The sequence below is a fragment of the Coffea arabica genome, chromosome 2e (assembly GCF_036785885.1).
Source record: "Coffea arabica cultivar ET-39 chromosome 2e, Coffea Arabica ET-39 HiFi, whole genome shotgun sequence".
NCBI classification, from domain to species: Eukaryota; Viridiplantae; Streptophyta; class Magnoliopsida; order Gentianales; family Rubiaceae; genus Coffea; species Coffea arabica.
The window spans coordinates 14,399,065-14,470,791 of record NC_092313.1 but is presented as its reverse complement, the minus strand read 5'-3'; the positions used below and the strand labels follow the sequence as shown (position 1 = coordinate 14,470,791).

The 71,727-nt window shown below is 34.5% G+C and overlaps 7 protein-coding genes and 2 pseudogenes across 10 annotated transcripts; 2 read left to right on the top strand and 7 right to left on the bottom strand.

The window, feature by feature from the left end:
• Window positions 1-1,336: 1,336 nt before the first annotated feature.
• Window positions 1,337-2,133, bottom strand: LOC140036119 (cytochrome P450 81Q32-like). The gene is made up of 2 exons (XM_072077401.1): window positions 1,993-2,133; window positions 1,337-1,531 (listed from the first exon to the last, which is right to left on the bottom strand). Exons 1-2 carry the CDS (start codon window positions 2,131-2,133, stop codon window positions 1,337-1,339), a joined length of 336 nt encoding a protein of 111 aa, XP_071933502.1.
• A 1,785-nt stretch (window positions 2,134-3,918) lies between these two features.
• On the bottom strand, window positions 3,919-6,024 carry LOC140036118 (cytochrome P450 81Q32-like; annotated as a pseudogene).
• A 5,985-nt stretch (window positions 6,025-12,009) lies between these two features.
• Window positions 12,010-21,180, bottom strand: LOC140036117 (delta(8)-fatty-acid desaturase-like; annotated as a pseudogene).
• Window positions 17,459-19,904, bottom strand: LOC140036695 (cytochrome P450 81Q32-like). Its single transcript, XM_072079128.1, has 2 exons — window positions 18,956-19,904; window positions 17,459-18,392 (listed from the first exon to the last, which is right to left on the bottom strand). Exons 1-2 carry the CDS (start codon window positions 19,841-19,843, stop codon window positions 17,766-17,768), a joined length of 1,515 nt encoding a protein of 504 aa, XP_071935229.1. The 5' UTR covers window positions 19,844-19,904; the 3' UTR covers window positions 17,459-17,765.
• A 2,872-nt stretch (window positions 21,181-24,052) lies between the features above and the next one.
• LOC113726215 (pentatricopeptide repeat-containing protein At4g18840) lies at window positions 24,053-28,581 on the bottom strand. Of its 2 annotated transcripts, XM_027249808.2 has the most exons (3): window positions 26,146-28,581; window positions 24,892-25,048; window positions 24,053-24,763 (listed from the first exon to the last, which is right to left on the bottom strand). In XM_027249808.2, the coding sequence occupies exon 1, from the start codon at window positions 28,139-28,141 to the stop codon at window positions 26,528-26,530; it is 1,614 nt and encodes a 537-aa protein (XP_027105609.2). In that variant the 5' UTR covers window positions 28,142-28,581; the 3' UTR covers window positions 24,053-24,763; window positions 24,892-25,048; window positions 26,146-26,527. The 2 variants fall into 2 exon arrangements, with proteins under 2 accessions (XP_027105609.2, XP_027105608.2); XM_027249807.2 differs by having other exon boundaries at window positions 24,053-25,048.
• Window positions 24,250-25,717, top strand: LOC140036694 (uncharacterized). The gene has a single exon (XM_072079127.1). The coding sequence runs from the start codon at window positions 24,250-24,252 to the stop codon at window positions 25,588-25,590; it is 1,341 nt and encodes a 446-aa protein (XP_071935228.1). The 3' UTR covers window positions 25,591-25,717.
• A 7,990-nt stretch (window positions 28,582-36,571) lies between the features above and the next one.
• On the top strand, window positions 36,572-39,397 carry LOC140036692 (uncharacterized). Its single transcript, XM_072079123.1, has 4 exons — window positions 36,572-37,005; window positions 37,269-37,894; window positions 38,096-38,611; window positions 39,185-39,397. Exons 1-4 carry the CDS (start codon window positions 36,753-36,755, stop codon window positions 39,311-39,313), a joined length of 1,524 nt encoding a protein of 507 aa, XP_071935224.1. The 5' UTR covers window positions 36,572-36,752; the 3' UTR covers window positions 39,314-39,397.
• A 6,049-nt stretch (window positions 39,398-45,446) lies between these two features.
• Window positions 45,447-52,913, bottom strand: LOC140036691 (G-type lectin S-receptor-like serine/threonine-protein kinase SD2-5). 3 transcript variants are annotated; one of them, XM_072079121.1, is made up of 4 exons: window positions 52,712-52,913; window positions 52,448-52,593; window positions 47,948-52,364; window positions 45,447-45,800 (listed from the first exon to the last, which is right to left on the bottom strand). In XM_072079121.1, the coding sequence occupies exons 3-4, from the start codon at window positions 50,467-50,469 to the stop codon at window positions 45,752-45,754; spliced, it is 2,571 nt and encodes an 856-aa protein (XP_071935222.1). In that variant the 5' UTR covers window positions 50,470-52,364; window positions 52,448-52,593; window positions 52,712-52,913; the 3' UTR covers window positions 45,447-45,751. The 3 variants fall into 3 exon arrangements, with proteins under 3 accessions (XP_071935222.1, XP_071935223.1, XP_071935221.1); XM_072079122.1 differs by having other exon boundaries at window positions 47,948-52,348; XM_072079120.1 differs by having other exon boundaries at window positions 47,948-52,593.
• A 3,609-nt stretch (window positions 52,914-56,522) lies between these two features.
• Window positions 56,523-59,250, bottom strand: LOC140036690 (U-box domain-containing protein 17-like). The gene has a single exon (XM_072079119.1). It carries the CDS (start codon window positions 58,820-58,822, stop codon window positions 56,657-56,659), a length of 2,166 nt encoding a protein of 721 aa, XP_071935220.1. The 5' UTR covers window positions 58,823-59,250; the 3' UTR covers window positions 56,523-56,656.
• Window positions 59,251-71,727: the final 12,477 nt, after the last annotated feature.

Below are 71,727 nucleotides of genomic sequence, written 5' to 3'. Positions count from 1 at the left end.
TATGCTGAACCTAACGCGTGTTCAAGCTATATATGGCAAAAGATGGTCTTTCAACTAATCGGGTTTTACGTGTCTTTGGCCCTTAAATGTTAAGAAGAGACTAAGTGACAAGAGTATCCGAATTTCAGTTGATCACTTTTACCGGCAAACAATGTCATAGGCACATTATGCCTGTGATCTTAATGGAAATTTTAGGTCTTACTCTGTTTCCTATGTATCCTCGGCGAGTGATAAATTGTTTAAAGCATGCATAAGAGCCTAATAAGTCTTTACTTGAAGCTCTTGGGCTAAAAGTCTAAATCTACCCTAAGTATATATTTTCGCAAGTTGGATGTGAGCTAGTGTGTTTTTAACTGATTTTGGAAACCTAATTTTAGTTTTTAATTTACTTTTTTGCATTCTCAGTTGATTTTGATAATCTAATTTTAGATTCATTGGACCCAAAAATCTCGTGAACTATTTTTGCACTCTGCTTTTGCCGTACTTCCCGTCATTTCACTTTTATTCTTATTTCACTTCTAGGTACATCTTCATTTTCTTTCTTCCGTTTCTCCTCCAACATTTAATTTTTTTTTTTCTTTTTTGATTGCAAAACATATAATTGATTTTATTAAGGGAAATCCGCAGCAAGGGCGAAATGAACGAAAGATGGAGGGCAAGTCCTCCACTCACAATAATCCAAAAGATCTATTGCAAGATCTAGGCACCCATGACAATTCCCAACTACTAAAATTCTGCAATAATTCAAGAATATCATCAACTAGTACCCCTCATGCCGAGTCATCAGATTCCATATGTTAGATAATTTTGATTAATCTTTGAGAGTCTCCTTCCAAGTTGATCTTATACAACTCTAACTCTAGCAACAACTTAATAGCAAATTTTGCTGCATAAGATTCAACGACATCAGGCTCAAAAACTCCAACAAGTTTCTCTGAAAATCCGGCTAAGAAAAGTTCTCTATCTTCTCTTATTAGTCGTTACCACTCCAACGCCTAAGAAGCCTTCTTTGCGGAAAACTGCCGTCCAAGTTTGCTTTCACAAAACCAGAAGATGGTTTTGTCCAGCAAGAATTTGACGGCTGTGGCTGTATAAAATTTGTTAAACAACTTGTTGGTCTTGAAACTGCATCGGGAAACTGATGTAGGAAATTCATAGAAAAAGATACCAAACTGAGGGGATCACAATATTCTTCATCAAAGACTGCTCCGTTGCGATTACTCCATAAGTTTCAGGCATTGACCGACAAAATTGTGTCTAGCGGAATGTTGTATCCTCCAATGTTACAATCCTCGGTAGACTCATGTGCTAATAACATTGGAGCTGCTGGATACAATCAAAAAGTTTCTAAGATGATGTTGTGAAGATAAAAGAGATTGGCTAAGCCATGTTCTTCGATTATTCGATCAGTTCCTACTTGAGTTTCCAGTTCAGCTCTAGCTTTCTCCAATACTTCAGGATTATTGAGAAAACGGGACAAGGCCCATTCCATTGTCAATGCTGAAGTGCCTGTCCCAGCGTTAAGCAGGGCCTACAATTAACAGCCAAAAGAGTAATCAATGTTTGTGACAATTAAATGGCAATTGCATTTCGAGATGTTTTTACTTAACCTAATTGGATATAATCATTTAAGGTAGCTATCCCAAGTTCCATTTAAAGCTAGTTGACTTTACGATATAAAAGCATTATTACAAATATTAGAAGCATATTAAGATAGAAACAAGAATTATTTTTCACTTTCGGTTTAGTAACACTACTATGATTTTTCTTGTCCTCAAATACGAACAAAAAAAGTATTGAAAATTGTGTTGTTTTTCTAGTTAATTTTTTCTTCTTGTTTATTTACTTTTTTGTTTTTAACTCTTCTGCTGTAAGTGCTATTAGGCTAAGGAATCATCTGGTTATACAATTTAAACATAAAAATTACTAACTAACTATAAGAAAAATTGGTAAAGATTAAATGAAATTAAAAAAAATAGAGCACTAAATCACCATTATGATACCCTTGATAATTTCGTTAGTGTAGTACTCTGGCTGGGATTGCTGCAAAGAAAGCATATGATCAATCATCGTGTTACTATCTTTGTTATGACCACGATGTTCATCGATTAATCCCTCCAAGAAAGCATCCATTTTAGCAGTAATCCTAGCCAAGTTGTTCTCATAGTTCTGGTAATCTTTTTTTTTTTGGCAATCCCCATACACGGAGTGGGATGTCATCCCCTTATTTTATTAAAGGAAAGTGGAAGAACATAGTTTTGGTAATCTATCCGCCTTAACAACGGCAAAAAATCTCCCGGGTTTGATGCACCAGCATATTTGAATGCCTCTTCGATCAGGTCCCTAAACAGCTTTGCTTCATGGTGCTCTTCATCTTCATCTAGGCCAAAATATCGTTTACTACAAACAATCCTCATAATAATATTGAACGAAAGTTCGGATGATTTAGACTTCAATTCAACCCTGGCAAAATTCTGGAGAGATTTCTTGGACAATTTGATAAGCAAGCGCCTGATTTCGTGCTTCCTGATGGACATTTATCCTCCAAGAAATATATTAGAACATTTATCTTCCTACAAGGTTTATTAAAATATTAATATATCTTCTTATAATTTGTTAGTTCATTTGTGGTACTACTAAATTCATGTACTTAAAGTACTATATTCACGTACTTATATTAACTAGTAATAACTCGTGCAAATATTTTTTCAATATATAAAACCTTTAATATATTAAATTTCTATGCAAAACTTTGATTATTGGCATAATATAAACTAAGAAACTATATAATGAGCAAACTTAAGTAATTGGTAATTGTATAAAATGTTTATTGTGTACAAAGTAATTAAAAGTTTATTGTATATTTTACAGTTATAAAAACTCTCTGTAGATTAAGTTGTTGGTATAATATTGACTAAGAAACCATATTATAAACAAAATAAACCAATTGCTAATTGTAGAAAATGTTTATTATATACAAAGTAATTAAAAGTTTATTAAACTCTGAAGATGGAAGATTGTCGTATTTAAACTAAGTTATTGCTTATTTTACTTTAATTGTGATAGTAAGAAGAGAAAATTTTCTGTATTGTGTCAAACCAGTGTATACAACAAAACTTGAGCAAAATACATACTAAAACATTACGATTTGGATACAACAAATTTTTATCAATTTCAATAATTCTATACATTTTCTGTTATATTTTTATAGTTATCAATAATTTTTTGAAGTTTTCTTAGCCAATATGACATAATATAGTGAATTTAATCATCAATTTAACCTTTTGTCTTTTCATTGCCTGTTTATAACCTTTTGTCTTCTTATTAATCTTGATTTTCTTCTAAACCAATATGTATATAAAACATACTTAGTTTTAATTTTAACTCATAAAAATATAATAATTGGAAATAATTTTAACACATACAATAATTAGAGATGAACAATATTATTGGTGAATATAGATGTAAACGGGCAGTTTTTAATTTTAATTACCAGCATTTTTTAGATGTAATTTATTGAAACTTTTCATTTTTCTTATTAGTGTCATGGTTGAAATGCAATAACTTTAATTAAAAGACATAAGGGTAATTTAGGCATAACAAAAACTAAGATCAAAATATGCTTACACTTATACTCTCTATTGCCAAGACTCAATATACTTTTATATAGTAATGATATTAGTGCATATACTTTTGGTCTTATAACACCAATAAATAGAAGACTACAAGCCTCATTTGTAACCATCGGAAATACAAGTGAATGACTGATATAGTCCTACTATTTCTTTGTCTCTATTTTAATCCCTTTATTCTTCACTCTTCTTAGTTTGTATTATTAGTTTTACAACGTAAATCTATTTTTAACTCATCTAAGTTGTGAAGTTTGACCCCCTGGTGATCAAAAAAAAAAAAAAAAAATTAGGCACTTGATGCATCTTCTTGAACAATCTTGCTAATGATGGTGCGAGCTTTGCACATAGCTTCCAATGGCTCAGCTTTGGGCATAATCAATCCTTTCCCTTCAGACAAATCAATTCTGTCCTCGCCAAATCTTTTCCATTCAAAACTCTGAATCAAAGATCCCAATGCAACACCGATCACCCGCTGTGCAAGGCCAGCACCAGGACAAGACCGCCTTCCCATCCCAAAGGGCAACAGCTTTGAGGGTGCAATTTCAACCCCTTCAAATCTTTCAGGTTTAAAGCTCTCGGGATCATCCCAAGTATTTGGATCCCCGTGAATTGCCCAGGCATTGACAAGCAGCATCGCGCCTCGCGGAATGTTGTATCCTCCAATGTTACAATCCTCGGACGACTCATGTGGTACTAACATTGGTGCTGCTGGACACAATCGAAAAGTTTCTAAGATGATGTTGTGAAGATTAGGAAGATTGGCCAAGTCATGTTCTTCAATTAATCGATCAGTTCCTACTTGAGTTTCCAGCTCAGCTCTAGCTTTCTCCAACACCTTAGGATTATTGAGCAAATGGGACAAGGCCCATTCCACTGTCACTGCTGAAGTGTCTGTCCCAGCGACGAGCAGGACCTACAATTAATAGCCAAAAGAGTAATCAATGTTTGTGACTAATTAAATGGCAATTTTAATTATTTCGAGATGTTTATATTAAACCTAAATGGATGCATAAGGTTGCTCTCCCATGTTCTATTTATAATTATTTGAATTTTTGATATAAAAGAATTATCACAAAAATTAATTAGATGCATGCTTATGACAAATTTTCCCTCATATACAAAAATGACAACAATTAATTTTTTTTTTCATTTCCGGTATATTAACACTACTATGCTTTTTTTTTTGTCCTCAAGAAGGAAAAAAAAGATACTGAAAATTTTGTTCGTTTTCTAGTTGATTTCTTCTTATTGTTGTTTATGTACTTTTCTTGGTGGTGGACCAGGGAGAGTGCACCTTCTTTTCAACTGTTCATCTTTGAAAAATTCTCCACGATCGATCCCCCTCTTTTTTTTTTTTTCCTTTTTTTAATATTTTGAACCCTCCAGCTCTAAGTGCGATTAGGCTAAGGAATATTTGGGTATACATATTCAAAAATAAAATGCGCTAAGTAATTATAAGAAAAATAGAGCACCATATTTACCACTATGATGCCCTTAATAATTTCGTTGGTGTAGTACTCTGGCTGGGATTTTTGAAAAGAAAGCAGATGATCTATCATCGTATTTGCATCTTTGTTATGACCACGATGCTCATCTATTAATCCCTCCAAGAAAGCATCTACTTTAGCAGTAATTTTAACCAAGTTCTTCTCATAGTTCTGGTAATCTATCCACCTTAACAATGGCAAAAAATCTCCAGGGTTTGATGCACCAGCAAGTTTGAAAACCTCTATGATCAGGTCCCTAAACAGCTTTGCTTCATGGTTTTCTTCATCTTCATCTATGCCAAAATATCGTTTACCAGAAACCATCCTCATAATAATATTGAACGACAGCTCAGATAATTTAGACTTCAATTCAACCTTGGCAAAATTCTGGAGTGAGTTTTCAGACAGTTTGATAAGCAAGCGCCTGATTTCGTCTTTCCTGATGGACAAGAACATGTTCAAACGACTGGTGGAGAATATTTCGATGGCAAACAACCGCCGAAGATTCCTCAGATGATCACCATATTGTGAGCTCCCTATAAAGGTGTGATTGTAGCCCAAGTATTTGCCTATGAGGAATTGAGGGCGGTTGGCGAGCACGATATCATTCTTGGTGAAGCATTCCTCCACCAGTGATGGTGAAGCCACCACCACTACAAGGCGGTTGCCGAATTGTAGAGAAATTATGGGACCATATTTTAGAGAAAGGCTGTGGAAAGTTCTGTAGAGTCGTGGTTTTAGGAGATGGAGATGCCCTATAATGGGAACGTCGGTGTTGGACTTGGTGGGAGGTTTGGTACAGACCTCTTGTATAAAAGCTTGAACCCGAGAAAAAAAAGAATATAGGCAAGAGCAAGGTAGTATAGCCAAACACCTTCCATGCTAGCTCAAACAGTCTTAGAATAATGAAATTTGATTCGAAGATCTGTAGCATAAGTAATGGGATTGTAGATTTATATATATCGACCATTGCATGTTGAAATAGTCAAAAATTAGAGAAAGTAAAAGAAATGTTTTCATGTTTGGAGACTATTCAAAGCCGTATGAATTTTCACTTGAAATGATGTGAACTATAGTTTTTGACTTTCATGTCAACATTATTATCAATCAGATGTTGTTGATTTGTCCACAAAATCGAAGTTCAGATGTGATCATTTCAATCATATGACTAATCATTTCTCCTTCATCCTGTATCGTCTAATCGAAGTTGGACTGTGATTTGTGAATCCCACACCACACGTAAAGCAGATTGAAAAGTAGGAACAATGCATGATAAATTTTGTTGCAAAGTTAGATTAGTCTTCTAATTGGACGACAACTAGGTAATAAGTTAGACCACATTTCTTTTTATTCTTGAGGAAGTGAGGAATTTCGAATTCAAAAATTTTCATGTCCACTCTTTCACTCCATATCATCCAATTTTTCCTTCCCCTAATTAGACTACTTTGTTAATACAGACTAACAACTCTTTCGACTTGGGATAAAATTTTCTCAATTACGTCTCGACTTGTGTTGGCAAATGCAATTTGTCATGTGATTTGACTTCTGTAAGATGGTTATTCATTTCATCTCTTAGTTAATCTAATTCCAAAATTGGTCAGATCAGGAAACTTCATACTAAATTGAATGGCCGTTGCCCGTTTGAACTGCATATTAATCACTTAATGTGTTTTTTTCTTGGACACAAGTTACTTACTAAATTGAAGGTACTGCATATTAACTACTTATTTACTAAATTGAAGGGCCGTATGGCGTGGATCCCTTCAAACGGGTTTCTGGGTGGTAATGTGTTAAAAGTGATGGTACTACAAAAATAGCCAGAGTTTAATTTTGTCTTTCTTCTTTTTTTTTTCTTTCTTTTTGAAAGACTATAAATCCTTTTTTGAGGGTTTGGCTTTTCTGTTTTTGTTGATTCTTTAAAAGCCATCCCAAAAAATAAGTTGATTCTCATTCTCGTGTAACCGATGAAATGTCTGTCTCAGCGCGAGTATAGCATGGCCTGTCATTTGCAGAATTATACATTCAAATTGGCCTATAATGTTTGTAATATCATCTTCCAATTGCTTTTAAAAAAGTTAATTACAAAACATACGTACTGGATTTGCCACTTAAATCGCCTTTCAGCATGCTTAATTTATACAAGGTCAAATTAGGGGGAACATATACTATATAAGTTCCAAAAATCTTTAATTGCATTTTGTCCCCCATAATTTGTACTTCAATAAAACTTTAAATATATACAATTTACCACGAAAATGATGGGGAAATGTTGCGAGAAGCCTGTTCTCTTGTAGTGGATAATGAAGTTCAAAATCATATCAATAAAAATTATTTTTGAAAATACAAATTTTAAATGATAAGAAAATAATGTTTCGAAAAATAAATATTCTTTTAATAAACAATAATATGTCACTTATCTAAATGAGGACATATTTATTTCTTATAAGGAAACTTTTATTCATTTTTCACATATATGTCCATGATTGGAAACTTGTTATTATGGTAATGTGAATCATCAAACGTAAGGATGGCAATAGTGCCCCGCGGGGGGCTAATGGGGCGGGGGTGGGGGGAATTTTTTTCCCCGCTTAGAAACGGGGCGGGGGAGTGTACCCCCGCCCCACCACCCGTTTTAAAAAAAATAAATATATATAAAAATAAATATATATTTATATATATAATACATAATTTAATTAGTTATAAATTTATGATAATGATATTATTAGTTATATGTATTATATAATGTATATTAGAATATGTAATATAATTGATATTATCAATTATACTAATAATTATATATGTGTACTAATACAAATTATTAATTGGTTGTACTAAATTTACTAATACATTTATACTAAATCCCTAATTACACTTAATACAATAACATTTTTTAATCAAAAAAAAGCACAAGCACAATAATGAATTAGTGATTTTATTTGTGCCATAAGTGAAAACTTGACTACTTTAGTTGTATTTATTTCATCACGTTGAATTGTATTCAAATAACTTTTATTTGATTGTTTTTATAAGTTTCAATTGTAAAATTACAATGAATAATAATTTGGTGATGTGTTGATATTTTAATACTTAATTATTTGCTAAAATTTAATTATAATAAAATTATATAATAAATTTTTATTAACCCCGTCGGAGCACCCTCAGGGGAAGCGAGGCAGGGTGGGGACAGGGGCGGGGGGAATTTGTAAGCTCTCCTGTCCCCGCCCCATTGCCATCCTTAGTCAAACGTGAATCAATTCACCCAATATCTCATAGTAATTCATAACACACCACAACTAAAATTTTTCTTTTTAGTTATTTTTCTCAACAAAGGCTAAATTTCAATTATCATTCCCTTTTATACAAACAATATTTTACATGAGGTTAGGATGGCAGCTCTTATTTAAATAAAAGTAAAAAAAATTACCACATTTGTCTTTATTATTGTTTTATTTAAAGAGAATAAAATTACCTATATTTGCATTCCTATTTTCACTAAACACTGTTGACATTTAAATGTCTCATATATTTCTGGACCCGAAAAGGACTTCCATATAAGCAGAAATAATCCACGTCAAGATCACACTTTTCCGACTTTTTTTTTCAACAATATATGAAGAAATCAGCCGCCAATAAGAAGTTGACAAATGCTAATAACATGAACAACTTTAGTATCTAAGTTATATCTCAAAGAAGAACGGAATTTTAGCATAAGTGCAAACTCAAAAAATAAAAAAAAAACTAAAAATAATTTTTAGATCCCACTGCAATATGGATTTTATTGTATTAAAAAAAAGGCATTGATATCCCACTGCTATGTGAATTTTCTTGTATTCTTTTGGTATGTAAGGAACTGCATTTGGAATTATCCTTTTTGCCCTTTTTCCCTACAGTATAAGAAAGATTGGTAAATAGAAAATGCAGGTGTTTTCTAATTAATACTGGCCTGCATATTTTAGCAATATAAATAAAACTAGTTTTGTACCCGTTCGTTGAACAGGAATCTTCGAAAAATAATAAACTATTTAGTCAATTTTATAAAAATTTCGATATGAAATACAAACTTAATGTATATTTTATTATAACCTTTCTTAAGTATATTATTATATGCGCATTATAATATAAAGTATTCTTATAATATAAATTTGAACATCTAATTTTGTGAATAATAATTCAAAAATGAAAAAAATAACATTCGACAATACCATAACATTCAAAAACTTGAAAATAAATAAAAAGTGCAGTAAATAGTATCAAATAATATTCTACTCTTCAGAAACTTGTTTTTGTTTTTCTTCTGTTTGAACATTCTCCTCGATTTGTCCGTGCAAATCAGCATTTATTAATTTTTCATTATCACTGCTTGATAGCAAAGCAGGATAACTAAGTATAAAAAAATAAATGATTTATCACATTCAAGGTTATGTATAACAATACGTAAAGATTATAATTTAAGAAAGTAAAATAATATATTAAATCTACCTTCTCATGCAAATCTTTTTATGAAGATTCCCTTCCTCTGTGGTTTTTGTTGAACCCTCTGATAAATGATTCATATGAAGTGTATTCAAATGTTGTTGATTAGAATCATCTGTTATACTAATTGAGATCTGGGAAGAAGATGCTTCAGGTTGGTATTGGTTGTCGGTTCCACCAATCTGATAATGATTTATCAAAATTAAAGGCAAAAATATTATGTGAGATATAATATGTGAAATATAAGAGAAATTTATTACTAATTCAAGATATATTACTAATCCTATGTGTTCATAAAAAAAAACAAAAAATAAAAACAAAATTCAAGATATGTTACTAAACTTTTACAATTGAAGATCAACATGCCTTTTTTTTAAAAAAATATGTATTGAAAGAAGATGTACCTGATAATTAAGATGAGTGGAAACCTAAAATCGATACTTTAATGTGCCAACCGCTTGCACTGAAAATACCTAACCATGAATTTGATGCTTGAAATCAATATATTAGAGGTTATATGTAGTGTAGGCATAAAAAATAAGAATTGATAAGAAGATAAAGAGATATTGATAAGAACATTAAAAGTAGGTTTATCTTGATTTTTAAGTTGTTTAAAGTATGTAACTTTGGATAGGAAATAAGAATCCTATAATATTAAGAATTCTTATAAGAAATAAAAGTGCATTTTCAAGACAGATTTTACCTACTTGAAAGACTATCTCAACTATATCGAGTCCTTTAAGTGCATGGACTCTTATGGTGTGGGTTCATATACTAAATACTCCCCAGTCCTCACCATCTGAGCAGAGATTTATTGTGAATCCTATAACCTAGCAATGAATATAACCTGCATGTTTTGATTAACAATGAACGGGTTTATAGGAATTTATAAATCTGTGCTCAAATAGGAATTTATATCTGACCGTACGGGTCAAATACATATAGTTAATTGGATTCAATTAACTTTTTTTTTTCCATAAATTTTGTGCTACGCACTATGTCTTGATAATGCACTTAATAATAAAATTTATTAAAAATCCTATTTCCAACATCAGATATTGACTTCTGTTATTAATGGTTTCTTTTGAAATTAGTTACTTTTCTACTTCTTGTAGTGATAACAATTCTTATTTACTTCGGTTCCCTGTGCAGTACACAAATTATTGGCATGAATTTGGAGATATATCTAATAGAGATATTTATGTCTCTTTTATTTATATCGCATTACTTTCCAGTTTCTATAAGAATTCTTATAGGAAATAAGAATTGATATATCTATCTAAACAAAAAAGGAGCAATCCACGTAGGAAACTATTTACCGTCTCGTTAAGCCACATAGGAAAGAGAAAACATGAAGGGATAAGAATGAGAATATGACTTTATTATATATATATATATGATTCCTATAAGAATTCTTATAGGAAATAAGAATTGATATATCTATCTAAACAAAAAAGGAGCAATCCACGTAGGAAACTATTTACCGTCTCGTTAAGCCACATAGGAAAGAGAAAACATGAAGGGATAAGAATTAGAATATGACTTTATTATATATATATATGATTGTGAGGCCTCATATTCTACGGAGAATTTAAAGGGATGAGTCGGTCCCCTAAAAAAAAAATCTTTTTCAAAGCCGAAATACTTTTCTTTTTCACTGTGGAATTCATTCGACATTGAAAAGTTTGAAAATTCTCTTGGTCCAACTTCTTCTATTTCTGCTTTTTTTTTTTTTTTTTTGCTGTTCTTGCTTAATTTCTAGTTTCTATTTCTGAAAGCGCTATTAGGCTAATTAATGATACCTTGAGGAGATTACCCAAATTCTAATCTTCTAAGAACATATAAATCACAAGGAACCTTATGTCACTTGATTTTCCTTCTTTTTCCTTTTTGTTTTGTTATAAAACATCAAACATATAGAATAAATTAAAAGGCAAAAGGATAGTGTGTTTTCAAATTACTATTTAGAATATGCAGTGTAATAAGCGGACTTGGATTCTTGCAGAGAAACCAGATGATCGATCATGGTGTTACTTTTTCTTCTCATCAATTAAAACTTCCAAGAAAGCATCTATTTTTCCTCCTTCCCCAGTCAATTTATTCTCATAGCTTTGGTAATCTCTACACCTTAATATGTTTATTTTTTTTCTCAAGTAAAAAAACTTTCATTTGCATCAAGAACTTCTTGTCAACTCCCTTACATTGCATGCACCGTAATCAGAACAGGGGAGCTGGCTAACTGGAGTATAAGTATTGAATTATGTTTTATAAGTGTTTATAGCACAGTTCTTGATGTATAACCAATACGGAAGAATAGAATGCCGAAGTGAATGCAAACTTTTACCTCCTCACATTTATTTTACTACCAGTGTTTTCCGGAATAAATCGTATGACCAAGAAGATAGGAAACTGACCTACTTGGATAACGAACTATATAATGAAAAAGAAAGAACAGATTCAATGCATCCGTCAAATCCTCAGCCAAGAGTGTTGAAAGCTTCCCAGAGCAAATTCTGTGGAACAGGGTTGGTGAGATCGGACGCCTGCAATGCTGCAGCCCTGAGACTGAGAGTCTTGATTGTCGTCAAATTGGCCTGATAGAAGCCATAACTTCTGTAAGGCAAATTGTGCTTCTTGCAGAGGTCCTGGACCGGGGGCGAAATTCTCCTGAGATGGCACCTTGGCAACCTGGGGAACAAATGATGCTCAAGCTGGAAATGCAATCTGCCGTAGACCCAATCCATCCAAGAAGGGCAAAAGATGTCAATGGTGCCACCGGTCTGTTTCTGAAACCAGTCGCTCCCTTGAGGACCACATAGGTGTTTGTCGTGAAACGGTGCAAACAGAACTGAATATGTTGGAAAGCAGTTACAAAGAAGCTTGCCTGCACAAACAATATCCTTTCTTGCCAATTGGGAAGGCATGAGATCAGCAGAGGGAACCATGTCCAGAAAACAAAGATGCCCAAAATGTTCAATGCCCTGTCAGACACTTTTCTTTTTAAAACAACAAGAAGAGAGTCTGCGGATAAAGATTTATTCTTGCAACGACCATTCTTGGGTAAAATGTGAAATGCTGATAACTGACAAGAAATCTTGCTATTGAATCAAAAGCGATCCATAAAATCAAGAAGTCAGCGACCTAAAGAACCTTGCAGAGACTGTGAAAATAGGCAAATGCTGAAGATCCGGGTCCTGGTCAAGGCTGTTGCACGCAACGTGGTAGGCGTTATGTGTCCATTTCCACCAACCAATGCTGATTCCAATAAGGCAATTGCTGGTGAGGAATTGGGCTAACTTATTGAATCCTCTGGTGGTCATGACTGGATAATGTCCGGAATCATGACCCAAGAAAGTCACCAGCACCCGCGAGAACCTCAACAAGGACCAAAAACATACGTATCCAGAAATTGTTGCTATACAACACACCGCAGACGCAAATTGAAAACAACAATGTAACCAGGCTATGCTTCTGCAGCTCTTCAGCCGTGATGTACTTCTTGTTTTCTTCATCCATTGTTGACATCAGTGAAGAAGATAACTGAAATTGGACAATAAACCGGCCCCTGATCTAGCTATAACTATTCAAGTGGTGGTTTGTTAATTAATCAAAACAAACCCTCTATAGTCTATACACCTTAATAATGGCACGATATCTACCAAACAACTTTACCTCATAATACAGCTTTCTAATGGTAGGGTATCTCCCAAATAACTTTGCCTCATTATTTTCTTCATCTTGGCCAAAATATCTATTGCTTGGCAGCTGAAGTTATATCTTATACGGTTGTAATAAAAGTGAACTTCAAGATCTTTCTTTGTGTCAAAATGGTACTATGAATCTCCTCTGTGTTTGTATAAATTGGTGTACCTCTTACTTTTCCAAAATCGAAAAAATGTGTGATCTGTTTGGAGACTTTTAATTCCATTTCATTATTATTATTATTATTATTATTTTAATATATTTCTGCTTTCTTACATGCTTCCTTGTTTCATATGGATCATGGTCTATAGCTTTGATTATCGTTTGAGCATCACCGTCTCCCGACTTCTCAAAATTGAAGTAAACTTTCAACCAACTTCGGCCCTGTGGAAAATTTCTCCCGACTTCGGCCTCTTTTCTTGCAGAAATTTGTGCAATAAGTACAAGAAATATGCAAAGCAGAATGGTACAGCCCTGTGGAAAATGCAAAGCAGCCAATAACAAGCTGGCGATAAATGCTAATAACATGAAAAACTTTAGTAATTAAGTTATCTCGAAGCAGAACGGAATTTTAGCACAACCACGAGATGACATGAACTAAATTCGGTTTCTAGATCCAAAAAAAAAAAAATCTTGGATTCCTATATGGATTTTGTTATTTTCTTCCACTATCTAAGGCACTTACTTAGTTACTTCCATTTGGAATTTTTTTTTCTTTTTTATTCCCTCGAAATTTATTTTTAAGTGTAAACCCCTTAATGTCTAGTGACCACATTGAGCCCCAACTAATGTTAGGTCAAGTAGTGTCGGACCTCTTTCAAGGAGTAGTTCTCCTTATGTTATTTTCTCTATTCAAAAGACTCGAACCAAAAACCTTATTTAAGAGGTATTAATTTCCTTACCTTGTTATTTTCTTTCACTGCCTAAGTCACTTACTTCATTTGGAATTTTTTTTTCTTTTTTTCCTCGAAACCTATTTTTAATTGTGTAAACCCTCAATGCCTCGTGACCGCATTAAGCCCCAACTAATCTTAGGTCAAATGTCGGACCTTTTTCGAGAAGTAGTTCTCCTAATGGTGTATTTTCTTTATTAGTCTATTCACAAGACTCGAACTAAAAACCTCACTTGAGGGATATTATGATCATTACTACTTGACCGAATGAACGTTGTTCCTTCAAAATCTGTAATGTAGGGAAGATCATCCGGAAAGGAAAAAAAACTGGTACTTTCTATGTAATGGCCTCCTCATATTGACAATTTAACTCAGTGAACACAAATTATATTTTAAATGGACCCTTAACACATGCTGAATATTTGATTTTCACAATTGAACCGAACGTACAACTAACCCTGCTGCTTAATACTGCTACAGATGCTGTCTTGAAGGTCGACCAAAGAAAAAGTTCTTGTGAACCACAAGCCATGAAAGTGAAAAAGCACATGTACCAAGCCTACATATTTGTCCTCCAGTATTTCTTGCTAAATCTTGTCCAGGAAATCCTCGCATACTTTAGAATTCTATTGTATTTGTACGCCAATGAGTCCGTGACTGACTCCATATACCCACTTTTTTCCTTTTTCTTTTGAACTTTTCTTAGTCAAATGTATTGTTTTGTTGAAGATTACAGTTTAAAAGCATTTTGTGCTTTTTTCTACCTTTTCAATTTAGCATGTGAATTAAATTTACATCTCTTTTCGTATTGCATTCAAATTGCCTAGACATTTTGATTTAGGGAAAAAGACCAATTTCATCCCTAAACTTTTTTCTAAAGTTGATTTAGTCCCTAACTTTTATTCCTGGCCAATTTGCTCCTTAAATTTAATTTTTGAATCCAATTAAGTTCTTTTGCGGAGGCGCCATCACCTAAAAACAATCGGATTTCTAATTCAACAGTTAAATAAGGGTATTTGGGAACTTCATGTATGAATTGTAATCAAACTGAGTAAATTAACAAAATCATTAATTTTTGAAATATTTTTAAAATTTAAAACTGTTTTAAGGTATTTTCAAAATTTTTAATAAACTTTTTAACCCTTCCCCTGCCTCACCTCTCCTTGCCATCGCCGCCATTGCCTCCACTTCCTTCCCCTCCTCAATGTTCTCGTGCTGAGAGTTACTCAAGAATATTCACCTCACATCATCCAGTCCAACAAATGAAAAGGCATTCAACAAATTCAAAATGCATTCCGACAACTGATACATAGCCCCTTTCTACTAGCTACCAGTTCCACGGGGTCTTACAGCAGCACAAGCAATTTGTTTTGAAATGTGTTTGACAAATTCAAATCATCTTACACCTCTGCAGACTTATCTAGCTTGCAGAGTTCAAATGAGCCAGCGAGAAGTCAAGAGCTGCGGGATTAGGGGTCCTCGAATTTCATTTGTTCAAATATAAAAAATTCTTGTATTTCTAAACTCTGTAAGTCACTAAACTCCGTCATGAAATTTTTGAAGTATTCTTGGACGAAACAGCATGAATTTTGTAGGAATTTGTGAGTGAGCTAGACAAAGCTATCTTTTTGTGTGGGCTCAAATTTGTAGAAAAACAAAGATGATTTTCAGAAATTGTGAAATCTATTAGTATGAAAGCAGAGGACTTCAGCAAAAGGCCGGAGTGATGACTATGACAGTGCACCAATTTTAGCTAAAAAATGCTCCAGCAACGATTGTGCAAATGGCTGGGGTCTTCTTTTCTCCATCAGCCAAGCCATAATGGTAGCAAATGTGATAAAATTTGCATATTTATGCTATTTTTACTTGAGCCAGAAAGCATTTGCAGATTTCTCTCTTCAACTTTCTCAATTACAATGTAAACTCAAAGGTAGGGGAAAGAGGGTGAGGAGAGAGAGGTGAAAGGAGAAGGATAGGAGGGGAAGGAGGAGGTGGGTGGTTGGTGATGGAGGTTGGTAGTGGAGAGAGAGGAGATAATCCAAAGTTTTAAAATGCCCTTGATTAATTGTTAAATTAGGAGCCAAACTGCTTTTAGATAGTGGCTCCGCCTAGAAGGTCTTAATTGGATTCAAAAATTAAATTCATGTATTAAATTGGTCAGGAATAAAAGTTAGGGATTAAATCAACTTTAGAAAAAAGTTTATAAATGAAATTGGTCATTTTTCCTTTTGATTTTATCAATCATTAACATTTCAGAATTTGTAAGGGTACGTGCATACACACATGCAGATACACACACATATATATATATATATATATAATTCTCCAAATCTGGATTTCATGCAAAACTTTTAGAGATTATATCATTATACTTCTACAAAATTATGACGTGTTCCTAAATGTAGATTATCAGCAAATATAGAAATTAGGCACGTCCAATCATCCAACTCGTTCGTGGATTATCTCGAGTTAGTACAAGTTATTACATAATGTTTAGTGCACAAACTTTGATGAACTAATTGCATCTCAGTATCACAACTTTTTTCCCCCAGTAGATTCGAGCCTCGCATATTTTATTGTGAGTAGACTGCATCATTCCTCTGTACCAACTAATCTTGAAGAATAAATTAAAGGATAATTTCATAAACTTCCCTTGAGGTTTCTAACAATTTCATTCACCTCCCCTAAGGTTTATAAAATATCACTAACCTCTCTTGATAGCATTGTATGTCCAATTGCTTACATCACATTGGAAAAAAATTACTCATATACCATAAGATATTGTGTTATCGAAAATTAATGTATGATAATTAAGTAATTAGGTCACTAATTAATTGTTGGTAACTAATTAATGAAAACAACTGTTGGAAATTTTTTTATAATGAACAATAACCTGCAATTACAAAATAGTATCAATTGATATGCCAAATGTTTGTTCACCCTAAGAAATTAATACACCAAATTGATACACCAAACAACAATTTGTCTAGATTTTTTTTAACTCTAAAAATCTTTACAGCTATCTTGCAATTACACTTGCAATATTTGTTCTTGGTGCTAAAGCATGTGGGTAAATTTCATGATTTCTCCTTGTAGGTTGACAGGCCATAGTTTCTACACCTATACTTCACCTAAATGATTTATTAAGCACTCATTTAAAGTGCAAAAGTTTTAAATTTTAAATTTGAGTTGACATACATTAGTTGTACATCACTATTTCAAACTTTTTAATTGAATTTATGTATTAAAATAAATAAAAAAATCCAGAAAAAATGTATGGGAGATTTGGAAGCCATCCAGGAGACCTCCGCTAAAATCTCCCCAGCAATACTTATATATATAGATATTAGTGCATATACCTTTGGTCTTATAACACCAATAAATAGAAGACTACAAGCGTCATTTGTAATCTTCAGAAGTACAAGTGAATGACAGATATAGTCCTACTATTTCTTTGTCTCTATTTTAATCTCTTTATTCTTCACTCTTCTTAGTTTGTATTATTAGTTTTACAACGTAAATCTATTTTTAACTCATCTAAGTTGTAAAGTTTGACCCCCTGGTCACCAAAAATAAAATTAGGCACTTGATGCATCTTCTTGAACAATAATGTTAATGATGGTGCGAGCTTTGCACATAGCTTCCAATGGCTCAGCTTTGGGCATAGTCAATCCTTTCCCTTCAGACAAATCAATTCTGTCCTCACCAATTCTTTTCCATTCAAAACTCTGAATCAAAGATCCCAATGCTACACCGATCACCCGCTGTGCAAGGCCAGCACCAGGACAAGATCGCCTTCCCATCCCAAAGGGCAACAGCTTCGAGGGTGCAATTTCCACCCCTTCAAATCTTTCAGGTTTAAAGCTTTCTGGATCATCCCAAACTTTAGGATCCCTGTGAATTGCCCAGGCATTGACAAGCAGCATCGTGCCTCGCGGAATGCTGTATCCTCCAATGTTACAATCCTCAGACGACTCATGTGGTACTAACATTGGTCCTGCTGGACACAATCGAAAAGTTTCTAAGATGATGTTGTGAAGGTAAGGAAGATTGGCCAAGTCATGTTCTTCAATTAATCGATCAGTTCCTACTTGAGTTTCCAGCTCAGCTCTAGCTTTCTCCAACACCTCAGGATTATTGAGCAAATGGGACAAGGCCCATTCCATTGTCACTGCTGAAGTGTCTGTCCCAGCGTTGAGCAGGGCCTACAATTAATAGCCAAAAGAGTAATCAATGTTTGTGACTAATTAAATGGCAATTTTAATTATTTTGAGATGTTTATATTAAACCTAAATCGATGCATAAGGTAGCTCTCCCATGTTCTATTTATAATTATTTGAATTTTTGATATAAAAGCATTATTATAAAAATTAATTAGATGCATGCTTATGACAAATTTTCCCTCATAATACCAACTACAAAAATGACAACAATTAAATTTTTTTTTCATTTTCGGTATATTAACACTACTACGATTTTTTTTTTGTTCTCAAGAAGGAAAAAAAGATACTGAAAATTTTATTCGTTTTTTAGTTGATTTCTTCTTATTGTTGTTTATGTACTTTTCTTGGCGGTGGACCAGGGAGAGTGCACCTTCTTTTCAACTGTTCATATTTAAAAAATTCTCTACGATCGATCCCCCTCTTTATTTTTTAACAATTTGAACCCTCCTGCTCTAAGTTCGATTAGGCTAAGGAATATTTGGTTATACATATTCAAACATAAAATGCAGCAAGTAATTATAAGAAAAATAGAGCACTATATTTACCAGTATGATGCCCTTAATAATTTCGTTGGTGTAGTACTCTGGCTGTGATTCTTGAAAAGAAAGCAGATGATCAATCATCGTATTTGCATCTTTGTTATGAGCGCGATGCTCATCTATTAATCCCTCCAATAAAGCATCTACTTTAGCAGTAATTTTAGCCAAGTTCTTCTCATAGTTCTGGAAATCTATCCACCTTAAGAATGGCAAAAAATCTCCAGGGTTTGATGCACCAGCACGTTTGAGAACCTCTTTGATCAAGTCCCTAAACAGCTTTGCTTCATGGTTTTCTTCATCTTCATCTATGCCAAAATATCGTTTACCAGAAACCATCCTCATAATAATATTGAACGAGAGCTCAGATAATTTAGACTTCAATTCAACCTTGGCAAAATTCTGGAGTGAGTTTTCAGACAGTTTGATAAGCAAGCGCCTGATTTCGTCTTTCCTGATGGACAAGAACATGTTCAAACGACTGGTGGAGAATATTTCCATGGCACACAACCGCCGAAGATTCCTCAGATGATCACCGTATCGTGAGCTCCCTATGCCGGTGTGATTGTAGCCCAAGTATTTGCCTATGAGGAATTGAGGGCGGTTGGCGAGCACGATATCATTCTTGGTGAAGCATTCCTCCACCAGTGATGGTGAAGACACCACCACTACAAGGCGGTTGCCGAATTGGAGAGAAATTATGGGACCATATTTTAGAGAAAGGCTGTGGAAAGTTCTGTAGAGTGGTGGTTTTAGGAGATGAAGATGTCCTATGATGGGAAATGTCGGTGTCGGACTTGGTGGGAGGTTTGGCACAGACCTCTTGTATAAAAGCTTGAACCCGAGAAAAAAAAGAATATAGGCAAGAGCAAGGTAGTATAGCCAAACAGCTTCCATGCTAGCTCAAATAGTCTTAGAATAATGAAATTTGATTCGAAGATCTGTAGCATGAGTAATGGGATTGTAGATTTATATATATCGACCCTTGCATGTTGAAATAGTCAAAAATTATAGAAAGTAAAAGAAAAGTTTTCATGTTTGGAGACTCTTCAAAGCCGTATGAATTTTCACTTGAAATGATGTGAACTATAAGTTTTTGACTTTCATGTCAACATTATTATCAATCAGATGTTGTTGATTTGTCCACAAAATCGAAGTTCATTTGTCAACATTATTATCAATCATATGACTAAACATTTCTCCTTCATCCTGTATTGTCAAATCGAAGTTGGACTGTGATTTGTGAATCCCACACCACACGTAAAGCAGATTGAAAAAGTAGGAACATTGCGTGATAAATTTTGTTGCAAAGTTAGATTAGTCTTCTAATTTAGTGAGCAATTGGTCTAACTTATTGAATCCTCTGGTGGTCATGACCTGAAAATGTCCAGAATCGCGACCCAAGAAAGTCACCTGCACCCACGAGAACCCCAACAAGGAACCACAAAACATATGTATCCAGAAATTATTGCGATGCAACACCCCGTAGACGCAAATTGAAAATCGAGGGACCTCTTTTGAGGAGTAGTTCTCCTAATGTTATTTTTTCTATTGGAAAAAATTCATTTTTTGTCCTTAAACTTTTAGTTAGGGATACGTTTCGTTCTCAAACTTTTAAATACACCACTTTAGCACATGAATTAATTATTTTGGGCCACATTTTATCTAAAAACGGTAAAGTGTTCAATTTGGATGGAGAAGACTAACGTGGTCATTAATTTTGACCGAGAAATTATTTTTACTTAACGGTCACGTGCCAAACACGTGACTTTTTCTATCCAAATCAAGCAATTTACCGTTTTTGGACTAAATATAGCAAAAAATAATTAATTCATGTACTAAATGAGGTGCGTCTAAAAGTTTGGGGATGAAATGTGTCTCTAGCTCAAAATTTAGGGACGAAAAGTGAATTTTTTCCTTTCTCTATTCATAAGACTCGAACTAAAAACGTCACTTGAGGGACATTAAGCTCTTTACTACTTGACCCAATAGACGTGGTTCCTTCAAAATCTGTAATGCAGGGAAAAAACTGGTACTTTCTATGTAATGGCCTCCTCATATTGACAATTTAACTCAATGAACACAAATTATATTTTAAATGGACCCTTAACACATGCTGAATATTTGATTTTCACAATTGAACGGAACGTACAACTAACCCTGCTGCTTAAAACTGCTACAGATGCTGTCTTGAAGGTCGACCAAAGAAAAAGTTCTTGTGAACCACAAGCCATGAAAGTGAAAAAGCACATGTACCAAGCCTACACATTTGTCCTTCAGTATTTCTTGCTAAATCTTGTCCAGGAAATCCTCGCATACTTTAGAATTCTATTGTATTTGTACGCCCGTGAGTCCGTGACTGACTCCATATACCCACTTTTTTCCTTTTTCTTTTGAACTTTTCCTTTTTCTTTAGATATTGAGGATTGTGAGTTATTATTATTCAGTTTTTTAATAGGAAGAGTTAACAACAAAGCTTTTTTTTCTTTCATTTTCACACTTTTCCTAGTCAAATGCATGTGAATTAAATTTACATACTTTTTTCCTTTTTCTTTTGAACTTTTCCTAGTCAAATGCATTATTTTGTTGAAGATTACAGCTTAAAAGCATTTTGTGCTTTTTTCTACTTTTTCAATTTAGCATGTGAATTAAATTTACATCTCTTTTCGTATTGCATTCAAATTGCCTAGACATTTTGATTTATCAATCATTAACATTTTAGAATTTGTAAGGGTATGTACATACACACATACATATATATATATATAATTCTCCAAATCTGGATTTCATGCAAAACTTTTAGGGGATAATTTCAGAAACCTCCCTTGATGTTTCTGACAATTGCACCTAGTACCCTTGAGGTTTTCAATATTACACATACCTCCCTTGGCCCTACAAAATGACCGTAATAGCCTTAATATATTAATATTTTTTCATGCAATTAAACAATCCACTCCTAATCTTGTTCATATGAATGCATCACACAATTAGACATTTAATGGAAACAAAAATAAAATTCACTCGTGGAATAACCGAACATGTTTAAAACACAATAATAATGTATTAAAATTAATTTTAGTTTTGCTTGGAGGACTTGGAGATGAATAGAAGAAAATGTTTTTTGGATTTAAAAAAGATAGGGTTGGTATTGATACTCAAATATTTGAGGAATAGGATGTTATATTGATGCGGTTATTGAAAATTTTTTGAGTTTAACAGTGCAATTTTTTTTAAAATTTTGATTCAAGTTTTAGAATTTAGGGATTGATGGTGGTAATGGTCATTGTGATAATGGTACTAATTTGAAATGTGGTAATATTAAAGGTTTAAAATAGTAGAGATAAGGGTTAAAAATGAGTTTGTAATTTTGTTCATGTTTCATAGTTTTTAAATAATTTTATAAGAAGGTAAATGAACTTGACAATTTCATGAGGGCATTTTGGGTTAAACATTTAAAATTTTTACCATTAAATAGTTTTTGGTACCAAAACAATAAGTTTGGGGGAGGTATATGTAATTTTTTAAATCTCAAGAGAACTAAGTGAAATTGTTAACAACCTCAAGCGCGGTTTCTGAAATAATCCCAACTTTTAGAGATTCTATCATTATACTTCTACAAAATTATGATGTGTCCTAAATGTAGATTATCATCAAAGGATGTTGCTGCGGTATCAAAGAAATTACCTATCATCAAATAAAGAAATTAGGCGGGTCCAATCATCCAACCCGTGCATGGATTATCTCGAGTTAGTACAAGTTATTATATAATGTTTAGTGCACAAACTTTGATGAACTAATCGCAGCTCGGTATCACAACTTTTTTTTCCCCCAGCAGATTCGAGCCTCACATATTTTATTGTGAGTAGACAGCATCATTACTCTGTACCATCATTACTCTGTACCAACCAATCATGAAGAATAAATAAAAGTATTATTTCAGAAACTTCCCTTGAAATTTTTGATAATTTCATTCGCCTCCCCTAAGGTTTATAAAATATCACTAACGTCCCCTAATAGCATTGTGGGTCCAATTGCTTGCATCACATTAGAAAAAAATTACTCATATACCATAAGATATTATGTCTTATCGAAAATTAATATATGATAATTAAGTAATTAGGTCACTAATTAATTGTTAGTAACTAATTAATGAAAACAATTGTTGAAATTTTTTTTAATAATAAATAATAACCTGTAATTACAAAATAGTATCAATTGATGCACCAAATATTTGTTCACCCTAAAAAATTAATGCACCAAACAGCAATTTGTCTAGATTTTTTTAACTCTCAAAATCTTTACAACTGCCTTGCGATTACAATTGCAATATTTGTTTTTGGTGCTAAAGGATGTGGGTGAATTCCATGATTTCTCCTTGTAGGTTGACAAGGCCATAGTTTCTTCACCTATAGTTCACCTTCAACTTGCAAAATTTACACAAAATCACTATTCCCCCTCCTCCCCTCCCCCCTCAAATTTGCTTCTTCAAGTGAAAATGAGATCCATCTTAATGCTTCTTGTTGCTTTTACATGCAAAATGGCAGAGAGCTGAAAAAAAAAGCCGTTGTAATCCAATGTACTAGCTATTGATTCAACTTTGTAGAGAAAGTCAATTGCTAGTTATTTTTTGTTCTTTGCTATTTGCATTTACCTTCCCTCATTTTTATTAACATGTTTTTCATTCCTTTACAATACAACTTGTACACAAGCATAAAGCCCATTTATGGAATAAAAGTTTGCCTCTCTCAAAAAAGTATTTTTTTAATGGTATTTTTTCTTATTTGGACTGATTTTTGGTTTACAAAAACCTTAACCTCAAGGGAGGTTAGTGTAATTTAAAAAAAAAACTTAACCTCAGGGGAGGTTAGTGTAATTTTGCAAACTTTAAGGGAGGTCAATGAAATTGGTGGAAACCCTAGGGGAGGTTTCGGAAATTATCCCATAAATAAAAGAATACTACCTTTTTGCTGTGTATTCGACCTTTATATGGTGATGGAATAGGTAGGTTCTAGTTAAAAGGACCACATAGATCATTGGTCTCCTGGAGATAGAACAGCCATTCTACAAAGCAAAGTACAAACTAGAAAGTAGGAAAAAGTGGGCGAGTGCTCACAAGAATCAGGCGGGCTTTTCTTTTGAAGTAAATGGTCACAGACCCACTTCCCCAATACCATGCTAACTGCTTTCAACTGCTCTATATCCTATCTATTCCGCCTTGAGTTTCATCACTCTTTCCATTCCACAACTTGAAACTACATCAAATTCAAGGCATAACTGCAAAGGAAGGAAACACTCTCAAGCAAATGATGAAGTTGGGAAGAAAGAATACTTCATCTACTTCATCCCATTCTTCTTTAATCACCCATGTCTTCCCAATTTCTTGGCTCTCAAAGTTTAAGCAAAAGAAGGGCAGGTCTGATGACCCCATATCAGCAAAAGCAAAGGAGGGAAGGCAACTAGAATTGTCATCCCCAAGTTCTTTATCATTTGTTCGCTGTGGAGAGGGTCGGTTCTATAGTCGAGATGATGACTCTTACTGGAGGCTTTCATTTGGGGAGGAAGCAGAGAAGCATACAGTTGGTCTAAATTCTGAGTGGTACAATCCAGAGGATGACGAACTTGGAGGCCCTGCAGATTCTAAATCAGAAGTCATGGGAATGGCCGGAAGAGAAGTTACTTGGAAATTCAATGACATGGTCTCTGCCCTAAGAAACTCAGGTGTTTTGCAAGAAAATGCAGGTATTCCACTGCAAAATGATCCACTCAGAAGGAAAAAGATCGCTGAGGAAATAGAGGTGAAAACACCACAACAAAAAGCTGCAAAACCTCACAAATTAAGAAAACCAGAGCGAAGGAAGTTAAAAGAGAAAAAGGCAGAAAGAGGATCTAAGGAAGAAGAGGCGATAATGACCAAATCAGCTGAGAAGATTATATTTGAAGTATACCCAGAAAGGATTCCTTATACTGGAGAAGACTTCGGGGAGTCAAGAGCCCCAAATTCTGTGAAGCAGCCCAGCTTTTCTTTCTCGAACTCCAATCTAGGAACAATTGAAGAGGACTGCATGTCGGAAGCTAAGAATTTGGAGGAATGTATTGCCCTTTCTGAAAAAGAAGATGAAGAAATTAGTTTACAGTGGAAAAACTTGAAGGACATAAAACCAAAAGAAATGAAGTCAAAATTAGAGCAGCAGAGGAGGTCAGTGTACATTAACAGAGATTGCCAGAGTAAAAGAAGGAAATCAACCAGCAGAATCAAATCTTACTCTCCCAGAAATACTGCCAAGATTGAGTGCAAAATCAAGGCTCTAGAGGATATCAAGAAAGCTAAGAGGGTGAAAAAGAAGACAAAGGAGAAAGCAAAAGGAGACACAACAGCCTTTGATAGCTATGCCGTTGTAAAGAATTCATATAATCCACAAAATGACTTCAGGGAATCTATGATTGAGATGATCATAGAGAAAGGCATTGAGAAGCCAGAAGAGCTCGAAGAACTCTTGGCTTGTTATCTGACATTAAATTATGATGAATACCATGACCTAATTGTCAAAGTCTTCAGGCAGGTATGGTCTGAACTGAATGAGCTGTATCTTGCTGCTGTCTTACAGAATGAGCGCTCAAGAGTTGATTATCAATTCCTTGTGTAGTGTTTAGGAATAAAAGAAAAGGTAAAAATATCTAGCAATGAACTTGTGATTTTCATTGAACCGCACTTTAGATTTAAATTTTGAGAGCACTTGTACAATGAAATATGGCAAGATGTGCTTTTGAATCTGCTGTACACCAAAGAAATCCCAGATAAATTTGTTTCAAAGTGATTTTTGAAGTATGTTTAGTCAGACATCAATTGTACTTAGAAGATTGCTATGCTTCAAAGTCAGAAAATACTTTGAAGAGATCGACATCAATTATTGAAAGGAGACAAAGCTTTCACGCTTCTCGTATCTATTTTATCTTGTAACCAACAGATGCAGCCAAGTTTAAAAAAAAAATGACATCAAACATGCACAGAAAAGAATATAAGGTTGACATCTTAACTATTAAAACATAATTGAAAATAGAGAATGGACTGCTTCTATTATGTTCAATAAAAAATGTGCTGCTTAAAATGTCTGTACAAAATTTTGTCCATGTTGGTTCCTTAGAATTTCTGTGCATTAATTGTACAGGGATGCAGAAACTATATTTAGCAAAGGACATACCAGATATGATATTGATGTAGACTGTAGCCCATGAACGGTTACACATTGGATGAAGCTTGACCTTGCCAAACAATCTTTCAAATCTCAGTTTATGGTTATCATTTACCTTTCACGTGACTCATCATTTTGATATACTTCATAAAGCATAATGTATCTGATTTCTATTTTAAGAGAATTCAACCAAGCTTCACAATACTAGGCCTCACACTTGTCTTCACCTGTAACACCCACTAGATTGCCACTTGTACTACAATTAATTATACATTCACCATCTGAGACTGTCCAAGGCCTCAATATTCTGAACTTCTTGGAACAACATGTAATTAACCCTTTGGAGCAACAACACATGTATGGATGGCAAAATTGCACCCTTTTCCAGCTATCAAATCATTCCTTCACCAGCTAAAAATTCATGAACAACTCCATCAACTTCAATCACACTGCCACCGGGTTTCTTACTGACTAGTTTTTCCCTCATCTTCCTTCTGATATCCACAACATCACTCCATCGTCCCTTGGAGGCATGAATATTTGACAACTGAACATAACCGGCATTGTCTTGAGGATTCAACTCTAAAAGTTTCCCAGAGATATGTTCTGCCAGCTCGACATTACCATGATTTCTGCAAGCACTCAGAAGAGATTCCCAAATAATAAGCACATCTTTCTGTGGCATTTTCTCCACAAGTTCTTCTGCCTCCTTTAACAACCCAAATCGACCAAGTAAATCCACCAGACAACCATAATGCTCAATTTTAGGTTTAATTCCATAAATAGAAAACATGTTACCAAAGATCTCATGACTCTCAAATAACAAACCTGCGCGACTGCAGGCTGATAAGAGACTTACAAAAGTAACGTCATTAGGTTTGAAACCGTTTTCAACCATTTCAGAAAATACCTTTAATGCCTGTTCTCCAAAACCATGGACGCTGAACCCTGTAATCATCGCATTCCAAGTACTAACATCCTTTCTTGATGCACTATCAAACACTTCAACAGCCTTCTCAATACACCCACATTTCGAATACATATCCACAAGAGCAGTAGCTAGAAAACCATTGACCTCTATCCCATTTCGATCCATGTAAGCATGAACCCACTTGCCCTGTTCCAAAGCTCCAATACCAGCACAAGCAGACAGTAAAGTCACCAGTGTATGATTATTAGGTTTCACTCTTGCTCTCTGCATATCATCAAAAAGCTCCAAGACTTCATTATACCTACCAGAATTAGCATATCCGGTGATCAATGCATTCCAAGAAACAACATCTTTCACCGACATTTCATCAAAAACCCTCCTTGCCTCATCAAGAAGTCCAGAATTCGCATACCCTGAAAGCATAAAATTCCAAGACTCCAAATTCTTCACAGGCATCTCACTGAAAAAGTCAAATGCCAAGTCCACGAACCCCATTTCTACATAAACACTCAACACAGCATTCCACGAAACAACATCCCTATTAGGCATTCTATCAAGCATATGGCGTGCAACTTCAAAGCACCCGCATTTGGCATACATATGGAGCAGAGTATTGCATATATAAACATCCCATGAAAGCCCATTTTTTATCACACACCCATGAATTTGTTTCCCATGTTTAACACGGCAAAGACAAGCACAAGCTTTGAGAACAAATGTATAAGTGTACTTGTCTGGAAGCAAATCTTGATCATCACAAAGCAACTTAAGGAACAAAAACAGGGCCACATTCGGAGTAGGACTAGTAGCATAACCACGTATCAGAGTGTTGTACATATATGTGTTTGGTTGGGGTGTTTGGGTAAATATAGTGTGGGCATACGAGAGGCTGTCAATAGAGGAGGTGGCTGCAGCCGTCATTAGGCGGCTGGCGGCAAAGGGTTGTTGGAAAAGACCAGTTTTGAGCATATAAGCATGAGCTTGATGGAGCTCTGAAATGGAAGTGGCCATTTCCGTGAAAGAGATGATTGGTGGCGGTGGTGGTGGAGAAAGGCTTGTAAAGATTGCAGACATCTTTTGTTTGTTTCTTGCTGAGTTGAAAGAAAAGAGGTGCCAATTATGATCAATTACTCACATTTGAATGCAATTACAAGGTATACCACAGATTCAGAACTAATCTGTGGTAGGCTTTTGCAAATACAACATAAAAGACAGCATAATATAACTACGGGAAAACATGGTATACGGGTAAATTGCAGTCGAAAAGCTCAAATTTTTCGAGCATTAATCAATTTTAATTTATCAAAGAAACCATGCATTTCTTGTGTATAAATTGCTTAGATTAATTCCAATGAACCCCTCGACAAATACTCTTTTCTCACATTGCCCACCTGAAGGGGGAATTGCACCAATGCACCCCTATAATAGTACGATATTTCTAGGGATGGCAACGGAGGCAGGCACCCGCGTTGGGGGTCATTGGGGCGGGGGTGGGGATAATTTTTTCCCCCCGTTTAGAAACAATACCCCCGCCCCGCCACCCGTTTGAAAAAAAAAAAAAATATATGTACATAATTATATATATATAATGATATTATCAATTATACTACTAATTATACATGTCTATTAATAAAAATTATTAATTATTTATACTAAATTTATTAATACATTTATGTTAAATTCCTAACTACACTTAATACAATAACGCTTTTTTCTAAAAAAAACACGATAATAATTTAGTGATTGTATTTGTATCAAAAGTGAAAACTTGATTATTTTAGTTATATTTGTTTTATCATATTAGATTGTATTCAAATAACCTTTGTTTAATTATTTTTATGAGTTTCAATTGTGAAGTTATAATGAATAATAACTTGGTGATGTGTTGATATTTTAGTACTTGATTATTTGCTCAAATTTAATTATAATGAAATTATATAATAAAATTTTTTTAACCTCACGGGTGCCCCCGCGGGAGAAGGGGGGCTGGGGCGAGGGGAATTAAAATGCAACGGGGCAGGGGTTGGGGGAGGTGTTCCCCGCCCCACCCCCGCCCATTGCCACCCCTAGATATTTCCAATTAGGTGCAATCAGGTCGGAAAGCCCAATTTATAACTGATTTATTCATGTACCTCACATGATTGTGTAAAGTGAGCAAACTATCCATTAGGGTTGGCAATTGAGGCACCCGCCCCGCAGGAGGGAATTTTTTTCCCCGTTAAAAAATGGGACATGAGCAGGGGAGTATACCAACGCCTGTCACTCGTTTAAAAATTTATATATATATATATATATATATATATATATATATATATATATATACATATATATACACACACACACACACATGTATACATATGTATGTATATATATGTAATTTAATTAGTTGCAAACTTATAATAATGATATTATTAGTTATATATTAGTATATGTAATAATATTAATTATACATGTCTACTAATAAAAATTATTAATTAATTATATTAAATTTACTAATACATTTATGTTAAATTCCCAATTATACTTATCAAAATAACACTTTTTTTTTTCAAAAAAACACAATAATGATTTAGTGATTGTATTTAACTCAAAAATAAAAATTTGACTATTTTAGCTGTATTTGTCTCGTCATGTTAGATTTTATTCAAATAACTTTTGTTTGATTAGTATGGATTTCAATTGTGAAATTACAATGGATAATGCCTTGGTGATATGTTGATATTTAAGTACTTGATTTTTTGCTAAAATTTGACTAAAATGAAATCATAGGACAAATTTTTATTAACCCTCGCGGAGGCACCCATGAAGGAAGTGGAGAGAGGGAGGGGGCTGAGAGGGATTAGTGGGTAGGGGTGTCCCCCGCCCCACCTCCACCACGTTGTCATTCCTAACTATCTTCATGAAATATTCTATTTGTGAAGTATTCAGAAATCACTCTTTAAACTTGATTATACTTTTCATATCATGTTAAAAGCATAGCGATATTTCTAGCATTTCAACCCGTATTTAGAAGTTCTAAAACTAATTGTGTTTTCTTCTGTGAATTATATAACCTATTTTTGGCACAAGTTTTGTCCTTTACTCGTGTAGTGTTAAGTTCTCAAAATCTTCACATATTTAATTTGTTCATGAATTTTGTCAATTTTTTTCAGTTTTTTTTTTTTTTGTCAAAAGGTCATCAATTTTTTTTTTTTCAGTAGATTGCTAAAGAAATGGTCACTAGCTCTTAAGCGATCACCAAACTCGACATGCCACAAGAGTGGTTGCTTGAGGGAATAGTCCACGCTGATTTGAAGAGTTGTGATTAATTGTACGCACAATTTCCCATTAAAAAATGTAAAATTTGATTCTCTTTTCTGCACTTACATTGTAATAAATATTTATACAAGTGAATATAAATTCATAACACGTGTACAAATAAAAAATTCCCACTATAAATAAAAAAGATGCGTTGTGTATCAAAATCAGCTCATATAAAAACTTTTTTTACACTAACAATATATAGCAAACATCAATAGATTTTGATGACACAAAAAAAAAATCAATAGATTTTCGTTTACAACATCTTGATATATATATATAGTTGTCCCGTAAGTATATACGTGCTCTTATCTATCATTTCGTACAATTGTATTTAACAATCGTTGCAACCTCTATTCAAGTATGCTTTTCCTTTATTGTCGCGGATGATAGGAATTTAGGTTCACAATGTCCTCTATTGCTCAACTCAGAGAGAATTTAGATATTGTTTAATATATATTTTTAATTTAATGTTGAAAAAAAGAACTTAGAGAAATCTTGATATTTAGTCAATGATTTCTTGACCTCTCAAATGGAAAACACAAACAATTAGGGCCAGTTATACTCTGCAATTTTATTAAAACTAAATTGACATCTTAAATTCATTAACCTTATTCTCGGATGAACGACTGCACTTGCTTAAATAGAGAGGGCACTTGAACCATGCATATTCGTATTCTTCCCTAGCTACCATGTATCCATTTATTTACAAGTTGCAACGTGTAGAACAAATTAAAATCCAAAGAAAATACAGGTTGAAGATAATGTGGAGTCTACCTGATTTTATTTTAATTCATATCTGACAAAGAAAAATATTGTTCTAGAAGTAAAATGAAACAGAAACTTCTCTAAATTAGATGTATTCTTGCATGGGAAATGAGACATTTGATAACGTCCACTGTCAACTCATTCTCCAAATCTAAACTTCACTTAACCTATTTATCAAGAAGTCATTTCTTTTTATATGATTCTTAAGGATTTTAAGGGTTAATTCCACTTTGTCCCCCCAAACTTTGGATGATTACCCACTTAAGTCCCTAAACTTCAAAATGGGACACTTAAGTCCCTAAACTTATAAATACCTCTCACTTAAGGAAAATTGTTAACAAATCCTGAATGCCGTTGGTGGTCGAAGTGTCCCATTTTATAAGGGTTTAGGGATTTAAGTGTCCCATTTTATAAGTTTAGGGACTTAAGTGGGAGGTATTTATAAGTTTAGGGACTTAAGTGTCCCATTTTAAAGTTTAGGGACTTAAGTGGATAATCGTCCAAAGTTTGGGGGGACAAAGTGGAATTAACCCGGATTTTAATAAAAACGGATCCAATAGTTGGGCTAAATAGTAACAGCATCAGCCACACTTTTGCTTGAAGTCTTCATGTCACTCCAAGATTAAACCTATTAAAAACTTGTAATCTAATTCCCAGCAATAATTTTGTCTAAATCAAGAGTCAAAATACCATAAGCCAACCGAGAACCAGTGTGCTAATTATATTCCTGTTATCACATACATCACCGAAAGATAATATATGTTTCTGAATAACCTGATTATTAAGTTTTGATATAAAGGACCTACTTAATCAATTGACTTGATAAACAATCTTGGAACAATATCTTGTCTTGGACAAATAGATATTATATTATCTTGTCTAATCTCTCTAGAGACCACGGTAGACTTGCAGCTTCTGAGATTAATATGAATACATTCAAGACGTGGTCATCCTGGAAACTTACAATCATAAGCCTAATTTATTATAGTCATTAGAAGTGAAGAATCATTTTGAAAATCAGACTTGTTATGGATGAGAAAAAGTACATTTTGAAGTTATTTTTTGATTCTCCTCTCCACCTGAACAAATAATAAAGGAAAAAAGAGAAGAAAAAAAACCAAAAAGCATGAGCATACCTTTTATTCCACTCAAGATTTTACCTGCTCCTCATATTGCTCCAGCCCCTCAATGGTAATCAGACTTTCTGTGTAAATCAAAACATCAAGAATCCCAATTTCGCTGTTGATATTCTCCTGTTCACAGGTATAAATGTACCTACTCTTCTGATTCACAGGATCAAACAAAAAGAGATCAGAAGTTTCCATTTTGGCAAACAAAATTTCTCCACTTGGTAAACAACTCGTAAGTTTCTCTGCTCCAACTTTGATAGGACCAACACTATATTTCTTGCTAAAACATTCTCCAGCATGATCAACAGTCCAAATATCAATGCATGGTGATGTAGACTCGCTCAATGGTTAATTCATCAGTACGAGTAATTGGACACACGAGTAAAGCAAGATTATCCTTCAATGCGCAAACCCAAAAAAAACCTTTTCTTTTGGATCGAGTCTTGGCAGCTGAAGGTGCTTAAAACCTCATTTTCCACATCATACTAGAGCAAAACAGGTACTATCTCCTCCCTGCCCCCTTCTGAGAGTTCTATAGATGAAAAGCAATATGGTATTCCCTTTTGAACAAGGACACAGTCTCCTCCGACGCGAAATCTATTATCCATCTTTATCTTTTTCCAAGCATCTGAAGCATTAGAGTAGACGTGAACTTCAGCTTGTTCTTCATCAGGCTGACGATGCATTGCCACCATTTTAGATGAAATCCTGATGATTATGAACTCATCTTCTTTGAGGCCTGAGCCAAAACCAATAACTGCTCTTGGCAAAGGAAATCTACTGTAGTCTTTGCCTCTTTTGAAGTCTATGAGCTCGTAGAGTTTCACTGCAGAGTTGTATCATATCATTGCCGAAATGACTGTATGTGAAACAGGCAATACATTGCATACGCCTACCATGAAATAAAGTTTAGAGCTGAAAACTTTGATGGGTTTTTCCATATAGTTAAAATTGAATTGAGTGGTGGTGTATTGTTGGTCAACAAGAAGAGAGTAGTTCTTGGAGCTTATCAAGGGTCTTTTTCCTGTAAAGTAAGATGAACTTTCGGTCTGAAAAATGGACAGCCATTGCTTGCAAAAGCACTGAGAATTTAAGAGTGAAGAAAGAAAACAAATACAATTAACTTTTAGTTCCATCAACCATGTGGATACTTGTCGACCGTGTTGATACTGCTGCTGGGGAGGTGTTACATTTGATTAGGTAGAATCCGGATAGTGGATATTATATCTTCTTTGACCTCCGACTCAGCCAGACAACATTTGATTAGGTAGAATCTGGATATTGGATATTATATCTTCTTTGATCTCTGACTCAACCAGACTCACTGAGATGGGGTCAGCCTTTTGGTGATACTTAGCAGTATTTACTAGTAAGATGCAACTATCCTAACAAATTGTTGCAGGCTTAATTACACTAGATCTATAAATTATGTGTAAGTTGCTGTTTGCTATCTGGGTTCATTTTGCTTTCATTTTGTTCCTTTTGACTAAAAATATTTTCATTAAAAAGAGATGGTATATGATGACTTATAGGCCCTTGAATGAGTAAATTAATTTACTTTTCATCTTTTTTTTTTCCTTCCTTCTTTTGTGCCATCATTTTCTTCCCTCAATTGTTATTATACGTAACGTTTTAACTAATTCTTTTAGTTTTGTTTTAGTCTGGTTATTTATTATTTATCATTGTTAATAACGTACTCAACAGAGCTCCTTAGCAGTAAAACGCATAATTCATAGTTCATGTTTAATCTAGCAATTTAATTATTTAAGAACATATAAACAAGTTAGGGCTTATTATTTATCAATTATAAGTTCAATCAGAAGCAGTATACTAGATTAAAAAAGAGTTAAAGGAAAGATAGAATTGTACAGGAGGACCATTCAAAAGATTAGGCAGAGAAAGTGGTGTTATGTAAAATGCTGAAGAAGGAAAGTGAAAAAAAAAATGAAGAAAAAGGAGTTGAACCTAGGTAAATGATATTCAGCGCATAGAAGTCAGTTCAACATCTTTTGGGATGGAAAAACTAACAAAAAAAAAAATTCTTGATCATTAGTCAACAAGGGCAAAGAGCTGATTAAATCAATTTTGTCCACAATCGAAGGAGGTTTAGTGCAATTAAGACTTTTTTGTACCACAAAAGAAGAAAAGAATGTATAAATAAATGTAAACCTGCAACTTTTATTCACATAAAAGGAATTGGCTTTACTCTTTCAAGAATTGATTTCTTTTCAATTTTACTCACAAGCACTTAGCTTTGGTGCTGGCTACAAATGTTGCATTGCAATTCCTCAACACAATGCTTTTTCTTCTTTCCGCCCTAAGGCCTAAACCAATAGGTCAATGTTAACCTTTATACCAAATTATCTTCCTTTTGTAAAAACAACTATAAAGAAGATTAATATACAGTTTTTCATATTATTCTCAAGAAAGAATAAAGAGCCGAAAGTGTTTTGGTAAGAGCTGAAATGGGGTCCATTTGGCTGTGCACCAATTACATTAAAAATCTTTCAAGCTTAAGCAAGACAAGCTATTTAGAGATTCTCAAAGCTTGTTTACAAGTAGAAACATTCTTTACGTAAATGGGTCATTTCCTGCAAATTTTGAAAGCAACTTATCTGATGGGAAAATTGGCAATACAAGTATAACATTCGAGTTTTCTTTTTAATATTCTCTTTTTTAACAAAATTTTTCTTTCTTGAAGTATATTGGTATAGGGAAAGCATACCATACCTACCTCTTAAGGCTACTCAAACTCAAAGACATCATGAAGGAATTGCTTCCAATATAAGAATTCTAATTTCTTAGCTCCAAAGTTCATGTCTGTCTCAACTATTTGCTTTTCGGATTCCCATTTATTTTTTATATAATTTTTTACCTCAAGCCTTTGCAAGTTGGATCCAGTTATTTATTGCGATTTGAGTCAAAAAGCTGTTGCTGCCCCAAAGAAACAAAAAGGGTCCAAAAAAGGTCGTTTTAGTCAACAAGCTAACAGAGAAATTATCGACATGCTTAAGAATTTGGAATGTATACTAACAAAGAATGTATACTTTTTTTATAATTTGGAAAGTACGACTAGCAACTTCATGGCACAATCCCACCAATCAATTATCAGAAAACAAGAGAAAAAATACGAAAAATTTTCAATTAATCAAGTCTAATGATACATGCCAGATCTATATATGTCATGAGTTGAGTCAAATCAGGTTCTTGATAATTTAGACTGGAAGATTGCTCCCAATTGGACCTGTAGGTGCAAAGTTCCACAAAGCAATAATTCGAGGATGTAGAGTCATGTTATTGGAAAACGTCAAATTATGAGAGTTTGGACCAGAGATTGGATAAAGTTAGAATTTTTTTTCTTTTTGGCATATGTAATTTCTTCTTGCATGTGACTTGAACCTCTAATTCAAGCGAATCGGAAATGAAAAGAGTCAGCAATAGTAGTTAAAGTACCAACCACAAAATGTGATTGCATTTAACAGTGCATTGAGTTGAGGCTAGCTGCTTGCAACCCAACTTTAGAGGGTCTTACAAAAAACAAAATGAAATAATTTAGAGGGTCAAGAAACACATGGACCAAAAATGTTAGAGAAAATGAATTGGGCAATTTGTGTATTGTGCATCAATTTCATATAGTACAAAAGGCCTATTATCTATAGGCTCGTGGGTTTGAATGAGGAAGTAAACAATCATACTGCGTTAGAGATAATCTTGGTTGGAGAAATTATGTGTTACGATGGTACAAAAGGCCTATGTTTATCGGCTCATGAATTTGAACATTAAGTAAGGGAAAAAATACAATCAATCCTTAATTGATCCTAATCAATCCCAAATTTTCAGATGCAATGACTAGTTGATAATGCACAATAATTCACATTACCAAAAACATCCAAGTAACGAAACAACTCAACTGAAAAGTTCGTACCTAAATAGCATTGCACTAGTTGGCCCCCCTATGAAGACAAATCACAATAATTTCGCTTTAATTTTGAAGCAAATCAGCCTAATCCAGCTCTTGCATAAAGATTTGGTGAGATAAGACTTTTCATATGTTGTATTCAGTCAAGTTGGCACCTAAACCAATGATGGAAGCAGTAGTGTAAACACCTACCTAGACAATTAGCTGCACAGCACTCTTTTACCTGCACCATAAAATGCCTGTTTTTATGTCAAACGTATACTACTGCAAATTCTGTGTGAATTCAATTGTAACAAGATTTGTACACACTTGTCGTGCCAATAAATCTATGGACTTGTACCATATAACTGACATTTTTGTTGCATCTGGTGACTTAAGCAAAGCTGCAGGCTTTCAATAAAGTAGAAAACTTGGTCCACTTTGATTTTAAGTTGTTAGGGATGTGACAATAACTATAATGGATTTGAATAAATTGTGCATCCCTTTTAGGTTTTAACTGCTTCTAACTTTATCTATGCTTTTAAATACAGCAAGATTGGTTGCACGAGTAAAAGTTTGAAACTTGTCAATGGCACATGGAATCCCATGTTGCTTTGTTCTTTTCCCTTTGGTTGTGGTGTCTCTTTCCAATGTCTTCTTTCCTGCTTTGGGAAGTGAATTCATATCAGCTGTTGGTGATCCTGGGATGAAAAGGGATGGTTTGAGGCTGTCAATTGAGGCTTGGAATCAATGCAATGAGGTTGGAGAAGAAGCTCCTAACATGGGCAGTCCTAGAGCTGCTGATTGTTTTGATGTATACAGAGCTTCATCTCAACAGGAAGGCAAGTTTTTGTTCTTCTTTTTCCTGTATTTTTGGTTTCTGTGGCTTTCAGATTTCAAAAGATAGAAAGAGGATGTGGGAACGTAGTATCTTTTACTATTCATCTTTTCTTGACATTAGGCTTGAAAGAAGTTCATGTTTGCCAATTCTGCAGCATGAAACTTTATCCGGAAAATTCTGCATTCTGTTTTCACTTTTCACACGTCATTTTTCTGTAATTGGTGTTCTCCCTTGGCTTATATCATCAGTATTTGTGTTTCACAGGGGTGAATGAGTGCTCCTTCTGCAGTAAATTTCCATACCTTCTGGTCCATAGAGTTACAGAGGGTGATAATAGACTAGGAGTCGGACAACCATTTCTCGGTGGGCAGCCAGAGGCATTGCATAATGTGGACCTTTATGCTGCAGAGAAAGAGCTGTATTTAGGATATAAATGTCAAGTAGAAGACAAGCCACATCCATGGCAATTTTGGATGATCATGCTTAAAAGTGGCAACATGGATACTTATGCAGCGAGATGCCCGAAAAATGGCCACAAGGTAGGGCCATACGGTCCAGATAACCAGTTCCCTTGTTTTGGCAAAGGTTGCATGAACCAACCATCAATGTATCATGATTACACCACCCTACAAGGGCCAAGAAAGACCACACTTAAGGGAAGATTTTATGGTTCTTGGGACCTGAAGGCCGATCTTCGCAGAGGAGAGGGGCAGAATATTTCGTACTATTCTGTCACCTGGGAGAAGGAACTTGGACATGGAAGTTGGATCTTCCACCATAAACTGAGATCCTCAACCAAGCATCCCTGGCTGATGCTTTACTTGAGATCGGATGCCACACATGGATTTTCGGGTGGGTACCATTACTCAACTAGGGGCATGTTGAAAATTGTGAGTACATTTTTCAAGATTTATTGACAATCTCTCTATTCCCTTTGCCAAGTTTCAGAATTCTGTTTCTTGTTTTAGTGTTTCTGAACAATTCACTTTCACTCAAAACAAATTTTCCTATATGAATTCTGCATATTATTTTTCTTTATGAGAAATGTAATTTCTCTGTTTAATATGGTCCATGCCAAATATGGTCAACAGATTCCTGAATCACCAAATTTCAAGGTGAGATTCACCTTGAATGTGATAAGAGGCGGAGGTCCGGGCAGCCAATTTTACTTGATGGATATGGGGAGCTGTTGGAAGAACAACGGCCAGCCATGCGACGGCGACGTGACTTCAGATGTAACAAGATACAGTGAAATGATAATAAATCCAGAAACACAATCATGGTGCAATGCAAAAGACCCCAGATTGTGTCCCCCATACCACACATTTCCTAATGGAACCCGAGTTCATCGCACCGATTCAGCTCATTTCCCTTATGAGGCCTATCACTTGTACTGTGCACCTGGAAATGCCAATCATCTTGAAAAGCCTAACATTTTGTGTGATCCCTTCAGTAATCCTCAGCCTCAGGAGATACTGCAGATATTGCCACATCCAGTTTGGGGGTACTATGGCTACCCAACCAGGAAAGGTGAGGGCTGGATTGGTGATTCAAGGACATGGGAGCTGGATGTTGGGCGGCTGTCACACAACCTTTACTTCTACCAGGTATGTAACCAATTTCTCTCTTGTTACTAGCTTTTGAATCTGCTACAAGGATACTCAAGTCTTCAACAATAGTAAAAAGAAACAAGTCTTAGGTACGATGGAGTACATTGGAATGATTTAGGATTTGTTTACTTGGCTGCTATATAAACTTTCCCATTGTTAAGTAAATTCCAAAGATTTTGACCGCCTAAAATTTGGCTTCAATCATCAATTTCTTTAAGCTTCATTAGATACATTAGAGATGCTGTATGGACCATAGGAGTAGGAAAAGGTGCATGCAAACGCCTGATTGGCCATATTATTGTCAATTTACTCTAACCATCAGTATTGCCAGCTGTGGTCTTTCCCAATAATGAATACTACATGTCATGCCCAGTGTAAAAAACTGCCTAACTTCTCTATTTATATCAATCCCTTCATCAATGCCCATACTTTCTCCATTTGCAGTGGAACAGAAGTGCCATTAAATAGCCATTAATGAAATAGGAAATTATAGAAAAATGTGCTCTAAATGAGTGCCTAGAAAATGTTGGTAATTTTGGGATTGACGATGTTGGGAAATCTTTGTTGCAGGATCCAGGAACCCCACCTGCTAGGAGGAAGTGGACCTCTCTTGACTTGGGAACTGAAATATACAAAACCCCAAATCAAGTGGCAGAATGGACTGTCTCTGATTTTGACATTCTTGTACTGAAAAGATAGTAACTGCTGTGGAATCTTGTATAAGCTAGGAGAAGCAATAGGGAGACCCATTTTTAAAGCAAAAGCAAAATCTTGTTTTGTATTTTGAACATGTTCTGCAAATTTTCCAAGTTCGTTGGAATGACACCAAAAAGAAGAAAACCAGAAAAGCCCTTGCAGAAATTTCTATAAATTTTGTTTTATCGGGTTTCGAATTTGCTAGAACAATAAAATGAGGTACAGAAAACAGAAATGCAAAGCAACTAGACCAAGAGATGGGAGGTTTTAGTAAGCAGCAATCCGCATTCTAGTTCTTAGTGTGGTCTTATTCCCTAAATCCTTGAAAATTCAAGCAAAACACAGACAAACCCCCTCTGTAGAAATCCCAGAGAGTATCCAAATGGCGCAACTTCTGATTTTAAAATGGAAAGAAATAAGTGGAAAGAAAGGCAAAAGGTAGAGATACCTGTAAATTTTGGAAAAGAAGTGAAGGTTATGCTTTAATCCAGGATATGTGTAAAATATTGCCTTTACCGTGCTATAGACTTTCATCCAACAAGTAAACAACTAATCCGTGAGAAATCTAGAACGAAAATGCTATTTGGTTTACTATGAGCACTTAATCTTGAGCTATATTGGATTAAGAAACGTGATGAAACAAGCAAGGTATTATGATAAACTGATAGTAATTTTCATATTCATCTTTCTTGTCTATGTCTGGAGTGGATAATGCTTCTAGAAAGAGCTGAATGAGAATCCCACGAAGTAGGTTTCTTGAAAGCCAACTTTCCACATTTAGAAAATGTTGGTGGACAGCATTTGGTCTTATAATATCACTTAGGTTCATAAGAACAGGACTTTGTTTAGTAACTCAACTAGAAGAAGCTCTGCAAATTCTGCACCAATTCCAGTAATAGTAAACAGAGGAGGACTGAACATTGTCACATTGATCAATAAAGACTAAGAATAACAAGAAATTAGTAATTACACACCAACACATAGAATTCTTCAAGCTACTATAAAGTGCAAAAGTTACAGTAAATCCTCTTGTAAACTCTACCTTGGTCCTGATCCTGAAAGAGTTTATGGGAATACCGCTGCTGTGGTGATTAACTCATGCTCTCGTTTGATTGCTGTGAGATATGTGAAATGAAGGACACTAATTCCAGTCTACCTTCAATATCTGATAACCCGTCTACCAGTTTAATTACTGTCGACGTAGACGGCCTCAAGGTAAAATCACTTTGTAAGCACCATACTGCAAGCCTCATCATGTGGAGGATATCTGGGACATTTTCCTTGCACCATCACAGTAACTGTAAACCATGTCAACCAATCGATCTTCCTCAGATTGTTTTATGAAATCATTGAGCAAATGTACAAAATTTGTTGGATTCAGTCCTATCCAAATTTTTCCTTCCACAGACGATTTCCATCACAACAATTCCAAAGCTGTAAACATCAGCCTTTTCTGTGATACATGAGCTCAACCTTTCAGGAGCCATGTACCTAGGTGTGCCTCTTTGCAGTCAAATTTGGATCTCATCTCTATTAATCAGCTTTGACAAGACAAAATCAGAAACCTTCACAGAAAAGTTTGCATCTAGCAGAATATTTTGAGGTTATATATCTAAATGGACAATGGTCTATTTGCATTCTTCATAAAGATAAGCCAAGCCTTGAGCTCTGTCATGTATGATCTTTCTTCTCATTTGCCAACAGGGTTGCTCAGGGCTTTTCATATAGATCCATTTATCTAAAGATCCATTGCCCTTTAACTTGTAAACTAGATATCTGCACTGTTTCTCAATGCAAAACCCGATCAGTTTAACCAGATTGACTTGATGAATGCTTCCTATGGTCTTGACCTCTTCTAGGAATTCCGTCTTTCCTTCACCTAAGCTGTCAGGGCATATATTTCCCACAATTTTCACCTCAATATACGGATCCAAAACCTCTGATCTTCCAGCTGAAATCATCCGCTAAAACCTACAACTCATCAAAGGAAAATCTCATAGGTAATCAAGTTGATCCAAGTTTTCATCAAAATCTACCTTCATCAGGGTTCTTCTCTTTCTAACTAAAATCGACAAACCAACTGCTGCTGCTAACATAGCAAAAACACCTGCAGAAGATCCCACTATGCTCCTGATAGGTTTTGCAGGTGCAGCACCTTTTGTTGCTGATGTAGTAGATATTGTTGCATTTAACTTGCCATTGGATACTTTAATAAATGCAGATGAAATTATATCTTCCACTTTCATTGTACAGGAGTGTCACAACTGGAGCTGGAAAGACGAGATAACCTTTTGATAATCACTAGAAAACCGAACTAGAGCTACTTCACGAGGGCGGTTTTTCAAGCATGCTTCTTTGCAGCTCTCCACCTCGGTTTCATATTGAGCTGAAACATCAAGACCAACATACTCAAAGTGATATGCACGTTTTAGCTCTTTAAGTCAATGGGAATTGGGATCCTCACACTTAGTTGAACTGCTCTCCAATACTCACCGAAACTATTAACATAGACACCTCCTTGAAAACCTTCTGGACGAAAATAACTTTCATTTGAGCAAATCTCAGAATTAGAGGATATTGTGGGTTAATCAGGCAATTTGGACAAAAAAAAGAAGTGGCTTGGACAAAAAGAAAGGCAGTAGCTTAGACAAATCTTTTTTGTCGATGACCTCAGATCAATCAATCGAATATTAATTAATATGTAATCGATCAACATTACTTGAAAATGGGTCTTCTGCACAGAAACGAAATGTTCCAAATGTTCCTGGAAATTCTTGCTCCCAGTCCTAAGATCAACTGAAGTATTCAACCAACTGTACAAATAGAAAGGTTCCATTTGTTATCCGCAGGCGCGACCGAGAGTACACTGGGTAAATAGGTTTCGTTCTTATTTATTTATAAAAGAGACAGTATCTGTATTATATATAAGAGGAGAGGGAGTTTAGGGTAAACAATCATTGTTAATGTATAAACTCTCAACTTTACCCTTGTATAGATTACTTACCATTTTACTATCTAAACATATATTTTCAAAATAACCATGTATACCTATTTTTAACCTTAATTCTCTAAACACATGTTTAACTACCTCTAAGTGTTGTAACAACTAACATAACAATCATTTGATGGGAAAAAACAAGGTTAAAATACTAAAAACTTCTTTACTAATGAGATTTTTGTGTGTAATATCAATTTGCAAAAAACATTTAAGTAATTCTAAATTGCACAGATATCGTGTGTGCTTTTAGCACTAGTGTGAATAATGTTTATGGAAGTAACATCTATACAATATATAATGCCTCAATAATAGCATTTGGTATAGACACTTTTTGTTATCTTTTGAATTTTCAATTTTAACATTATAACTCTAATCACCTAATCACATTTTACCAATATAACCACCCTAAGTATTGTATCTACCAAATTACTATAATCATTTAAACCAAAGTTCTTTCTTGAAAACTTTATATAAATTTTTTATATGTAAAAAATAAAATTTATACAAAATTGATTCATTTTAATTATTTCCTAATTGCACACACATTGAATGTGCACTTAACACTAGTGAAAATAATGCCAAATGGAAGTAACGCATCAAGGGCATGTTCCCAAAGAAGTTCCTTCTTCCGGATAGGATGGTTGGTTGGGCTAGAAAGCTCAAGTGAAATGTTACATTTACTTTAGTTTAACCTGGGATGAGGGTAAGGGCCCGATACAAAGTTCAAAACTTTGGGCTTGGCCCAAAAGATAGCGAGAACTGGAATCTATTTTATTTATGTGTTTTATAATTTCTCTCTTTTTTTATTTTTAAATATATACAATTTTTTATGTGAGAAAGCATTTGAGGACTTGAATTCTTTGAGCTCCAAAAGATATAAAAGTTTCAAGTCCCTTTAAATAATTTCACCAACCTTTTTTTTTTTCAATTCACTAACACTATGGGATGGAAATTTTCAACTTATATGACTTTATTACAGTACATTCGTGAATGAGAATCATTATGTTAATGATATATATGTCCAAATATCTTATCTTTACATTATTTGAGGGCTTTTTCTAAAATTTTTTTGTTTTTCTAATACATTATTTTTTATAGTGTAAGTGGGAGAATTCAATTTCAGAACCTATCACTTAAACTCGCTCTCCCAAACCATCCAACCAATCCCTCCCCCATCCAAGGGCTTTTGTGAACTCATGTGAGGACGCCTTTTCTTTTTATTATTATTTTTGCAATGTGAGTAAACTTATTAGTTACTAGATATAAAATAGTAAACAAAATTTGGACAAAAGGTCAAAGTGGAAGATGATTTCTTGTGTGCATGACAATTTTGAAAGTTCATCACTTTTATTAGGGGCAAGATTGAACTTGTAAGTTTGCTTCAAAGGCTAAAATGAAATCAATTCTATAAATGAGGCAAAGGAAATGTTATATACCCTTAAGATTTTACTTTATTGTTATTTCAATCGACCCAAAACAAAAAGCATCCTCATAATTTTTGCACTTGACTAGCTTCTCCAGGCCAACCATCTTGTAACATGTCGCTTTGTAACTTAAAATGCCCCATACGACAATCAAATTGCTCAAAATGAAATAATAATCAAAGAAAGGACAACTAGTGTACCATGATCTGATAGCCTTCAAGTATTTTAAAATGTAAACTCGACTTCATTTATTATTCATCTAGATGGAAGGTTAGGATCTACAATCCAAAAAGTAATAGTAATAGTTTTACATGAAGAATACATGCAAATTCTATGTGTGTTGTCTCCTTGGCACGGACAACTTGAAAAGAATCTCAAGGGATGATTAAATTTGTGGTGATTGATCAAAATCTCATTAAGGCAACAACTAAATGAGTAAACCAAAATAACCAGCGTTACTCCTTATGTAGGTAGCATCATCTGAATACTAATCCAATAACTTGAAAAAACTTGAACAATCTTGTCCTCAAATATAGGCAAAATCAAGTAATTATTACTTTATCAAGATTACAAATTCCGCATTTCTTTCATCTGGTTAATCCATTGCATGCATGGTCATTGTGTTTTTTTAATCTTTTAAGGTTCTCGAAGTCAAGAAGGTTCACTTAGGCTAAAGACTGTGGTGGATTTGAACTACAAATGCAAGGCAAAAGAAAGGCAATTGCTGATACTGGCGGTGATAATGGTGATGGAGGAGGAGCTGGTGGCTATGGTGGTAACACTAGGGGTATCGGTCCATTACCGAGGAGACGAAGAATAAGGTCATTTCCACCTCCTTTTCTGATGAAGACATTCGACATGATTGAAGATCCAGAAACCAACTCCATCATATCTTGGAGTCCAAACAGTACAAGTTTCACAATTTGGGACCAAATCAAGTTCACTGCAGAGCTCCTTCCCAAGAACTTTAGGCATGGCAATTTCTCAAGCTTTGTTTATCAGCTCAACAACTACGTGAGTACTTTCCCTCATTTGATCAGTTGTAATTAGTAAAGGCTACTCAAAACTGATGATCAACTGCGATTAGCATACATCATGTTAATTCATCTTTATGTTGCTTAAACACTTCACCATTAATTGGACAAGTAACATAAATTTAATCTCTTTACGAAGTTTAATGCTCAATGTGGTTGTCTTGATATGTCAAAGTACAGCATTGTTTTGCTTATTACCTAACAGCAATTTTGATAGTGAAACTCTCTTTGGGATTCATAATATAATTGATTTAACGCTTTTACATTTGTTTATTTGAAAAGTTCATCATTTTCTTTTTAAAATGTTATAGGGGTTCAAAAAGATCAGTTGGGACAAATTTGAATATGAAAACCCATGGTTTCAAGCAGGAAAGAGGCATTTGCTCAAGCATATAAAGCGAAGGAACCAACAGTGTGAATATGATTCCGTGATCCAGCCTTCATGTGGATCTACAGATAATTTGTTGAAGGATAGAATGGAGGACCAGCTAGAAACTCTAATGATTGAGCAGCATGGTTTGAAAGTTGAACTTGAGAAACTTAATGAAAAACAAAAGCAAATGGTGAATCACTTCAACAAAATAGAAGAGAGCATAAAAGTTTCTGAGAGAGAAAAAGAAGAAATGGTCAGCCAACTACTTGTTCAGGTTTTCATCCAGAAGCTAAGAGAGAAAAGAGAAATGAGTAAATATGAAGCCACAAAGAATCAAGAGTTGGACAACTCTACGAGCAAGGAAATCTTGGAGCTTGTCGCTGAGGGGAATTGTTCTAGACATATTGACAAGAACAAACAAGTGCAAGAAGAAGTGATGGTAATCCAAACAGAAGGACAAACTTTCTGCCCCCCTGATAACTCAGGAGGTTCAAACCAAGAAAAGAAAGCTACTGCAACTTCAGAAACTTATCAAAATCGTGACTTCTGGAAGAAAATGATAGAGGATGATTCAGAGCATGAAAATGGAGGACATGAAGAGCTAGAAGAGTATCATCCAAAAGCCATTCTGAAGCTGCAGGATCTTATTGCCTCCAATACTCTAGTTCAAGGGGAAAATCAAGAGGAAAAACCTGTTACTGTCATGGAAGATCAGGATGGAGTATCTGAAAATATGCACCTAGAATAAATGGTGTTATCTTTTTTCTAAAGATGTCCATTATTATAAAATCATGAGCTCTGACCTTGTCTTATTACAACGTAATCTACATCTTACAAAAATTGAATTTTTCTGACAGGTAATAAGAAAGCCATCAGGATTCATATGGATGCATAGAAGAAACGTCTCCCCAAAACTGGTTTGGCAAGACAATCATGAGGATCATTTAAATCTTTGCATCTTATTTAAGACTGCCTATTCTGTTTGCTCCTTGCTCTTCTTCTTCATCTAATTTATATTGGACTTGGTAATGTCATGATTAGCTACAAGAACTCTAATTATCTCACCCTGGAGTGGTGATGCATGTTTTTCTTACTATTTACTTCAACAATCTATATGCATATGACATTTGTTTCATGTTCAATTTTACTGTTGGCATCTGAATTTCTATCTGTGGTTCTTATTGTAAAGAATTTGTGATAATGTTTCTGATGAATTTGATATCAGACAATTAACTTAGTCTCAGAAAGGATATACATCTCCATAAATAATAAGTTGCATCTTGTCTCTTCTAATCTATAGTTCCTATTCTTGTTTCTGTATCATGTTCAGTCATTAATTGCATGGAATACTTCTTTCTGAAGGTCATTTACCCCTTTTTGAAATTCTGGTAGTGCTAATTACCTCTCCTCCACTTCCCCTCCCCCCCCCCCTCCTCGGTCCCCGGCAGAAATATATATATATAAAAAAAAAAGATCCTTTTCCTTCATGATTTCAGAGAATCCTTGGTGAGCAAACAAAACTTTTGATACTTCAGGAAGATGGTGCTATTAATCTTTCTTGTATAAACAACAGTTCGATAATTTCTACCTAGAGCTGTATTCATGAAAAGTTTTCAGTTGCAAGAAAAAATCTTCTCACTGACAAACCTATCAGTGAAATTGTGACAGAATATAATAAGACTGCCTAAGGTACTTGCAAGCTTGTTTTCTGCACAATCTGATAGGACCAACAATAAACGAATGAAACTCAAAAAAAGTTTGCTAATGTTGGACTTTTGGTTTGGGGTTGCTTAAATCGAAGACGCTTTTGGTTGGACCATGAGAAAGCTAAATCGAAAATCTTTTAAGAATCTGAAAAACACTATTTGAAGTCTTTCTGCTCTGTTCCTGTTTTCGAAACTTTTGAATGGAACATAGCCATTCAATGAAATTTTTGCAAGTGGTATTTGTAGGAGCGAAAAGAAATTAAGTGTATTATCTATGTAATTGTAGTTCATCGTTCAGAATCTATTTATAAGAAAAAGGAACATTAATGAAGCAAAACCCTACAGATAGAGAGAAAGACTATTAGCAGGAGATTGATGATCTGAAAATACAGGAAGACTCGCTGGTCACCACCTCTTCAAAAGAGGAAGGCCTAGAAAGTTGGCCAGAATTCTTCCGGTGAGATTGTTTTGTGACAGATTATTGCAGATTTCGAGTATAAATTAGTTTCTGAAGTCAACTATCATTACTATGAAGAATGATTGGAGTTTTCAGATTTTACTTTCTGATAGCAAAATCTGACTGCTTAAACAGGAGTTCTATACTCACCTTATCTAATGATATGAAGGAGCTAATACAAAAAACTAATGTATTCTTATTATAGAATCCCCTAATGCACGTAACTGGTCACAAGATGTGGAAAAACCCACTAATAACTACATATTATTAATGGGGTCATGTTGAAAGCAAATGACAATTCTAAAAGAAATATGAGAACGCACGGACAGAATGAATACTGGCAAGAATTTTGATTAAGCATAAGAAAATGGAAACAATATAGGTACATGTGGTGTCATTAGGTAGTCATTTATTAATGCTAACAAATGGAAACCTTTGTAGGTGGTAAGCATAATACAGAATGTTACACGGTTACAAAACTGTACATACTTTACATTACTCTCACAAGTTGTACTTTACCTCAATTAACATAATATAAATCGTCAACGACATGGTAAGGAGAACAAAGAAATAGACGTTTACGAACTAACATGAAAAGAAAGGCAACCAAGTAAAGCAACAGATGAAGCAACATTTTTTGTTCACCTTGGTCCTGATAGTACTGATGGTGGAACTGATACTGTTGTTTCAAATTCAGACTTTCTTCTGATGGCTGCAAGTGGATTAAAGTCCAAGGTTTGATGTTCCAAGTTAATTTCGGGGTCCAGTGTACCCTCCATGACCTTAACTACAGCAGACATAGATGGCCTCTGGGTAAAATCACTTCGTAAACACCATAGTGCAAGCTTCATTGTTCTAATCATGTCTGAAATATTTAGTCGAGTATCTTCATCGTTACTTTCAATCATATCAATCAGCCTATCTTCCTCGTCCTTTCTCCTAAACAGATCAAGCAAATGTACACGATCCTCAGATTCTGACATATCAAAATTCTTCCTTAAACATATGATCTCCATTACAACAACTCCAAAACTATAGACATCTGCCTTTTCTGTGATAAATGAGCTTAACCATTCTGGTGCCAGATAACCTGGAGTTCCCCTCAATGTAGTCACAATTTGATTCTGATCCTTATCAATGGACTTGGACAAGCCAAAATCAGAAACCTTTGCACATAAATTTTCATCTAACAGGATGTTCTGAGGTTTGATATCTAGATGGACTATTTTTTGTCTGCATTCTTCATGAAGGTAAGCCAAACCTTTTGCTATATCATGGATGATATTCCTTCTTGTCAGCCAGTCAAGAGTAGGTTGAACAGAATCCTTGCTAAAAATCCATTTGTCAAGTGATCCATTGTTCATAAATTCATAGACTAAAAGTCTATGATGGTTTTCAACACAAAATCCAATCAGTCTCACAAGATTGATATGATGAATGCTTCCAATTGTCTGGACCTCAGCCAGGAACTCCTTCTTCCCTTGCCCTAAACTGTTGAGTTGCTTCACGGCAATTTTCTCTTCATTTTTCAAAACTCCTTCAAAAACTGAGCCGAATCCTCCTTGTCCCAGCAATTTTGAGAAATTTCCAGTTGCATCCTGTAGCTCCTGAAAAGAAAATCTCACGGGCATTCCAGATAGCTGTTCCCAGTAAGTCTCAACGTCTTCCTCAGTACTTTGCTTCTTCCTACGCACAATGCAGATGCCAAGGATTACTACTGACAAACAGAAAATTCCTGCAGTCAATCCAGCTATAATTCCTTTTCGTTTGGACGATGCAGAAGATCCCGATGTATTTGACATGTCATTGGAAATTTTGATGAATGCTGATGATTCAAAATCATTTCTTTGCTTTCCATCACTTATTAGTGAAAGAACAGGGGAGGGTAAGAAGCAGTTTCCCCTTGAAAAGTTACTGAAAAAATGCTGAAAGAGAACTGCTTTGCATGAGCAGTTTCTCAAGCATAACCACCTGCAGCTCTCAATATCTGTCGCTTTCAAGACTGCAGCATCAGAATCAACATAATTGAAGTAATATACATCTGTAAGATGTAGTAGTCCATGAGAACGGGGACCATCACATTTTGTGGGATTTATCTCCACACAGCCACTGTTGTTTTGGTTGTCACTTCTTTCAAAGCCTGACGGACAAGAGCACTGCCCCCCCGAGCATAGAGCCAAACTGCCACAAACGGTTGGATAATCACATTCGCTCAGAAAATCTGCCAAGAGATCAACAGGTCCATTTTCCTCATTATAAACTCTGAAATGGCCATCATAATCATATCTGATATATTTCATGCTGGATGGTTTTGAAAACACTGCGTCTGGTTCATTTGGCTCAGCTGAAGATATGTATAGAGCAAGCGTACCATTTACTGCTTTAACATAGCTTGTTTCAATGCTTTCCCTTTCTCCACGAATAAAAAAATTGAAGTACATCTGCGGGGAGTTAGACTTGTAAAATGCAAATAGACCTTGATGGTTTACCAAAAGATAGTAATTGCCCTCGTTCCAACTAGTTTCAGATAATCTAGCCACAAGAGTTTGACCATCCACCAGTTTCTGCCCTGGAAGAAGTGTATCTGTTGGATGATCAAAAGACTGCCAAACAGTTTGATTGTTCCCATCATGAAGCACCAGATTACCGGTTTCCATCACCTTCATGCCCACAACACCCTTATTAGATGTACTGGTAGACCATACAAGAGTTCCATCTGCATCTTTCAAGATCAAATTTCCATCTGGGAGGAACTGTAGAGTTCCATTCTCACGGATAGGTTTGTTTCTGTTTGCAAACCAAACTACATCAAGATCAGACCAATAATGAACCCCAACGAAATCTGTACGATAGTGCACGATTCCGATGGAGAAAACAAAAGAATCGTCTGTTCCATTTGAGACAAAACCACAAGCATAACCAACCCGGGGCCTTATCTCTTTTAACAAAATAATTTGCATAAAAGGCCCTGATGAATCATTGAAAGTATAGTAAGGATAAAGTAAGGCTCTGGTAACATTGGCTACAGAATGGTTATTGTTTCTCCATGAAGTGGAGATTTTTGCTGTTTCTTGAGCTACCACCTCTGTTGAAAGGAAGTCTATTTGGAGGACTACGATCACAAGAAAAACTAATCGCAAAGCTTCTTTGAAAGACCATCTAGCCATGAATTCTGTGGTCCTATGATGAACTAAACTGGATAATTGAACTGCCTGGGGATGGAAAAGGAGAATTATTTTTGTACCATTTTCTACTGGTGACTTATGTATATAACTATTATATTATTAGTAAAATAGCCTTTTTTTTGTTTGGAAGAATAGCTTTCTTGAGGTCTCTTATCATGAAAATTGGTTAGCAGACTGATGATAAGACTAAGCCAATGGAAAATTTCCTGTTTGAAATCAGTTTGCACTTCCAAATATTACTAGGATCCTTATTATCCTTTCAGATTTTGTGGGGGAAAAAATTGAAAAATTTACTATACCCCCAATAATAAGCCTTTGGTTATTAATCTTCCATGTTCGGTTCTAACAGTTTTGGTTGTGAGCTATTTACACTTTCCCAGCTAAGTTTAGGTGCCATATGATCTTGTAGCAGTCATTGGGATGGAATTGTCGTAAGTCTTGAAAGGTCCTTTAGTCATTTTCTCAGATCACTTTGGCAAGGGATTGATGTCAGGAAAGCAATTTTCATCTAAACACATCTAAAGCTTAGGTGTATACCCATTTAAAAGATTTATTAAATAATAAAAAAAAAACCATCTTAGTTGACAGGTTTTGAAATCCCCTATATATTTTTTGGATTTTTGACAAGTAAAATGCTGTTTGTCAAAGTTTTTTGGCTGTCAATTACGTTATCCCTGGGGATGACCTGGTCAAAGCAGTAGCCAAAATCACTAAGATTGCCTAATTGACCAAAAAACAGAAACGTAAAAGAGATGGAAGTGAATAGGACAAACAGAGGTTGGAATACATGTCCCCAATGGCATCAAAGAAGCCGTACTTGCGTTCCAAATTGGCTCTGCTGTGTGCTGTTGAATTTTCTTTTGGATACAAATCCCGAGAACCCAATGCCGCCATAAGCAAAACAAGAATTTTCAACTCAGAAGTTAAAGGAAATCTTCGACTATAAGAATTTGCAGTACAAGATAAAACACTCAGAAAATGATCAATTAGAAGAACCTAAAGAAAGTCACAATTGTAAAGCTTTTCTGGGGTGAAGTCATAATCTGTCAAGACATCTCAAGTTTGCAAGTATTCACGGATGAGAATAGAGATGTGATGTATTAAAAACTAACCTTGAATTTTCCTCTCTGTAGATGCTATGTCATTTTTCTATGCACTTTTATCCGTTACAGCCCCCCAGAAAAACAGTTGACCCTCTACTCGATACAAACTAAGATGCAGCTTTTGATATGCACATAACCAATATGGAAGATGTAGCTAGCAGGGTCAGAACAAAATAGATGAAAATCTTGAAGAAGTAACATATGCTTGCATTTTCGAACAAGTTCAATAGCAAAATTTGCATTCCATTGCAGATGACTAATCATACAAACGAATTAGTGATAACTCATAAAACATATGCCATGAAAGGAATTTTTCTCATCTATTGACCAAAACTACAAGTACGAAAATGATGAAGATGACAGGAAGACGGGACTTAGTCTGAAACTGCAGCCGTATTGGCCTCCCTCTCCCATGTGAGGTGATGGTTTCCCTTCATGATACAAGTCTAGACAGCCCCTCCTAGGAAGGACATAATCATTACCTTCCCAGGGGAAAGGTAAATCACTATCTCGGGCTTCTAGGAAGATGGTAACCGGCTTTTAGCTCTTCAGACTTGATCATGCTTGTATGGACAGTTTATGTTAGTACACTTAAATCGGATGCATTTTAGCACAATGACCTAGCACCATGGAGGCTGCCATGTTCCTTGTTCCATAAATGCCACCAAATGATTAAGTCCAGGCCAAGAAGTCTGGCATTCCCTGTCCAGAAGCATCACAAAATAACCGCGGTCTCTGCCCCGAAGACATGTTTGGAGCTAATGAATTACGAAGCTGTTGTATGTCAATTTACGATTGTGATTTATCAAGCTAAATCAATAGAAAATGGAATGCTTTGACTACATGACCACGTCTACCTGGTACACAACATTTCACAAGAGCTGCAGAGGTGATTTTCATTAGTAAATCAAATTAACCTTGGCCACGTCCAGCGCAATCTCCATGGCTCAGGATGCGGTCATTCATGGTTCTCAGACTATAAAAAACAATGAACAGATGGAAACTGCAAATACCACAAGAATGGAAATTAAGCTCAAGAAAGTAGCAGGGTATCTAAAACATAAGTTTTCTTTTCAGGGGAAACAGGGAAATGGAAAGAGAATGTTCAGAGCAGAATATACTCCTAACAACGCTCGAGTGGATGCTCCTGGTTGACATAAGAGAGGAGTTGATGAAGCGGCAAATACGAAACTCCAATTAGCAGTTCACGAGAAGAGATGTATATCTAAGCGCCTACAATTAATCAGGTTTAGCCAAGTCAGTCATTTTTCTTCAGAATACACAAACAAACTTTTTGACAGGTAGCCAAGGTTATCAGACAAACAGAAATGATGCCAGTCAGATATCCATTATCAATTACTGTCTAAAAAGTATGACGAGTCTTTATCGTGAGTGTAATTAAAAATTAATCTTAATTTTTGTGATAGTAGTATCGCCCTTGATACTAATAAATGGACAAATTACATTGTATTTCCTTAATAATTAATAAGAATTATGCTAACAGTTACAAAGAAACATTTCTTGAATTGTGGTGATTCTGGTGAATTAAACCAAAAAAAGAATAACCAATTCATTGCATTTAATCAATAATTAATATCAATTATGCCAACAATTACAAGAATGAAAAAATTCCCTTGAGTTATAGTGAATTAAATCAAAAAAATAAAAAATTTTAATTATAAATTATAAAAAAAATATGGTGAATCTTAGTAGTTAATAGTGTAAGCAAAAAATTATATTAGTTTTTATGATGCCAAAATTACATCCCTCTCTAATAAATGGACAAATTGCATTGCATTTCATTATTAATAAATCATATCAAATATGCTAGCAGTTACAAAAATGAAAGATTCCTTACTTTTTTTATTTACCAAAAGAAAGAAGAACAACTATTATTTACAAAATCCAAGTTTAGAGAGTACTTCAAACATGAAACAAAACATAATAAATTGGTACTGTGAGTCTCTTAAAAAGAACCACGAGTCTTGTTATTTTTTGGATACAAGTAAATTAAGCCTCAAGAGCACCTTTTTCATATGAGTATATTAGTATTGAGTAAAAAACTTTAATACAAAATATAAATAGGAAATGGAGTACCAAGGTAGGCAAAGAGTTTTATGTTGGGAAGTTTATTTATTTAAATTGCAATAAAAATTAAATTTAATGAACTTTATAAATCGTATTCTTGTAACAACCAACGGTATTAAACTACAATTAATGAATATTATATTCATCAATGCCAATCATAATAATAATTACAAAGGTGAAGCATCCCTTTGAGGTACGGTGAATTAAGCCAAAAAATAATTTTTTTTTTTTAAATTTCAAGGAGTACTTCAATGGTGAATAAAAATATATCCAAGTTCAGTTTCACTATTATATAATAAATAACCTTAACGTCTAACAATTTTTAATTATATAAACTCTATAATCATAAAACAAGTCATCAGTGAGAAATACAATTAAGTTTCACTAAATCAAAACATTTCTCTTCAAAGTTTAAGCTATTTAAATTCGAACAATAGAATTTCAATATATTTAGATGCTATTATAATTACAATGATCATTTTACAATCCACCGTTAACAAAATAATAATAATAATAATAATTAGAAAACCTCACTATAACTGATAAACAATTCATAGAATGACTTAAAAGGGAGTATTCAAAAATAAAAAAATTTAAACTCAAATGGCATAAAAAAGAACATTTAGGTAATCTAAATTTAACCAAAAGACAAAAATATTGTGCTCTTGGAACAAAGAATGATTTATTGCTTATGCATTTGTATTGGTCAGAGCTAACTAAGTTCAGAAAAAATATAAAATAATATAAATATTAAATATCCCATTTGTTTGTCTCAATTACATTTATCACTTCAAAATAATAGATTTTTAAAAAAATTTTAAAAAAAAATCTAGAAGCATCGTGTTCACGTGCAAAGCACATGCTCCATTACTAGTACAACATAAACCATGCGTGTATCAATATTATTGAACCCCACACCTTTCCTGTTTGAGGTCATCGGGGGAACCTCTGCCAGCACAAGCAAATTCACCCCGCAGCAGCTTATGCTATCATGTTGACATCTAGGTCGAAAATCATGTTTTAGCACAAGTAAATCCACCAGTAGCAGCTAATGCTACCATGTTGACACCTATGGTCGAAAATGTTTCTCAGTATATGAATGCATAACAATGCAGAGAGAGAGAGAGAGAGAGCAACAAAGATGGACGAAGGAAGAAGGAAATGAATATCAGTCTTATCACAACTTAGACCAGAAAACCAACCCAATATCACAAAATCTACTAGCAATAATTTGTGCATAAAGGATTTCATATCAGTACTTTAAATTTTAGAGGGGTTAAAAAAGGTTACGCAGCAGCCTGTAGTAGTGGTTTTCTAATCTGATTTCAAAATGGATATTTGTGGAAGCTGCTGAAATTTTTGGAGATTCAAAAAAAAAAAAAAAGGTTTCAAGCCTCACTTTCGATAATTCATAATGAAAATGAATTCACAGATATTAACTCAAACAAGAAATTACATAACGTAACAGAAAATCTTTCTGCTTCTGTTTTCATGAAATAGGTTTCAAACAGAGCCAGAATACTGTTAACAAAAGACTACAGCACCAAAATATTCATTGTTCAATTTCAAAGGAAATAATTAGCATGCCACTTGATTTGGTTAATTTAGGTCCAAATCCAAGTTGCATATTCTTCAATCGCAGACAAGGGATGCTAGTTTTACTCCACTACATTGGCTTTCCGAGAACTTTCCTAAAAATGCCATTCTATTATGTACCTAAAGATGAACTGATGAACGTACATCCATCCCACCAAGAAGTCCGTCCTTTCCCTACCAGACATTAACAGAAAGTCGCGTTTAGGTGTTTCGCAGTTTGGTCTTATCACAGCCCAAATCATGGAAAGTCTCAGTCAAGGCATTAGATGCAGCATCCACTAAGCAAAAGTGGTGAGAAGGCGAAAGGAAGGATCAAAAGAAGGTTAAAAGGAGGAGATAGCATCAGCAATGCTGCGTCAGAAAAAAAATGATTTTAGGGACGCGTGGTTGGAGTTGGATCCCATCTCCAATCCACTGGCACATATTCCTTGAACTAACAGTGGGTGCACATCTAAAGAACAGCAACCAATATCCACCACGCTTCTGAAGCATCCAATGAAAAGCTGAAATGACAAAAGAGTTTTGTTTTGATAGCTTTTTTCAGTAGGTTCTGAACACTATAGAACATTCACTTGAGAATGTAACAGCGATATGCGCAGTCAATGATTTGACAAGAATTGGCATCTTAGCTGAACCTGTTTGACAATAATGTTTTGCCACTTTATTTGCCCTTCATTTTTTTTTGTTTCCCTTTTGATCAAGTCCAAGGAGTTCGTCCAAGTTGGACAATTTGAAAGTACATGGAACTTTGGTAACAGTGCTTAGTCTCATGTAACAAAGCCTAATAACTCTTAATCAAGCATGAAGTATTGCGCCTTTTTCAACTTTCCCTAGTAATTGGCCTCTTAGAGCCTCACCTTTTCTCCCCAGTATGGCCCATCCATGTACCTTTAGTATCTCTTACCATAGAGGCAAAAGACGCACCGGCTTCTGACATTAATAATTCTTGGATATAGAGCCAAAATATTGTAACCATGTTGGTCATTAGCGAAAAGAGTTCCAAGAAGCATAACACGTATCTAAGCGAAAATAGTTGTTTTCTTCTCTGAGCATCCATAGTTTTCTTTTCTTCCCAACCTTACGGACATATTTTCACAATGCACATTATTGCCAGCATTTTAACCAGAATCGTGATATTCAGTCTTCAAAGATCATGTACTAGTCCAATAAACTCTCAGCATTCAACATTTTCAGTTTCTAGGTCACTCCGGATCAGATATGAAGAAATAAATGCCCAAAACAGAAGAATTGCTCAGTAAATCAATAATTGTATTCCTATAACTTCATTTCACTTTTTTACACTAATAACTTAAAAAAAATTTTGAATATTACAGGCAAAAATGGGAAGAAAATGAATAACAAAACAAGTGTACAAGTTATGACTACAATACCGGCACTGACACAGGCACAGGCATCACATATTCACTACTGAAACTTATTTCCCTACTTGTTGCAGAGTTCCCTGCAAATGCATACCCTACTCCCAATCCGCCATAATGCAGCGATGCATTCTCACACCTCTGGAAAACTCTAGCAAGGGATGCAGCTTTTCTTCTTGCTCTCTTTGTCCCAGTGAAGAGCAAGGTTTGAAGCAAACCCGCCAATGCAGGTGCTTTCAACACCTTCTCTGCTGCGGCAGAACCACCACTCCGACATAATTCCAGCAGTGCGGCAACTGCATTCTCTTTTGCCCTAGGAGTCCCACATCGCATCATTCCAATTAGACCTGCTACTGCCTTTTCCTCATTTCCAACTGCTTCAGCCCCAACTGGTTGCCTAACAATCAGGGCCAACGCACCTGCTGCTTCTTCAGCAACACCTTCACATCCCAAGGCTCCAACTAAAGCAGTAACAGCACCTGAATCTATCATTCTCACGCAATTATCTGTATGAGTAGACAAATTAAACAGAGCAGTTACAGCATCCTTCTTTCCTCTGGGTGTCCCTTCTCTTAACAGCCCTGCCAAGGCTTCAACTGCACCATCTTCTAATGCTATTCTCTTTTTATAGTCATGAACAGCAGACAGACTGAATAAAGTTGCTGCAGCATTTTCCCTGGCCTCTGTAGTGCACCCAAATTTAAGAACACGAACTATAGATTCTAGACATCCATCTTCATCAATTATTCTGCTTTTGTTCTTATCATAAATTGACAAATTAAGCATAGCAGTCACAGAATTCTCTTGTGCAACTGCATCAGGAGAAGAAAGCAGCTTTTTCAAGTGAGGAATAGCACCAGCTTCTGCAATATAAGCTCTGTTTTCTTTTCCATTTTTCGCTAGCAGTCTTAATTCTCGTGCAGCAATAGTTTTTGCACCCTCGGATCCATTTGCCAGCTGCTGAATGAGAATACGTGCAGTGGCCTTATTGGCTTCAACTGTAGCCTTGCTAGGTGAAGTAGCTGCAATTATATCACAACAAGGATCGCCATGCTCTGGTGGATCGCATGGGAATCCATGTGCAGAACACCACTGCATGATCAAATTTCTGAGTGCCCTATTCGGCACAAGCTTAGTATGAACAAGCATTTGCCCTGTTTTCGGGCAAGTACAATGCCCTTCCTCCATCCATCTTGATATTGAACTCCGATCATAGGTCTGGCCAGTTGATATTATCACAGGATCCCTCATCAAATCTAATGATATGGGACAGCAAAAGTCCTTTGGGATTGTAATAAACGTCTCAGCTATCTCTTGAGTAAGCAATCCCTTTTTCAGTTTCTTATGCTTCCTGATCCTCATTTGTACTTCATCCTCCTCAAATCCAAACAACAGAAACCTACAATAACGTGTCAAGGCCACAAATCCATTCAATACAGAAGCTGTGGGCTCAATATCCCCATCATGATTTGCAATCTGCTCCTCCAAAAACTCAATCTCCATTCTACCACTCCTAGCATCTCTAATCCCCAACTTTTCGACAAAAAATGAGTACAGTTGAAACCGATCAGGTATATATCCACACTCAAATTCATTCAAGAATGAATAGAGTTTCAATCTCAAAGTTTCATCACTTCTATCAATGAACAATTTAGACTTTCTTGACTGTTTCTTTATTAATTGTACTTGTTCAACAACATCATCAGGCAAATTCAATCCATCCAAAGGAAGAACATCCAAAAGGGTGGAAATTTCTTGACTCAAATCGTGGAAATGACCAGAAATCGAATGGTTTTGAAGCAAAAGCCATAACTTACTCGATTGCAGGCAATATTCAAGAAGAATCTTGGACCTGTAAAGAACAAGGTACAACTCCTTGAAGCACAAAACAGCTGTAGAAGGCAATATTGATGAAATCCCAGATGTAGAATCCAACAAACACTCAAGAAGAACCGCGAAAACCTCAATCTTTCTGACCAGGTTCCGCGAATTCTTCCGCTGAAACGACATCGTCTTGTTGTTCAAGGAAAATGTTGAAATCAGCTCAGATGATATTCCTGTCAAAATTACCAATAATTTCTCCTCGGACAACTCCACCGGCGCCAATAAAGCCTCCAGTGACGGCGTCCTCCGTCGCCGTAATGATGAGAAAACCGCTGCTGAAGCCATAAACCAAAAAATCCAGAATTTCTTCCAATATAATCCAAAATATGAACAAATATTGGTAGATTCAGAGACCCTTTTCAATCTTAAAGCTAATATGAAGATCAAAATCAAAACTTCAGAACCCAAAAGAAAGCTGTACTCAAGAATTAGTCTCCGTGTGTGTTTGAGCGTGTCTTGGTGTGTGTTTGGATAGCAAATAATAAATGAATGGGTCGTGTTTGTATTGATGCCTCCACGGACATGGTGGAAGAAGGAAGTTTTCTTTATTGCCTTTATTTGACTTTTTAGTTTTAATTTTTTTTCTTTGGTGAGGTGGTAATTGTGAATCCGCGTAGGTGGAAGGAGGAGAAGTAGAAGAAGCGAACGGAAAGGAAGAAAATGGGCTGTATGTGAGTGTGTGTTGTGTGTGAAATGGAATATTGACTGAATTTCAGATGGAAAATTTATGACTCTGTTTCCTATTTGGGTTTTTTTTTTTCTTTTAATTGTAATAACTTATTTCACGATAATGTCTCTCTTCCTCTAGGAATTTCTCAGCAGCCTGGATGAAAATGACATTCGTTTTGTCTTAGCTTTGACGGATTAAATTATGCATCTTTGAGTCCACTCATCAATTTCCTTTTTCCACTCTTACAATTTTGCCATTTGGTGTCCGTATAACTTTATATGAACATATTGTACTTAGGTACTTGAATCATGACTTTCATATCATAATTTAGTTCCAACAGGGTTCTATGTTTTAATTTGCATTGTCAAACATTAATACGAGAACAGGGATTATATATATGTATGTATGTATGTATTTCGACATCATGACACAAATTTACAAAATTTAACTTTTTATTTAGAATTCAATGATGATTTGCATGATAAATTTATGTTGTAATTGATTTTTACATATTTTATGTTGTTGAACATTACAAGCATATGTCGGGTTATAATTGAGTCTACGTATTTCATGTTGTTGAACCTTACAAGAATAGAGTTACGTATGTCGTACGAATATATGTAAAACTACACATTAATATGGATAAATTCTTTCAACTTTCATACTACTTCAAACTTGATTTGATGATTTAAATGAAGTTTTACTTAATAAAGTGTGTTTGGCGTACTTAATGTTCTCGGCAAGTAAAGAGTCAATAGTGTTTGCATAGTCAATTATTTACGTAAATTTATCATCTTGCATCATAAACATATTTTCTAATTATTTTTTTATCTTATATATATCACATCAAAAAGGTATTACATTATTTTTCTCAAAAAAAATTATCCCAGATAATCTCCTATCCAAACCTTATGTTTTTATAGCTAAATGAGAAATATCTTAGTAAGATATGTATGTCTGTATCATTACTTTACGAATATAGATTTGTAATGGCTTTGCAATTGGGAAAATGGATGTTTTATGAAAAAGTGCCCTTTTGGGTGATTTTTTTTTTTCTTTTTTAGGAAGTATTGTGATAATTGGGTGGGGATCGTTCAATGTTTGTGGGATATTTCAGATGGTTATGATGATAACAAGTTGCAAGGTAGGGTATTTAGTAGTGGATGCTGATCTGTTGCTATGATTTCATGGATTTATAAGTAATACTTTCTACATATGAATTATGATGTATGCTTCTAATCTATGGTTAGAAAAGTTTTTGAGAGGTGAAAGAATTCCATGAGCATCATGATCACTCCATGTAAGATAGTATATTAGTCTTGATTGTCATTGAGTATATTGACATTTTGAAGTATTAATTAGTAGCTATTTCCACTTAAAAAGTTTAAAGAAAAAAGGTTAGTTCAATAGTTTGCTTTCTAGGGCAAAATAATTCCAATGAGATCTACTCAATATAGGAGGACAGCTATCAAAGGAGAAAAGGGTTGGAAGGGGAAAGAAAACAAGAAGATAAAGTAGTTAACTTTAAAAAAATTTTGAGTAATTTTGACATAAGTCAACTAAAGTAGGTCAATTAGATCGCTTGGGGACAAGTATTGGCAAGTTATAGTTTAGTTGCACTTTTGCTGGATGGATTAGTGTAATTGTCAAATTTAGCGGTTAACTATGTTGGAAGGGCAAAATTAGTAGAAACCCTGATCCTGATTTTCCTCTTTGTTCAATATATTAGCAAAAATAAAGACAAAAAAATTGATCTAAAGGAACAAAGACTAACAATTTTTCCTCTGCATTCGTATTTGAGTTCTTTTTTTTTTTTTTTTTTTGGCTTGCTTTCAATTGTGTGAAGTTTACAACACGGTGAAAAGAGAAAACTCTCTTGCTTTTCGTTTCTACCTTTCTTTTGAATTTGTTCTCTTTTTCAGGTAGACTTTTATTTAAGGGCTGTTGACTGGCCAGTTTTTGTGCTTCTATCTGGCGGTTTGCAGTTTGCTAACTGCTTGAAGAACTCAACAAAGCAGCAGTTAGAAAAAGATTTAAAGTGGGGAATGATTCAAAATCTTTTTCTTTCGCAATTAATTCAAGAGTTGACCAAAAGAAAAGTGGTTTAGCTTAGTGCCATACACTAGACTGCATTAGCAAGGGTTTTGATTTTTCTTGCCTAGTGCAGTTGGCATCTTTTGTTTGTTTGACCAAACAAACGGTTGGCAAAAATCCAAACCAGAAAGTGTACTTATTTCCTCTGCTAGTTGTACAAAATTTGCTTTAGACAATTCAATAATAATAATAATGCAAATCCAAAGTCTCCTTGGGTTCTGAACACTGTGACAGCAGCTGTATAAATGCACCATTAAAAGTTCCCAACAACCAAGCAAGAGTTTTGGACTTGGATCAGTTCCCTCATCCCTGTGGTTGGAAGTGAGATGAGGACACATCATTATGTTGGTTTTGACTTTGTTTATTTTGTTTTTTTTTTTTTTGTTTGTATGAGCTCTTCTTTCTATGACATGGAGATTTTGCTTTCATGGCCCTATGTGATCTGTGCTCAAGTTCAAAATGGGATTTTGGAAGCAACCAAAATGTTTCTTTGCCTTTAGCCTTCTTTCATGATGAGCTTCAATTATTACTAGTACTTAGAAAGAAGATGCTTCCTTAATATAAAACTAGTATATCTAACATCATGATACAGCATAATTAAATGTTGGATAGTTTGGGTTTTTTCCTATTAAAAGATTGTTCCCATCTCTTTCACTCTTCTTTCTTGTTCCTTCCTTCCGAGTTTCACTCACCCACCCAAACAGTTTAGAAAAATACTGGAAAACTCGAGTATCTAACAGAATATGTAGCAAGAGTTGTCGAGCTTTTGGAGTATGCTCTGGGGATTAGGTTTGTTGAGTTAGTAAAAGTCAATTGACTTCTTGACAAAAAAGACGAAGCTCATTTCTCAATTTCACTTGGGGGTTAGTATACTCTTAGTAGCAGGGTGGTTGAGTAAGTTATAGTCCCACATCGGAAAGGGGGTTGGGGTTTGCTGGGTAGATAAGTCTCTTGGGACTGCTCCAAGAGTTGCCGGCTTTTGGAGTATGCTCTGGGGATTAGGTTTGTTGAGTCAGTAAAAGTCAATCAACTTCTTGACAAAAAAAAAAAAAAACAGAATATGTAGCAATAGTTCGTTGAGGTGGTAATTGGTATTTATATAACCAATTTTTTTTCATACTTAAAGCATTAGACTTTTTCTTATAAGCATCATAATTTCATTGCATTAGATCTGTGTACTAATCACTGAAGATATACTAAGGATGTTTTTCATAAAATTGAATTCTAAACACTGAAATTTGAAATTCGAAATCTGAAGTTTAAATTCATTAAGTTACTGAATTGTTATGTATTAAATTTAATACATTTGAGTGCATATCATAGTCAGTGATAAATGAATAATTTATTATTTAATTTTGGGAGCAAGTTTTGTCTAGAAAATTCAGTGCCACTTAATTAATTCAGATGTTCAATTTTTGGTTATTCAACGGTCTGAATATATTAAAATCTGAATCCATTAAATTTAAATACCGAATTGGGTTATCAAACATGGCCTAAAGATGCAACAAATACAGTAAATATGAAGATCTACGATGGCACTAGATTTGAAAAATTAACAAAGATTGTATTTTCAACCTCCAATATATTCCAAATTGAGATAAATCACCTTGTTATATACTCCCTCCCTTTTTTTATAACTGACGTTTAAGGTTTTGCACACCAATTAAGAAAAGTTTTTCATTATTTAAATATATACACTATTTTCCTTTTGTACCCTCATTAATTATCCAATTTACCCATGTTTTCTCTCACTAGAGTACTAAATGGTGCTGTTTTACTAGGTCAAAAGCAATGCAAACTAACTAGGAGTAGTAATTAAGAACCCTGTATTGGAAAAGAGAGATAAAAGGGTAAAATTGTGAAAAAATAATTAATGCTGCATGGGGATAGTAAAACGACAGATAAAAGTACTTAAGAGCAAATTTCTTAAATGTCAGTTATACAAAAAGGGAGGGAGTAGCTTAGTATCGTTAAATCAATATAAAAGAATATGATACTCCAAACCTGTTTTTAATGAACTTCAAAGTAGTTAGTTAACTTTTGCTTTTGCACGAGGGTATTCAATAGTGGTTAAGGGGGCCAAAAAAAAACTGTATGGAATTGTGTTTGTGCGATATTATTACTTCGGCAATCCACAATGTCAAAGAATGAAAAAAAAAAATTTTGAAAGGATGAAAGAATGAAAGAATTATGTCATCTTATAGCCCCATGTTCCATATTCGCCACTTGACAAATGGCAAAAGATTTAGAAAAATGGTTTTCTCTTGCTAAAAAAAATATTCCCTCCGTCCCACTTTGATAGTCTTGTTTTCCTTTTTCGTCTGTGCCAAATTGTAGTCCACTTTCTAAATTGAAGAATGTAGTTGTATTTTAATTTTCCTAAAATACCCTTATTCAATGTAAGTTGTTGTTACTATAAACTTACTCCATTTAATGAGAGTTGATTCTTTTTTTTACCATCAATTCAAATTTTCATAAAGTTGTACTCTAATTAATGTGAGGGTATTTTAGGAAAATAGCTACCTAAATTGATTGTTCCAACAAAGTTAACTACTTTTTCTTAAACTGTGTAAAAAAAAACCAGAACTATCAAAGTGAGACGGAGGGAGTAAGTTTTTTCGAGCTCAACAAAACAAAAGTTGCTAGCTCTTTGGTTTGTGGTGGATTCAAGTATTAATCCATTCATTTATGAGAAGTTTCAAGCATCCGCACTTACAGAATGCTAATTTAACGTCATTTTCTTTGTTTAACAAGTCATGAAAACTTTGCATAGAAGATTATTCTGGAAAATTTTTATAATTATTACTGTAATACTATTTTTGTGATATGAAATATATAAGATAAAAAGATAATTAAAAAGACAAAAATGTGATTAAAAATGTGTTTCTGATATAATTAAAATATTTTTTCAATATAATAACCTTTTTAAACATATATTTCTTATTTTTGGGCAAGAAAAGGGAATAAAAAAACCAGTTCCAAATATTCAAGTAAGATAAAAGTACTAGGGTTTTTCAAAGGAGTAGCATACCGCGCTTTTTCATGTCATTCTTTGTGCTCGAGCCTCGAGGGTGAGAGTTCATTGGTAATTTATATTTGTTCCTCCAAATTCCAAGATTGTATCAGTTGACTGACTCAATGCAATCCTTTTCTTGTTCAGGTCTTACATCAGTTAGGCAAATTCACTATTTGCATAGGAATCCTATGCAGTAATATATTAACAACAGTTGGATGCCAAAAGGAGGCGGCAATGATAGAGGTGTGTGGTAAATTGGCAATCAGCGACCCCATTACTCCTTTGCTTAAGATTCATGTGGATACTATTCATCCGTATGATCCGATGATGATTTAGTTTCCATCGATTCTTCGTAATTCTGTTGTGTCACTTCCCTTAATATGGGCTAGATTAGGACTAGCAGTAGGTGTAGATGTAGACGATGACAAGTTACAAAAAAAAAATACACCATTACTGATATTATAGAGCCTTTTTTTGGGTATGCTTATCATTGATAATACTTCCACATACATACATGGATTACTTAGACAAAGACTATTAAGTTCTGTAGCTCCTTTAAGAGTTGATTTCAATGCATCATACCCTCAAAAGCAACTAGATGAAGTTGAAATCTTATGATTAATCTGTGAATGGAAGTAGGGTTGGCAAGCTAAAGAAATTTCTGACATGCAATGGATCAAAATTACTTTGAAGGGTGTTTTGTCTGTTTTTGTAGTATAAAGCAATTAAAGCAATTTTGATATCAAAATAATAACTAAACATAATTTCCCTTGAAAAAGTTACTTTAACTTCGAGGTTTAGACGATGAAAAATCGATATTCTGAGTTCAAATTCCACTGTCTCCTCCTTATTTTTTAAATCTCATCTCTCTTCTAAAAAAAATTTGATAAACAAGTAATTCTTCGTCAAACATTGGTAACTGAGTTCTCAAATTCCACCAAAACGCATTACAAAAACGTTAACAACTTGATGATCAGGTGTTTGCTCTATAACGAAGGAGTTTACGCACCACAACAACCAGATTAAATTGGACAAAATTTAGCTTCTGAGGCCATAATCTAATATATATCCAGACTATCCAACCCTTTTTCAAGTCTCAAGTAGCGGAGAGGAGAAGGAACCAATGAGCTTTAGTTCAATGCCACACGCCTACAGTAGTCTCGAGTTCAAACCCTAATCAAAGCCAAATGTTTAAAAAAAAAAGATAGAGAAAAAGGATGTGAAAGCCTAAAAGTATTAGAAAAATTATTATAGCACTAGGGGAGAATTGGATTGGGAGTAAGATATTTTACATTCAAATCCTTTCACTTGTAAAAAAAAATTCAATTTTTATCTTTAGGTTATAGATGCATTATCATAGTTCTATAATTCGTTTTCATTTGCAGTTAGGTCTAAGAATTATTATTATTATTTTTTTTTGGGTGTGTACCCGGTCAGGATTGGGTTGCTAGCTGGCCTAAATTCATTGAACCATCCGTCACGATAGATACAAAATTTCCAAGTCTCCACCTTCAATCCTCAATCCACCTCATGACTCAGTACAGAAGATCCAAAAAATTTTAAAAAATTCCACAAAACTTTCTAAAGCCACAGCGGATTTGAAGAAACGCTCAAGAAACGACCGACATATTTCCAAGGTTACGAGCGTAGACAGCTGAAACGACAAAAAATAATGGACGTTTCGGTCACGCCACGTACTTAAAACGGCAGTCAACGCTGGACCGTCTTTGAAATATGAATGCTTGGCCCAAAAAAGTCAAACTAGACCAAAGACACACATATATTGGACAATTTCTACAAATATTTAGGACTAATTACACTGATTTAACTATGGCAGGGGCTGCGGAAAGATTTTCGTGTCTGTTTTTTTTTGGGATAAAAAAGTAAATTTTAGATTGTTGAAAATTGTCTAACATGAGTTGATTTACATCTCTGCAGGTTAATTGAAATAACGGATATGCAATTTAACAACATTCTTTTGACAAAATTAACTAATTTTCATTAATATGCATGAAAAAAAACTAAAACTATTAAAGTTGGATAGAGGGAGTATCAAATTATTGAAGTAATTTTTAATGTTGTTGTGCTTATAAGAAATAAGAATTTATAATGATTTCTTAACTCCTATCAGGCCAATTTGTTAATGCTTTTATAATTGTATTAGTTAGAAATGGTCACATTCATGTCACTAGGGCGATTATTACACATAAAAAAAGTTAGTTTTCACATCAATACCAACATTAGTGTGCTAATCAAATTCGAAAGTTTTTCCCTTCAAAATCAATTCCACGAGGTTGAAAAACTAATATTTTTGTCCTCAATTCACTTCTAAATATTCATAGCACTGTTAGTGCTGATTAATTCGGGTCAAATGAAGTGGTAATCTCTAAAGTTCACCCTTTCATCCAAAACATCATGAGAGGCAAGGGAAGTTTTATATCATACAAGGATTAGTAATAGGTTTAAGCTTAAACCACATGACGATTATTGGTGATTTATCCTAACTTAAAACTAAATTACAAGCTCAAAAAAAGGAGAAGTCTTACCACACAGGGAATGGTTTATAACCAGAAAGAAGAAGGATTAAGGAAATTTAAGGAATAGTTTAATAAAAGTTTGTGGTTTGAGTGTAACCATCATTTCTAAAATGCCACCATTCGCAAAGAAAATAGAGGCAGTCGTTAAATTTTCTTCGTTGTTAAAACGGTAATTGGCTTACTTGCAGTGTAAATTTACTTAAATCCCCCTCCAAAAGTTGGAGAAAAGGTTAACTAAAAGTGTTTTTTTTTTTTTTTTATGGTATTGCTCGGATAAGAATTTAGGAACAAAAACATGTTTAGACACCTTCTTAGAATGTTTTACAATCAATGCAAATATCATCCGACTGAAAATACTTTTGGGCCTAAGTACTTGTAATGTTTTAACAACATAAAAATGTGCCCTTGGACCAATATCTCTACCAAAATAAAGTGTTTCTAGTATGAAATATGTTGACATGCACACTTTCTAAAAGAACTTTACCAAACAAAAGAAAGTTTGATTAAAAGCACCACGTTATCAAATGGGCAGTTATGCATGCATATTATGTTATATTGATAGTGAAATTCGAGCAAGATACCAAGAAGGTTTGATTTAACAGTTAAAATTGAAGATTGGATAAAGTAGAGGTCTCATATTCAAATCTCTTTTTATTTCTTCATTTTTTAAATCCCACGCTCCCCTACTGAAAAAAAAGAAAAGAAAAGAATTTCGAGCAAGATAAAGAATTGTATATGACAACGAAGGGGGGGAAAAAGAAAACCAAAATACCTAATTTAGAGTTAAAGCTCAACTATTTAGGTAGGCTTTGAAATGCCAAAGGCACCATAAGAGACAAATATTGGATGAATTACCTGGCATGTAAGCCTGAGGCATTAAAAAGTAGTTTAAATCATCACCATCGCGAAACATCAATTTACTTGACCAAAATAGCATCAACAGTTACTAATGCTAGTAGAAACTCCAAAATAATCAAACACTAACTGCAAACTGCCACTGCTACTTGCGTTAGAAATTTCCTGTCATTTTCCTTGGAAGACATTTTTTCACATCTTGAATGCCGAATGTTTCAAATCCAAATGCTTTATATCCTTAGTGAAGATTATTGATGGGGTATAAGCATACAGACCAAGATCGACATAGTAGACCAATTTAATTATGTAGGGTTTAATTTTCTTGTTGAAATGCTTAAGCCCATTGTCAGTCTGTCACACTAGGTGCCAAATTACTGCCAATCCTTACTTTATCGATATCAATTAGTAAGTTATACAAGATCACCATCTCGTTTCAGAGAGCATCAGTAAAATAGTAGTGTGAAATTGTGGTTTCCCAGATTAATCTTGGGAATCCTAACCCTCTTGTTGATCTGACATTTAGCCTCTTGTTGGCTAAAAAATGAGAAAAATCCATGTTGAAATCAACCCTGAGTGAAGCCCAAGTCAAACGCGTGCTTCATTTTGTACTTCACAGGAGTTACCATGCAAAATCATGGAAGATGTAAATCACAAAAATTCTTAGTTATAAGGGCGTAAAATTACTGACTTTTAATATCATTACGTTTATTTGTCTTACAGGATTTGGTTTGAGTTTTCTTTGGAATTTGTAATTAGATTAGTTGTTGTTTAGTTCTTTAGCGATTGTTTACTCTCTTACAGATAATAAACAAAATCAGAAGGCTGATAATATAAACAATTTTGTGAAAGTTAGTCAAACAAGTTAGTAGCATTGTGAATAGATGGTTACATTACATGGGCATAGAAGTGTAGAACCCACTCCGTCTATGGAGGGCTAGAAACTCCTTGTGTAGCAATTATATTAATTTCTTTTGAGGATTTCGTAGTAAACTTTTGTGGTTATTATCATAAAACTAGGAAATTATTAACAAGCCAAAATCTCATGATTTCGGATTAAGAGCCTCCCTAGACTTATTGGAGACAGATTGAGATATTAACTGTGAAGATATTCTCACATCCATTTAAAAGTTTGTTACTGTACAGTTAAAAGTTTCAATTAACTCACTCAATTTCTAAATCTTAGCAATTCAATCCATTTTAGTTGGGAAGTCTTTTTTATTTACCAGCTAAGATAGAAAGAAAAACATTGCTTAACATTTTTATTCAGAAGTTTAGAGGGCTATTTGAAATTTTTATTAATTGAGTGACCTAGACTTTATAGTAAGAATATTTTACAGCCTCCAAATTAAACCCCCCCCCCCCCCCCCCCCCCCCTCAAAAAAAATATTTTTTTCCCCCTTCCCTTCTTTTATAGTTCCTTCTAAGTTGTTTAGCTGTTAAAACATTATGCGTGTACTTTCTATTCGAGTTAATGTACGTTGGGGGATCATTCAACCTTTTAGTCCAAAAATCATTGGTCAAATATGTACCAATTGTTGAGGCCTGGTACCCTAAAATAAGGACATTAAACAAATTATTTCTTTTACCCTGGTTCAATTTCCCAAAAATCAGTACGTCTTGCATTCTAATTATCGAAGTTATTCAATAAAACAAATTAAAAATGAAGTCATTTCCCATCTGTTTTCCAACCGGTCAAAAAGACTTTTGATAGCTTCATTAACCATCTCACAAAGAAGATAAAGAAGAATAAAAGCTTCATTAACCAAAAATTGATCCGGTCCACAATTGAACTCATTAAGCTGTGTTCATGAGTAGTAAATGATTGTATTGACTACCATTGTGACCGGATTCCGATAGCAATAGTATTAAATGAGTTTAGAAATCGAAATATTTGGGATTACATATGTTTTCTTCCATACTTTAGGAACTAGAAATGTTTATACCCCAAACATCTGAGATCAAAACTGTAATTCTCTCGTATAAAAACAAACTCTAAAAGTATAGTGTAATCCCATATTTTCATTCAAATTGTTTTTGAAGAGTAAAACGGCCACATCAGTCCGAGTTGGGCTGGAATCTTGAAGCGTAATTGATAAATTTGAGCATTTCTTACGATTGAGGGTTTTTGAATTGTTTTAACAATAATAATATTGTAGCATTTTTTGAACTGCAATGTGAGATAAAAGGATGGTAAAAAATTTTTTTTAAAAAAAGTCATTAAAAACAACAAATTTTATTTCTTTGCAAATAACCACAGCCCATGATAATAGAATGCTCCTAATTCCGAAACCTATCCAGCTTAATAATCAAGAATCCTGCTAGGTTTTCCCAAATGGCATGAAAGAGGCATCAAGAAAAGCATCAGAACAAATTGTTGGGCGAAAGTGCCATTTTGACTGGCTGAAAAGGGCTTGTGTTTCCAGTAGTTTCCACAGGAAAGATTCAGATGAGAATACTTCGCTTTTGGCTTCTGGATTCAAAGTGACCGACCACGGAATTTTCCTATGGTCCAAACTTAATTCGGTGTTCCTTTTTGACGATGAATGATTAAGTCAATAATGCATCATTAATTACTGTAAGTATGTTTAAGGATGAAAAATGATGTCCCTGGTCATCCTATGTGGTTGTTGAAGCATATAAAATAGGGTTAATTCCAATAAACCCCTCAAAAAAAAAAATACTATTTTCTTACCTTTGCCCTCATGAAGGTTAAATTGCGCCAATCCACCCCCGATACTGTTGTAATATTCTCAATTTTGGAGAATATTTTTTTAACACATCTCCTAGATACCATGTTTCCTCACATGTATTAACTCTCAAATAGTGTTATGGTATTATTATTTTCGTGAAAAAAAAACTTTCAAGAACTCTCGAAATATGCAATCCATACCAATGAGGGGAAAAACGAGGAGAAAAAACTACAAAAAGAGGTTTCCGGCATCAATCTAGAATACAGTATATATTTTCCCTCTTTGGCTCTCTTTAGTTACTCGCACTTTAATATAGATCTACCATACAACTAGAATCCTTAAATGTCAAAATTTCACTGATTGAAAATATCAAAATAATGGCAAAAAAACCTGTTTTAAGTTCCAACCAACTCATCAATGATGAATTCCCGAAAACGACGTTTATGTACCAATGTAATTGTTTAGGGTTCATCTTTCATGTGGAAAAGTTTTAGCCCATTGTTTTTTTGGTCACTCCATGTGCCAATCTTAGCTTTTGCAATTTAAGATTAAATTATACAAGATCATCGTCTCGTCCCAGACAGCATTATAAAAGTACAAGCGTTTGAGTTCACTGTACAACTAATAAAAAAGATATTAAATAAGACTTGAATTATGATTTAATTTTTTTTTGGAAAAGTAGTAGTCTAAAAGTCTTAAATTACTTTATGCTCCGTTTGAGATTACGGTGCTTTTGATAAAAAGGCTCTTTTAGATGCTGAAAATACTTTTGAGGCATTTGGCGAATATCATCTTATAAACTTTGGAGTAAGGCTTTTGGTGTTAAACGCACTATTAACAAAGCTCAAATCTGGTACTTTTACAATAGTTTTCGTGGTCAAAAAATAAAATATTAAATTTAATCATTTTTATCCTTTGTTATGAACTAAATAAAGAGATAAGACATTCAAAAAATTTCAAATTACACATTATCTAATACGATAAGTATTTATTAAATGATATATCTAAATGATATACTTAAAAGAACTTAAGTACTTAGTAAATACGTTTATTAAAAACTCTATTAGCAAAATACTTTTCAATAAGTTACCACAACAGACCCCTTAGTATCTTAATGAAGTTGTAGTTTTTTGTCAGGGAAGTAGTGGATAATTCAATGGTATATGAAGTGATTACAAGAAGGTGGGTAGTTGAAAGGACGTAAATTGTTCTGGAAATAAGGGTGGATTAGGTGGTACAATAGCCAGAAACCGCGAGTACCTCAATCTGTGTTCCCTAGGGAGTCCAAATCCTTGTTTGATCTGATACTTCTGTTATTGTTCAACTAA

Bases quoted from the DNA above. Each gene is read 5' to 3' on its own strand.
- LOC140036692 (XM_072079123.1), top strand. From the start codon at position 36,753: ATGGCACATGGAATCCCATGTTGCTTTGTTCTTTTCCCTTTGGTTGTG. The intron at 37,006-37,268 runs GCAAGTTTTTGT...TGTGTTTCACAG, and splicing joins AGCTTCATCTCAACAGGAAG to GGGTGAATGAGTGCTCCTTC. The intron at 37,895-38,095 runs GTGAGTACATTT...TATGGTCAACAG, and splicing joins CTAGGGGCATGTTGAAAATT to ATTCCTGAATCACCAAATTT.
- LOC113726215 (XM_027249807.2), bottom strand. From the start codon at position 28,141: ATGTCTGCAATCTTTACAAGCCTTTCTCCACCACCACCGCCACCAATC.
- LOC140036695 (XM_072079128.1), bottom strand. From the start codon at position 19,843: ATGGAAGCTGTTTGGCTATACTACCTTGCTCTTGCCTATATTCTTTTT. The intron at 18,393-18,955 runs GTAAATATAGTG...TATTAATTGTAG, and splicing joins TTATTAAGGGCATCATACTG to GCCCTGCTCAACGCTGGGAC.
- LOC140036691 (XM_072079120.1), bottom strand. From the start codon at position 50,469: ATGGCTAGATGGTCTTTCAAAGAAGCTTTGCGATTAGTTTTTCTTGTG. The intron at 45,801-47,947 runs GTGAACAAAAAA...CCCTTGAACTAG, and splicing joins TCAGTACTATCAGGACCAAG to AGTATTGGAGGCAATAAGAT.
- LOC140036119 (XM_072077401.1), bottom strand. From the start codon at position 2,133: ATGGATGCTTTCTTGGAGGGATTAATCGATGAACATCGTGGTCATAAC. The intron at 1,532-1,992 runs GTGATTTAGTGC...TGTTAATTGTAG, and splicing joins TTATCAAGGGTATCATAATG to GCCCTGCTTAACGCTGGGAC.
- LOC140036690 (XM_072079119.1), bottom strand. From the start codon at position 58,822: ATGGCTTCAGCAGCGGTTTTCTCATCATTACGGCGACGGAGGACGCCG.
- LOC140036694 (XM_072079127.1), top strand. From the start codon at position 24,250: ATGATGAAGTTGGGAAGAAAGAATACTTCATCTACTTCATCCCATTCT.